At 34.5% G+C, this 72,089-nt stretch overlaps 5 protein-coding genes across 10 annotated transcripts; 1 reads left to right on the forward strand and 4 right to left on the reverse strand.

Annotated features, from left to right (window-relative positions):
* Window positions 1-2,659: 2,659 nt before the first annotated feature.
* LOC102583262 (uncharacterized) lies at window positions 2,660-27,237 on the reverse strand. The gene is made up of 7 exons (XM_006362556.1): window positions 26,983-27,237; window positions 26,506-26,928; window positions 22,867-22,941; window positions 22,604-22,723; window positions 4,877-4,942; window positions 3,719-4,174; window positions 2,660-3,087 (listed from the first exon to the last, which is right to left on the reverse strand). Exons 1-7 carry the CDS (start codon window positions 27,235-27,237, stop codon window positions 2,947-2,949), a joined length of 1,536 nt encoding a protein of 511 aa, XP_006362618.1. The 3' UTR covers window positions 2,660-2,946.
* Window positions 27,238-47,957: 20,720 nt separating this feature from the next.
* Window positions 47,958-62,681, forward strand: LOC102602013 (phosphatase IMPL1, chloroplastic). 2 transcript variants are annotated; one of them, XR_368518.2, is made up of 11 exons: window positions 47,958-48,373; window positions 52,087-52,154; window positions 52,771-52,904; window positions 55,602-55,690; window positions 56,389-56,446; window positions 56,534-56,586; window positions 57,002-57,100; window positions 57,185-57,298; window positions 58,052-58,153; window positions 58,405-58,571; window positions 62,444-62,681. XR_368518.2 is itself a non-coding variant. In XM_006362530.2 (10 exons), exons 1-10 carry the CDS (start codon window positions 48,098-48,100, stop codon window positions 58,501-58,503), a joined length of 1,092 nt encoding a protein of 363 aa, XP_006362592.1. In that variant the 5' UTR covers window positions 47,958-48,097; the 3' UTR covers window positions 58,504-58,820. The 2 variants fall into 2 exon arrangements, 1 of the variants encoding a protein (XP_006362592.1); XM_006362530.2 differs by lacking the exon at window positions 62,444-62,681 and having other exon boundaries at window positions 58,405-58,820.
* Window positions 59,135-61,437, reverse strand: LOC102601681 (protein PHLOEM PROTEIN 2-LIKE A1-like). Its single transcript, XM_006362529.2, has 3 exons — window positions 61,057-61,437; window positions 60,307-60,425; window positions 59,135-59,737 (listed from the first exon to the last, which is right to left on the reverse strand). The coding sequence occupies exons 1-3, from the start codon at window positions 61,351-61,353 to the stop codon at window positions 59,365-59,367; spliced, it is 789 nt and encodes a 262-aa protein (XP_006362591.1). The 5' UTR covers window positions 61,354-61,437; the 3' UTR covers window positions 59,135-59,364.
* A 667-nt stretch (window positions 62,682-63,348) lies between the features above and the next one.
* On the reverse strand, window positions 63,349-67,277 carry LOC102602453 (protein PHLOEM PROTEIN 2-LIKE A1-like). 5 transcript variants are annotated; one of them, XM_015303055.1, is made up of 4 exons: window positions 66,501-66,890; window positions 64,467-66,402; window positions 64,205-64,323; window positions 63,349-63,946 (listed from the first exon to the last, which is right to left on the reverse strand). In XM_015303055.1, exons 2-4 carry the CDS (start codon window positions 64,818-64,820, stop codon window positions 63,559-63,561), a joined length of 861 nt encoding a protein of 286 aa, XP_015158541.1. In that variant the 5' UTR covers window positions 64,821-66,402; window positions 66,501-66,890; the 3' UTR covers window positions 63,349-63,558. The 5 variants fall into 5 exon arrangements, with proteins under 5 accessions (XP_015158541.1, XP_015158542.1, XP_015158540.1 ...); XM_015303056.1 differs by having other exon boundaries at window positions 64,467-65,920; window positions 66,284-66,890; XM_015303054.1 differs by having other exon boundaries at window positions 64,467-66,890.
* A 9-nt stretch (window positions 67,278-67,286) lies between these two features.
* On the reverse strand, window positions 67,287-69,653 carry LOC102603128 (uncharacterized). The gene has a single exon (XM_006362533.2). It carries the CDS (start codon window positions 69,427-69,429, stop codon window positions 67,459-67,461), a length of 1,971 nt encoding a protein of 656 aa, XP_006362595.1. The 5' UTR covers window positions 69,430-69,653; the 3' UTR covers window positions 67,287-67,458.
* Between the last annotated feature and the right edge of the window lie 2,436 nt (window positions 69,654-72,089).

Here is a 72,089-nt window from a genome sequence, read left to right on the forward strand (position 1 = left end):
ATGCTATTTCAGATTGTATTAATGAATTCTTATTGGATAGTTTTGTATTCATCATGGTATATTTGTTGTATTTGTGTTGTGTGATTTTATAAGTTACTGTACTTATAGGTTTTTGTATTCACTATGCTCTGTATATCATTTTCTAGTTATGAACATTGTAAGAGTGTTGTTTGTATCCAATTAAGTAAAGATACATATTAACTTATACATTTGTATTCCTTTAAAACAAATAGTGTTGATATTTCAGATTGTATTCACTCCTTATTATTTGATTGTTTTGTATTCATTATGGCATATTTGTTGTAATTGTGTTATGAGCTTTACAAGTTACTGTATTTACATGTGTTTGTATTCATTATGCTATGTGTATCATTTTCTAGTTATGGACATTGCAAGAGTGTTATTTGTATCCAGTCAAGTTAATATACATATTAACTTTATAAATTTGTATTCATTTTAAATCAGTATAGCATATTTGGAATATTCATGATATCATAATAATTATTGTATCTGTCTGGTGTGGATTACAAGTTACATTATGGTTTAAATTTGTATTTATATGATGTGGTTTCTAAGATACAATGTAGTTCAATAAATAGAAAACAAATAACAAATAAATAAATGAAAATACAGTACAATTGTCGTAAAAAATTGTACCCGCTCCAATGTGTTTTTCGTAGGAATACGATTTGATTTGAAAAATTAAAAACAAACAGCCAATGAAAAAAACATGTCTTCAAACAATCCATTATTATTTTCGTATTCAACAAGAAAAAAATTCAACGAATCCACCAAAACTAATTATTCATACGTTGTTCATAATACATACAATTTACAATGAAAATAGATACAATTTACAATTATGTATAAAAATTTATATCAAAATTATAATCAATTAGAAACAAATTAAGGATGAAGCGATTAACTAATACATGGTCCAATTTGTATTCCACCAATTTTATCGAACTTCCAGCAGAAAAATCCATCTCCAAAGCTGCTTGTCAACAATTTTTTTGTCTTATTTCGTTCAAATCTATCTTACCAAACAGGAAAAAAAATAGATTTTAATCAAAATAAATTGATCAGAGATTGAGTATTTTCAATTGAATCTTGAATATCGATAATGAGAAAATTGATCAACAATGGAGTCGCCGATGAAGTATTCAGTTTTGATTTTTGTAACTAATGAGACTTTTAAGGGATTGTTCCTTTTTAAAATTATTTTTCCCCTAAATTTCTCCTTTCTGCTATTTAACAATTGTATTCTTTCAATTAAAACAAATAATAAAAACTTAAATAAGATACATAATAAACTATTTTTTGACATTTTTACTAAATATTGAAAGTGTTGACAATGGATCCTATTAAATGTTAAAATATTGACATTTTGAATTATTACCCTATTTTTAAAGTATAATTTTAAAAAATTATTAAAAGAATATTTTTTTAAAAAAATGGGTTGACCCACCACGATCTGCAGCCCACGTACTAATGGTTGGGCTAGTTGTTTTTTGGCCCACAAAAAATTGGTCAGTCGTCCTAGCCCGTCAAATTTTAAAGCTTGTATGGATTAGTCCTGGTGGAGTGGCTAGCCCATATTGACAACTCTAATTAAGATTATATAAGGCTAAACTTTCTTTCAGAAAAAGAAAATAGTAATCATAAATGTGAATAAAACAAGAAATTTAATATTAGATTCTAACATTTTTAATTTATGAGTCTAATAAGTAATAAGAAAAAAAAGAAGATGAAGCAGGAAAATGTTGCATTTGGAGTTTCAAAATTAAAACATGTCAAAGTTGAGTTTCTTTTATTTTTTTAAAGAAATATTCAAAATTACCCTTTGATTATAATAGATACATTTAACCTTTTAAATTTATTTGTCCAAACATTATTACCATTTTATTGGAAGTGCTAATCAAAGGAAGTGGGAAAATATTGCATTTGGGATTTCAAAATTCAAAACCGGTCAAAGTTGTGTTGTTTTTTTATGAAATAATCAAAATTACCCTTTGACTATAATAAATGCATTTAACTTTTTACCTTATTTGTCTGTTACCATTTTTTGGAAATCCTAATCCTTTTATATTTCGATGGATACGTTTTCAGTTCCTCACCAATTCGTTTCGTTGTTCTCAATAAAAAAATCCTTTATGAAAAATGCAGCCACCGCCAACAAGATGAATGGATCACCAAGACATCATAATGAAATTTTGGCCTATTTTATTTCACAAATCTTGGCCAAAATAAACAATATACTGTTGAAAGAGATAGTTATTACATCTATACAAGTTAGATAAAATCATACATCTAAAAAAAAAAAATGTAAACAATTCACAATTTATTAACTCCATACGTAATTTTCCAAGTAGTCCACCCCACCCCACCCCCACCTCTACTTCAACCATCTAATACGTCGTTTGGTTGGGAACAAGTCATCCCAGGATAAGTTATCCTGGGATTAGCTATCCTGGGATAACTTATCCCACCATGTATATGAGATAACTTATCTCATCACTAAGATATTAATGGTGGGATAAGTTATCCCAAACATGGCAACCAAACAAGATAAAAAAAAATTATCCCATCACTATTATTTTTTATAACCTGCCATGAAATTACTCTATCATCACCCTATGCTAGAAGTGTAACAATTGGCTTCCTTCAGAATAGCAAAACATACATATATCTTCAATTAATAAAGCAACCAAGGCCTCACACAGTCACAGACAATGCCTCAGTAGCAGTCACATATACATTAATTCAACAGAGGGGATAAAGGGAAGAACCTTGTTCAACTCTACTCTTAGATGATCTAAAAAAGCAACAACATTATACTGTTCATATATCTAATAGAACACTTCACTATTAATTCGAACGGTCTTCAGAACCATAACTAATAAGAAATAGCCCAGAAACTATTGCATATATGCTTTAACCATATGATCACATATTTTTGGACTCATCATCTGATTCCTCAGAAGAGACATCGGTATCTGTGTCAGTAGTTCCAATCGCGGCTGCTGCTTCTGAGTTTCTATTTGGGATCACCTCCGCCTCAGTGCTCTTCTTGCTTGATTGTTTTGCCTGTAACAAAATAATACCCCTATCAATCATCAAATTAGTTGCATTCAACAAAGATTTCCGACATCCTAAGCTGGAAAAATACGTGGTCATGAAAGAGGGATTAGGTAGAACAAAATTGATTACTTGTCGTGGAAACACTAGAATTTGAGAAAGATTCTGCTCCTGAAGCATGAGTTTTTGTAGTTTGTCTCGATGAGATTGATATTCCAATCTTTCTAACAAGACCAAGCATGTTGGTGGTACAGGAGGTGAAAAAGCTAACCACACATTAATTACTTGAACACTACTATTGAAAATATAATTCATGGTGGATTAACCAAATTCATAAAGATGGTAGCAATTCATTAGAGTAAGATATGAAAAGGACTTCTTTAAGCGATTGTTTGGTTCAAGGGATTAATTGGGCTATCCCATTATAGATTTTGAGGTTAAACCTATCTGTATTTGATTGGAAGTATAATCTAAGATCAGTGTTATTTCTATACCAAAATCCTGGTATCACTCATCTCATATAAAAAGTGGGATTGATATAATCCCTAGTTTTGAACTAAATGACACCTAAGAAAATTATAGGAGTGATGAAGGAAGAAAAAAAAATCGAGCAAGTGCATATTTAAATTAATGAATGAACCTGTTCCATAGCACTATCAAGAAGACGCAAAATGACTTCTTGCTCCTCTCTGGTAAGACGAGCCCTTAGCCTAGCTAGTATCTTCAGATCACGAAGCCTCAAATGATGCCTAGGGATTCGTGGTTGTCTGCTAGACGAAGCTGGAGATGGAGGCCGTACGACCAGGCTTCTGGAATTCTGCACATCACCTATTGGCAATCGATGAGCATCTGTTAAGTCAGTGTCAGATGTTGCTGCAGAAAAAACATGTTTCTCGGGAATTGAAGAGTCAGTAATAGAACCCTGCTGCTGCTGATACTCAGAAAATAGTACAAATACTTTGCTCTGGGGGGTTCCTTTAACCCAGCCATCTCTGAAATGACCCTTTGTATGGCCTGCTATGGCCTGGCTTGAAGGGAAGTTTTTTTTACAATGGATGCATTGGTACATCCACACACCCTGCTGCCCATTTTGTCCCTGTGTTGTTGTTACTTTCATGTTAATCATTTTAGGGAGAAGAGGAAGAGGAGTATATATAAAGGAGCTCTAACCAAGTAATTTTTTTTAAAACAGATTTGTCCTAAGAAAAAGTCATTGCATCTAAAAGATAGAACAAAAAGAAGTACACAATTGCAACTCTGTTATTTTGGTTATATCTTTTTCTATTTGACTAAAAATAATGGAACTCTTAAGTTTCTTTTTTTTCAATTGATTTTGGCGTAATATGAAAATAAATAGTTGAAATATTTGCTTTTTAAAGGCAATGACGACTTGTTCCAACTATTTATGGTCATCGTCCTTCAGGGGTTCAACGCATTAGGTAACTTCATCACTAGGTTAAGAAAGCAGGTAAAGTTACAAACTTAAAAAGTATATGTACCAATCAAGTGCTTATAGAATCTTAAGAGTTGATGATATTTTCCCTAATTTCTCTAGGTAGAGAGATATGACCAGTCAGCTTAGAGTTTATGAACCAGGGAGACCTTAATACAGCATAGAATTAGGATGTGACGTATATTGTTCATTTCATACCAATGATTCTTCTTCCTTGTTATATGTAGGATTTTCATTACCTAAATTACCTTATAAGGGAAGGGATATATTCACTGCAACTCTACAAGTATTGTATTATTTCCTATTTGTTCCACAATTCACTCTATTCCCTGATGACAATCATACCTGATTCTGATGAGGCATCACTGATATCTCATTAAATGAAGAGAAGAAGACAACTGTAGTAAATATCTGCAGATTACAGACAAGGGTTAGTGAAGGATAAGATGAAATGTTTATTTGCAATTTCTTAAAGCAATGATAGAATTATTTTAAATTATTTAGATCAAATGCTACATGGCAATTCACAGAATCATCAAACATAAATGAAGAGGACAAAACAGAAGGACGGAAATAACAAAAAGAGAGGGAAAGAACTGTGGTGAAACTACAGTGCTAGTTAAAGAGACAATGTTCAAAGATTACTTCCAGGAATATGCATGAAAGAGGAGAAAATGCATTAAGTCATGGTTGAGTCGACTAGAAACTTTGTAGGTTCCATTTAATTTCCTTTATTTTGGTACTATCCCTTGAAGTAAATGATATTCCACGTACATGTGTCACCTTTGGTCCCCAATGGTAACCTACTTCAAGAATGGCTGGTAAAATGATAAGACAGTTACAAGAAATATTCCAGCTATATCACTAATTGTCTCAAATTAGTAATAACATCCAAGATGGGTAGGAAAAAAAATGGCAGAACTAGGTTCTCAAGGCAGACAGATAAATACTTGTTTAAACAAGAGTCTATGACACTAATGACAAAGATAACTATACTTTTTTTCAGGAAGAGACAAGTACCAATTGAAAATACTCTTCTGAACACTATGTTATGAGAAGTATGAGCCAACTGAGTATCCTACAGAAGGAGAAGTGAGACATTGCACAACTATATAATACTAGATGTTGATCCAGGACGAAAGCTAAGCATAAATATTTAATCACTAATAATATCCAGTGATTAATTACACTAAGATGAGCTTTCATGCCAGCATTTAATATTGGATAAACTACATAACTACACATACATCACTACCATATATACTATATTTACCTCTAGTTTAAAATAATTACATAATTACCACTTTTAATATTTATATCATATATATTAAAAAATTTAATTAGATACACAAATCCCTTAAATAAGGAATTGAATAATTATCTACTCCTTAATTAATGGTCCATATCCATTAACAAGCAAATCATCTTCTTCTTTTTTCACATATGCCGTTTCCTCCGTAAACCCATCCTTCCTTCTTCCTTAATTCATCTTTCCCTCTTTCTTCCTTCATCCTCTCAATATAAATCAGTATTATACATATAGGTTTGTTTCGATTATTTTATTATTCTCATGTATTTTGATTTTGTATTTGAGTTCATAATGTTCTGAAGTTCAATTTTATAGAATTTTACAAATTAGGTTTTATATTTTTTGATTTTGTTGTTTCTCGGACACTTTAATGGTTGAACATTCCCAAAATCGGATGATTCTCGTCAAAGGTACTACACTTTAACAATACTATATATACTAAATCAAACAACTTTTATTTGCTCATTTTCACTCATCAATTTCTCATTGTAGGAACTGACTCTTCATCCGCCAACATTCAAGTCGAGAATAGATCTAAGTATAGGAATGTCTCAATCAAGATGAAGAATTACGCCAAGCTTTAATTAAGAGAAAAAAGTACACCATTAGATGCACATCAAGTGCAACAATGTTGGATACACATCAGGTGTTCATGTATCTAGTTAAGAGTTCATGTATCTGAGTTAAGATTATATGCATCTATGAGAAAAAATTTCAGATCCTTAAAGAAAGGGAGAATTTTGAATTTTTTAACTTTTTTTTGGATTAATGATAAGACAAATACTCCACAGTCGTGATTTGTTCCTAAATTCGTGTGTTTCAATTACATTTCATATTTAGATACACATAATTATATGTGCGTTTACTATGTATCCTAGATACATGATTTTGAATAAAATGTATGAAATTGATAGTTGATACATCGAATTAATAATAGATACATGAAATTAAATTAGATCATATAAATAGATACATGAAATTTTATACTAGACACATATAACAAATACACAAAATTAATATTAGATACTTCTATTATACATATGGATGTACTTGTATGATACTCATGTATCTAAGTGTTTAGTTTGTTGGATACATCATATATTGATAATAGATACATCAAATTAATGAATTTTATTATTTTAAGAGTAATAAAATGAAATTAATCAAATTGCATGACCGAGATATACATGTTTTTGTCTTTTATTAATAATATTAACGAATTTATTATTTCAAATAATAATAAAATGAAATTAATTAAACATAGATACACTCCTTGATTTCCGCCTTATATTAAGGAAATCAGTTACAACCTATTAATTTAAACAAATAAAATACGTATCTCAATTTAAAATTCGGCAGATACATGTATCTCACAGATTTAAACTCATGTATCCTAAGTATGAAATATGGTAGAGGAAGTAATATCTAAAACTATCGGGAATCTAAGTAATTAGGACTTAAACTAGTGGGATTTATGTAGTTTGCCCTTTAATATTTCCTTCCAATAACGTAGATTCTCATTTTCAGAAGATTTAGCAGTATAATGTTATGGTCCCTAGTTCTGGATCGAGTCGTTGGACAATTAACTGAAAAGTCAGGTCCAATAGACAGGTCTAATCCCCTGTTCTTGTTCCTCGACTTGCCTATGATTGCTGAAATTTGTAATTCACTCAGGAAATTGCAGACCTAGGAACTTGTTTGAGAAAGTTCCGAATCTCTGAAACTTGATAAAATCCAACTTATTTTATTAATAATGTCAACTCTCTTAAATAGAGGTTTACGATAGCAAGAGTCCTAATAAATTAGAAATAACAAAGTCCTATAAAACTAAAATAATAAGAATCCTAATCCTAATCCACTCAGGAAGTTATGTTCGACTAAAACAACTAAAACAATAATTCAGAAATATTAATCATTCTTGCGTTTGTAATATTGTTTCCCGACAAACGCATCAATAACATTACTCCCTTCCTGAAGAAAAGGCTTGTCCTCAAGCTTGAAGTCTGTCTTATGTAAGTTGGAGGCAAAATAACTTGAAGTCAGATGGCAGGCTCTCCACGATCAGTTGGTACTTCTCTAGATTCCCATCCTCTACTTCCAGCCAAAATAACTTTTTACACTGATGGCCTTGAACATAAGGATCATCACAGTTGTAGCACAATCCCTTTGCACGTCGGGCAACTATCTCGGCGCTAGTCAACTTTTTCACAAAAGGATTAGAAGCACCTACCTTAACACTCGGAGTTACTGGTGTAGTGGCAGCCCTTGCACTAATGTTTGAGGTTGAACCATAGCCCCTTTGTGTGCTAGAAGAAATTTGGATCTTCTTCTCAAATGCTCTCGCCAAACTCATTGCTTGTACTAGGTTAGATGGGTTATTCCACATCCAAACGAATCAAATCAACTAACCCTGCTGTGAACATATCTACTTGTTGGTCTATACGTACAGATGATGCACGAGCCAACAATTTTTGGAAGTTTCTCTGATAATCTTCAACAGAACTAGTTTGTTTCAAGTTGATCAATTCTCCTAACAGATTGCTTTTCATTGGTGGGCCAAAACGAAGAGTACAATATTCCTTAAAGACGCCCCATGTTAAATTGGATTCCTCTTGTTCCAGTTGATAAACCCACAGTTGCGCCTCCCCTACCATGTGTAAAGCAGCTAAACTTACTTTTTCTACTTACTTTTTCTTGGTTGTTTGTATGCTGATTACTGTAGAATTTCTCACAACGGTGAAGCCAAATAAGAGGATCTTCACTTCCATCATAAATAGGAAAGTCTAATTTAGTGTATCTGGGAACAATACCTCTTCCTCCGTTATTGTCATCAGTACCAAATTTATTGTTGTTGTTTCTTCCTCCAAAACGCACCTCTAGTTGTTCACCTGCCTTGCTGGTTCGTTGGACAGAAGCAGCGCTATTGTCTCCAACTTCAACTCCCTTCGCACGTGCCGTGGTGCGGATTAAGGTTTCAATTTGCTGCGATAGTTGCTGGAATTTGGCGTCCATCCTTGCTTCTGAAGCTGCTACTTTTGCTTCAGTTTGAGTTTGGGGCTTCCTGTAACAAATTTCGCAACTTTTCTTCTACCGTATTTTCGTCCATGGTGACAGGCTCTGATACCAATTTGTTATGGTCCCTAGTTCTGGATTGAGTCGTTGGACGATTAACTCGTAACTTTTCTTCTACCGTATTTTCGTCCATGGTGACAGGCTCTGATACCAATTTGTTATGGTCCCTAGTTCTGGATCGAGTCATTGGACGATTAACTGAAAAGTCAGGTCCAATAGACAAGTCTAATCCCCTGTTCTTGTTCCTTGACTTGCCTATGATTGCTGAAATTTGCAATTCATTCAGGGAATTGTAGACCTGGGAACTTGTTTGAGAAAGTTCCGAATCTCCGAAACTTGATAAAATCCAACTTATTTTATTAAGAATGTCAACTCTCTTAAATAGAGGTTTACAATAGCAAGAGTCCTAATAAATTAGAAATAATAAGAATCCTAATCCACTCGGGAAGTTAAGTTTGACTAAAACAATAATTCAGAAATATTAATCATTCTTGCGTTTGTAATATTGTTTCCCGACAAACGCATCAATAACATATAACTCATGGCAATCAGAAAACAGATTCCCTTTCAACGCAATGAGAAGTAATTGGTGACAGAAATTTAAATGATCATTTCCTCTCTTTGATCCAACAAGTGAATTTTGCAAAAAAGGACAGGTAATCCAACTGAGATCAACAGATTGGAAACAGTTAAAAAAAATTCATGAACTTCCTTTTTCTGTATTTCTAAAAACTCAAACAAAATTTTGGCAAAAGGAGAAATATACAGTCTTAAACTTAGATGTATTTTCTTGTTAGCTAATTGGTGCCACTTGGCCCCTATGTAACTGATGTTGATTCCTTGTTAGAATCCATTTATTAAATTCACCATTACTTATCAAAAAAACCAAAGCCATACACAATTAGAGAGGAGTAAAACTGAAACACTCCTTTCTAATGGTGTTTATTGAAAATATTTTTCAGGAGAACCGAAAATAGTAACTTTTTTTAAAAAAAGAACTAATGCCTTGTAAAATGTACAACTCAGCCTGAATTTCTATGTAGATTCTCCATTAGCTCTTCTAGTTGTAGCATAAAAAGTTCAGATACTGTCTAATCATGAAGCAGACAAGTAGGTTCAATTGTATCTTTCATGTCGCTTCTTCAGAATAATTTAATTCCAAGTCCAATGGCCAAGATCATGGAAAAGATGAAATCCTGAAATGTTTATCATTTTCCATGCCAGACAGATGAAAACATATTTCCACATGAATCTACCCATATCCGCTCATGACAGAGACAACTTTCATTTTTGCTAGGAAGAGGGAAGCATCAATAAAAAATACTCTACCTAACATTATTGTATGAGACTAGTGTGAGTCAACTGAGTATTCGACAAAGAGAGAAGTGACATATTGCACAAATACTTAATACTAGTAGTGGATCCAGGATGACGCTAGGCATACATCTTTATCACTAAAGGGTTGTTTGGTTTAGAGATAAAGGATTTAGAATGTAAGATTTTCCTTTTTCTATAAGGTAAGATAAACATAATGCCTGGATTGTAATGCAAAGATTAGTAATGTATGGCTTGTAATGCGTGGATTATTTGGATATTTGATTTGATGTATTAAAAGTTAGTATTCATTCTCAAAAAAGTGCAATATAAAAATATATGTTTACTTGTTAACCAAAATAAAAGTTTCTTTACTATCACGAGGGTCAATTTATCTTTAGTTTCTTTATCCATGTATTACTTACCCTTGTTCTTATTTCACATTCTACACTGTATAAAAATAAGTAAACAGAAAAAGGTTTCCGTACAATACATGACCATTATTTCTCAACGGTTGTTCTCTCTCGCGATTGAGCCTCACGCTCCGTCCCATGGGAACACCAGTAGACCCGGCACAGAGCGACTGGTAGATAAAAACATTGATACTACTATGGTGACCTTAGCTGTGGAGAAAATTCCACAGAAATCTAACATTCTAAAGCAATTCAATCGCCCGCTAAGTGCTATCCCAAGTCTAGTAATCATCGATTTGGGAATCCATAAGTGAAAGCTCGTTATGATACTCACAATGGCATGCCGGCAATCATTTTCAAATCAAGCGATTACAATGGGGTTACTGCTGAAGAGTGAAACTAACTCTGGTGGGTAAATTCATGAGCACTAGGCCACAGATTGAAAAGATACGCTCCAAATTTATCAGAGGTAAAGTTAAGATTCGAGTTTACGATTTTTGCATTATGTTTTTAGATTTTTCCAATGAGGAAGATTTAGAAAATGTTTGGTATAAGTGATCTATTGAAATAGAGGGTCAAGTGATGTGGCTAGAGAAATGCACTCCGGATTTCAGACCAGATGAGGACTTGAGAACTCTCCTGTGGTCCCTATCTGGGTGCTTTTGCTGGAACTCCATTCCACTGTCACGGATGGAATTGCGTAAAACAAATTGTAGGACCAATGAGGACTCTCCTATAGTAACTAGAAATTGCAAAATCTTGGGGCACTCAATAACTCAATGTAGAGAATTGGAACAGAAGAGGGCAGAGGAGAAGGTTCCTACTGGAAAGAATGCTATAGTTATTGATCAAGCTGAGGTAAATTGTACTAAAGAAAAAAGGATGGCTGATGACAACAAATGTGCGGATAAAAATGATCAGATACGGACAGATGGTTCCAACAAAGACTGCTTCAGGGCTTAAGCGTGCTTAGCACACCTTTGATAACGCTGGTTGTAATTCTGAGTCCATAAGCTATTAATGAATACTCTGTTCAGCCTTTTCCATATCCTTTTGCTAGGTGTCCAGTTGTTGCACCTTGTGTATTTAGAACCTGTTTGCCCAATATCAACCATGCCACAAGAGTCCATATTCAGAGAAGTCAAAACTATCATTTTGTCCTTTAAAACACCTAGCATGCCTTTCTTTTTCCATAGAGTCCACAATATACAGGGGGCTAGTCTTCCACCAGTCTTCACTTTTCCTCTGTTGCCAATTCTTGTCCAGCTATTAAAGAGTTCCATGGTTGTCTTTGGCATCACCCAGCTAACCCCTAGTATACACCAAAACATATTCCACAATTTTGAAGTTGCTTTACCGTGAATGAACAAATGATTATTTACTTCTGCTTTCTGCTCACACATAAGCATCTTGAGCAAAACTGCATCCCTTTTTTTGTAATGCCTCATGGGTAAGGCAAGCTTTTCTTATGATCAACCACAGATCATTCAGAGGCTGCACACAATCAGAAGAAATTTTCTTTGGCAAGGTAATGGGCAAGGGGTTAAGAAATTTCACTTGGTTAAGTGGGATGCTGTTATTTCCAACAAAAAAGAGGGAGGTCTGGGAATTAAGAATTTGAAAGCCCACAATAAAAGCCTTCTGCTAAAATGGCTCTGGAGACTAGCAAAAGATGATCAGAGCTTATGGAAGGACACTATCTTTGCAAGATATGGAAAGGAAGTATCATGGACTACTAAGGAGGTTAATACTCCTTATGGTGTGGGTCTATGGAGAACTATTAGAAATCAGTGGCCAAGAATTTGGAGCACCTCTGTGATTAATGTGGGAAATGGGAGGAAAACCTTGCTCTGGAATGATATATGGATGGGACAAACACCTTTGAGACAACAGTTCCCAGACATTTATATTCTCAATCAGCAGAAAATGGCTACAATTGTAGAAGTCAGAAATGAACAAGGATGGAACCTGATTTTTAGAAGGTTCCTCAATGACTGGGAAGTGGAGAGAATGACTCAGTTCTATAATACCTTGGAACAAGCCAAGAACCTCACCTGTGAGGAAGACAAATTGACATGGAAGCTGGAGAAAGATGGCAAGTTCAAGGTGAAATCAGCCTACAAATTACTAGACATTTCAACTGAAACCAAGGAGTTGTGACCTTGGAAGATGATCTGGAAAGGGAAGATACCGCATAAGGTGGCTCACTTCGCATGGCTTGTTGCAAGACAATTTGTTCTAACCCAGGATAACTTAATGAAAAGAGGAAAGGACTTATGCTCCAGATGTTTTTTTTGTTGAATCTGAGACATACAATAAACCATCTTTTTTTGCATTGTAAAGTGACTGAGAAACTACAGAAGTATTTCATTAACCTGAGAGGTATCACATGAACCATGCCTAGAAATACTGCAGAAGTCCTAACATGTTGGAATAGAGATGGAAATCAGTCAGGACACAAGGAGAGATGGAAGATTGTCCCTGCCTGCATCTGGTGGACAATATGGAGTGAGAGAAATCAGAGATGTTTTGAGAACAAGAGCATCCCTTTCCAAAGCATTAAAATGAATTGTTTAGTGACCTTTCACTTTTGGTGTATCTATTCTATTCCCAAGGATCCGGGGGACATCACCCTATTCTTAGATAGTTTATGAGGGAGATAGGTGTTTTGATTCTTTTTGGTAAACCTTCTATACTTTTGATGTAATTACTACAGGAGTTCACTATTGGTGTACTTCTATGTTTATAATACCAGTTAACTTTCTCAAAAAAAAATAGCTACTTTTAATGGGCTTCTTGTCTTCCACACTAGCTTCCAAGGCCACTTGTTAGTCACTGACTAATTAACATTCATCCTCCAGTAGCAAGTAGCAAGATTTAACTGTGACATTCCTATGCTATGTAGCTTCCAAATTGGTTTATCCTTTCTTTGAGATATGGCTGGTGGGGTGTTTAGTACCTCAAGTAGCCTGGCCACATCCCAGTCATTCAAAAGTCCTCTTGAACACTAAGTTCCACCCTTGTTGGCTCCATACTTGAGCAACAGTAGCAAATCTTTGTAAGCTCAAGGTGTAGAGGTTTGGGAATAAGTTCCTTAGGCTATCATCCCCTTTCCAGATTTCATTCCAGAAATATGTTTTCAGACCATTGCCTACATTAGTATAGATATTGTTACTGAACTGTGGCCACAGCCTTTTAATGGTCTTCCACACACTGCATCCAAACGACCCCATCACCTCCTTAGTAGTCCACTGGCTAAACAAGCCATATTTCCCTACTATGAATCTTCTCCATCGGGCTCTATCTCTATTACAAAATCTCCATAACCATTTTTGTAGCAAGCAATTATTCTAGATGCTAAGATTTCTCATGCCAAGGTCACCTTGTTTTCTGCTCAAGTGAGTATCTCTCATTTCACTAGGTGGTAGCCTCTGTTTTCTTTGTTCCCTTGCCAAATGAAGGATCTTCTCATTTTGTTGATTCTCTTTTTTTTTTGAAATAGGTAACTTTGTATTCACACAAAAGACCTCATCAAAATCGATGAGGTGGGATTTACAAACCCCCAGGGGGTGCCATCATACTCAAATCCAAAAAGACAAAACTAACTTTACAATTGGCTTTTAAACTCCACAAGGCTATCTACTTCCCCCACTAAATTTTGCTTACACCAAAAATACAAAAGACTAAGGCATTTCATCTTGATCTCCTCTAGGCTGCTAACCTTTCCTTCAAAACATCTCCCATTCCTTTCCTTCCATAGTGTCCACCATATGCAAGCAGGGATATTTTTCCACCAATCTTCTTTTGATCCTCTCTTTCCGATTCCTTGCCAGTGTGTTAGGACCTCAAAAGTGGTTCTGGGCATTGTCCAGTTAACCCTGAGTATACAAACGAACATGTTCCACAGATCTGTAGCTATCTTGCAATGCAAAAACAAATGACCATTTACTTCAGCCTTCTGTCCGCACATGTAGCACTTTGAACAGATCTGTATACCTCTTCTTTGTAGCACTTCATGGGTGAGACAAGCTCTTCTAATTACCAACCAAGTGAAACATGCAACTTTTAAAGGAACCTTAATTTTCCAGATTAATTTCCAAGGCCAAACTGTTGTCAGGAGATGATTGGTATTCCTCTCCCAATAGCATGATTTAACTGTAAAAACCCCTCTGCTATGCAGTCTCCAAACTGGTTTGTCCGGCTCTGTGACAGTGCCTGGAAACAAGTTTAAAGCATGCAGTAGGTCTGCTACTCTTCCAACCTCCCAATCATTTAGAGCCCTTCTGAACATAAGGTCCCAACCTTGAGGGGTCCACATTTGCGCTATAGTGTCATTCTGCTGTAGACTGATAATGTACAGATCGGGAAAAAGTATCCTCAGATTTACGTCACCTAACCAGGTCTCGTTCCAGAAACTGGTCTTCAAACCATTCCCCACTCTGAAGGTCACCTTTGCACTGAGATCAGGCCACATCCTTCTGATGGTTTTCCATACAGAGCACCCAAAAGTGCCATTCACCTCTTCAGTTATCCAGTTGCTTTGTAGGTCATATTTCTCTGCAATAAACCTCCTCCATAATGCCATATCTTCACAACAGAATCTCCACAACCATTTTTGCAGCAGGCTGGTGTTCTGAGTACTCAATTTCTTAATGCCCAGACCTCCTTGTGCTTTGCTCATTGTCACCTCTTCCCATTTAACCAGGTTGTATCCTTGCTTCTCTTTATTTCCTTGCCAGAGGAAGACCCTTCTCAGCTTGTTGAGTTTCTTTCCAATACTTTTTGGTAGTGGGAAAAGACTTAGCATATAAGTCGGAAGTGCATCCAGAACTGATTTTATGAGAGTCAATCTACCTCCCAGGGATATATATTGACTCTTCCACCTTGTCAGCTTCCTTTCACTTCTCTCCAGAACTTCACTCCATACTTCCAATTTTTTGTTCTTGGCGCCCAAGGGCATCCCCAGGTATTTGGTGGGAAGAGAAGCTACTTGGCAGCCCAGGTTGTCGGCAAGGCCTTGCATGTCATTAACTTGATTAACCGGGAACAAGCAACTCTTCTGCCAGTTCACATGTAGTCCTGATATGCCTTCAAAAATGGTTAGTATTGCCCTCAAATGTCTAATTTGCGACACTTCTGCACCACAAAACACTAAAGAGTCGTCCGCATAGAGAAGGTGTGTGACCTCCATATTATTGGCTCTGTTTGTGTGTGCACCAAAACCTCTTATCCACCCCATTTCATTAGCCTTTCTGACCATGTAGTTGAGTCCCTCCATTGCTAGGAGAAATAAGAAAGGAGACATGGGATCTCCTTGTCTCAATCCCCTTTGTGATTGAAAAAAACCTTCAGGACTCCCATTTATAATGATTGAGAACTTCACTGTTGACACGCAAAACTTGATCCAATTCACCCATTTCCTCCCAAACCCCATTTCACTCAGAACTTTCCAGAGGTAGTTCCAGTTGACATGATCATATGCCTTCTCTATATCCAATTTGCATAGGATACCTGGTATCTTTTGTTTTTTCCCTGGAGTCCACCAACTCATTTGCCAATAAAGAGGCATCCATTATCTGTCTGTCCTTCAAAAAAGCCATTTGGTGCTCATCAATCAGTCTCCCCATCACTGTTTTCATTCTCTCGGTGATCAGCTTAGCGATGATTTTGTACATTCCACCAATCAAACTTATTGGCCTAAAATCCTTGAGTTCCGCAGCTCCGAGCTTCTTGGGGATTAATACCACAAAAGTGGCATTCAAGGATCTTTCAAACACTTCATTCTGATGGAAATTGTGGATTGTTTGCATCGCATCGCTCTTTATGATCCCCCAACACTCCTTGAAAAAAAGCATAGTAAAACCATCTGGACCAGGGGCTTTGTCTCCATCGCACAATTTGAGAATGTGTACCACTTCCTCTTCTGAAAATGGTCTCTGCATCCATTCCTGCTCCTCTTGGCTTATTCTTGGGCAATTTGTCATCACAAATGATGGCCTCCAACTTTCTGATTCAGTGTATAGCTGCTTGTAGAACTCTGTTATATGATCTTTGATTTCTTTTGGATCTTTATTCTCCTCCCCATTGATAATCAGCCTGTCGATGGTGTTGCATCTCCTATGAGCTGTTGCTACTCTTTGAAAGAACTTGGTATTATTATCACCTTGTTTCAACCACAACACTCTGGACTTCTGTCTCCACCTGGATTCTTCATTCTTCGCTAATTCTTCTAACTCGACTAGAACTGTTGCTCTAATCATCATCTCATCCTCTGTCAGCACCCTATCATTCTGGATCAGATCCATCTCAGCTAGCTCACTTAACAAGCTGTTCTTCTTATTGTTAAGTTCCCCGAAAGTTACACTGCTCCAATCTTTAAGTTTCTGTTTTAGCATCTTTAGCTTCATACTGAATTTGAAATCTGGGCATCCGTCCACAATAAAACCATTCCACCAGTTCTGGACTAGATCTTTGAAACCTTCTACATTAAACCACCAGTTCTCAAATTTGAAGTATGTCTTCCTCTGTTCCCAATCACCACATTGTAGCATAACTGGATTGTGATCAGATATAACTCTAGGCATAATTTGTTGCCTTATGTTTCTGAATTGTACTTCCCACTCAATTGAATAGAGAAACCTGTCCAGTCTCGCAGCACTGTCGTGGCCAGCCCCTCTGTACCAGGTAAAGGTCCCACCATTTAGATGAGGGTCATGTAACTCCATATCCTCTATCCAACTCGAGAAATCAGCCATTACATTGGTTATTCTTCTGCATCCTCTCCTTTCTGCCATTGTTCTGACAGTGTTGAAGTCCCCACAGGTGACCCAGGGGCCTCCACATAGCTCCCTAACTGCTGCAATTTCTTCCCAGCACTCCAGTTTCTCAGCTCTGGTGTGTGGAGCATATACGCCAGTAAGAAACCAACAAAAACCATCGTGGACAGCTTCAAATTTGTAAGTGATTGAGTATTTGCCTTCCTCCACACAACTACCCGTCCATACTCTTGAGTCCCACATAATTAGTATCCCCCCACTACTACCATCAGCTTCAGAATACCCACATTTCATCCATCTTCTAGCAAAAAAAATAAAATTCTCATTGCTATCTAAGTCTTTGCACAGCTTTCTGAAAGTATTCATAGGGCATTGATGTAAGCTGTTTTGAGGTCTTTCGTGTTCCTTGAATTTGTTTAAATTTGTCTGATGTAGTTGTTTAAAAGTTAAGCCAATTAGTTAATCATCACTGTTTTTGCTTATGCTGTGCAACAGGATTTGGGCCAACAGGCAGTCAGCTGCAAGATCAAAGGAAAGGAAAATGAGATATATAGCAGAGCTTGAGAGAAAAGTTCAGACTCTGCAAACGGAAGCAACTACTTTATCTACTCAGTTGACCCTATTGCAGGTGTATATCAGTTGCTCTCATTACCCAGTTATTGTTTGTGTTCTTTCCACTTTTTATTTCTGTTATTGGAAACATGTTGAGTGTGGTTGAAGTGATGGAAGTAGATAAGTGCTTGGTCTAGAATCTGCAGCATCTGCTTGCACATGGAAAAATGTACAGATATATGTATCTTCAACCTTTTTCTCATGTATAACATAACACTATTGGTTTTGATATGCTTTTTTTTTCCACATGAAACAGAGAGATACAAATGGCCTGAATTCTGAAAACAGTGAACTTAAACTGCGTTTACAAACAATGGAACAACAGGTGCACTTGCAAGATGGTAAGAATCTGAGCATGACTTCTTTTAGTAAACTTTTTGCCCATAACCACCTTCTCTTTTTATCTGTCTGAATAATGGTTGCCGTTTCTCAATGGGAGTGTCTTTAGTTCAAGTGTTCGACCATTCAAGATGATTCAAAGTGGATTCATTGTCAACCGCAAGTTAATATCTGGCTGTATTTAGGCTTCGTTGGTTTCAAGAATTTCCTCAATTTCAGAAGAAAGTAAAATCAATTTTGATATACTTCATCATTTTCATATTGGGTGTGGTATTTGCGTTTTAGTGGTTAAAAATCAAGTAATTCTGCCATATTCTCATCTTATTGTGCAAAAACCGAGACAACATGAATTCCAGTTTGACCTTACAATGTCAAACATAGTTTGAATTTGGATCTGGTTGACGTAGATATAGGAATATTATATATAGTCCAAATAATTTTGAAGTTAGTACTTCTTTTTTGAATTGTAATAGTTTGTTGTGGAGGTTAGATAGTTGCAGATTTCAGATGTTAGAACTTCCAAAGCTTTTGTTTCTCATAACATTATCCTGTGGTTATAGAAGTGAACATTGAGAAATTCATATTGTTAGTGTCTATTCCTCCACTCCCAATCCCCTTCAATCACTTGCTCTGCTGTGACCCTAAGTGCAAACTCAAATAGAAAGAAGTCATTGCCCATTTCGTAGATGTTCAAGCTGTGTGTTTGTTTCCACAGTCGATTAGCCCATCCCCTGATTTCTGACAGGGTCACTGTCTCTCCGGCTCTAGGTTCAAATGCACCCACCAAACTTCTCTTTAGCACTTCACTGTACTCCTCTGGATCATCGTTGATAAAGATTGTATCCCCTTTTAGAGCTGCCTTCTCTTTTTCAGCAAGTTTTGAATCTTTATTAGCCCATTTAATGCTCCTTAGCACTGTAGCATATGGAATGTCTCTGCTCACCAGCCTGTGATTGCCCCCATTCATTAACTTTCTACGACTATTAATGAATCTTCCAACCTTTTCCGCAAAGCTCAACCACCCTGAGTTAAAATTTAATTCAGGGATGATGATAACTTCCCTCCTCCTGCCTTTTACATTTATTAAACTGATGTAGCGCCCATATTTATTGTAGTTCCTCGAACAAAAAACTTCTGAGAACCCATCTTTTTTCTTCCATCTCTTCACCATATTCCCCCTTGTCATTGATGCCTCCCGTAAAATCTGCACGATCCATTCCATTGACTTCTCATTAAAAGTCGTTCTCGTCATAGATTTTCTATTTCTTTCCGTCCAGTCGTACCATGCTCCCGCCGTACCAGGTGTTCTTGTGATGTCGTAGGACTTGAATCCAGCTGCAAAGTAAATACTATCTTCCATTTGAAACTCGCCTGCAAGGACAGTGGGAAAGAAAAGAAAAAAAGAAAAGAGAAATGAAATCCGGTGATCAGAAGGATCACCGGAGGACGTAGGAGAGGGGGGTCCTGCTGATTTAGACCATTCCTCGGTTATTGTGTCTGAGAGCTAGGAGAGGGGGGTCCTGCTGATTTAGACCATTCCTCGGTTATTGTGTCTGAAAGCTACTAGATCCTGGTATGTATTTTTAACACTTAGTTCACAACTTCACATCGCCTTCATTTTGTTGATTCTCTTCATAGTGCTCTTGGGTATTGGAAATAGACACATCATATAGGTAGGTAGCCCATCTAAAACTGACTTGATGAGAGTCAGTCTACCCCCTAGTAATTGGTACTGACTTTTCCATCTTGATAGCCTGTTCTCACATCTCTCCATCACCTCATTCCATACCTCCAACTCCTTGTTCTTGGCCTCCACAGCCAATCCCGGTACTTTGTAGGCAGAGAAGCTAACTGACATCCTAGATTCTCAGCTGGACTTTGTTATTTGTCTACCTGATTAATTGGGAAGAGGAAACTTTTCGACCAGTTAACATGAAGCCCTGAAATGCCCTCAAATATTGTAAGGATTGCTCTCAAGTGTTTGATTTGTGCCACTTGATGAGAGTCAACCTACCCCCTAGTAATTGGTACTGACTTTTCCATCTTGATAGCCTGTTCTCACATCTCTCCATCACCTCATTCCATACCTCCAACTCCTTGTTCTTGGCCCCCACAGGCAATCTGACATCCTAAATTCTCAGCTGGACTTTGTTATTTGTCTACCTGATTAATTGGGAAGAGGAAACTTTTCGACCAGTTAACATGAAGCCCTGAAATGCCCTCAAATATTGTAAGGATTGCTCTTAAGTGTTTGATTTGTGCCACTTCTGATAGTCGGTAGGAAAAAAAAAGGTGACATAGGGTCTCCTTGTCTAAGACCTCTATGGGATTGAAAAAATCCTTCAGGCTTACCATTTATAATGAGTGAGAATGTTATATTCGAGATGAAAAACTGTATCCAGTAATTCCATTTCTCTTCAAAGCCCATGTCTTTCAAAAAATTTAGCAAGAAATTCCAATTAACATGATCATAAGCTTTTTCAATATCTAGCTTGCATATGATGCATGGTTTCTTCTATTTTACCCTAGAGTCGACCATTTCATAAGCCAGCACAGCAGCATCCATGATTTTTCTTCCTTTCAAGAATGTCATTTGATGTCCATCAACTAGCTTCCCTCTAACTATTTTATAACTATTTTCAATCTTTCAGTGATCAGCTTAGAAATGATCATGTACAGCCCTCCAATTAAGTTGATTGGTCTGAAACCCTTTCGAGCATCTTCTCAAGAGGCGACACTAAACAATTGATATTTCACTTTATCGTAATCTTTTTTTTTTATTCCTTTGTTCATATATATATATATATATATATATATATATATGTAGTTTTTCTCCCTTTGCGCCTTTTTTCACTAAGTCCACGTTTTATTTGCACTTGACGCACCACCATACCTTGGAGCTTTTTTGTGCTTTTTGCTTTTGATAACACTGATTACAACTTCAACACTGTGAGGCACTTGCCTAGGGCTGGCTCTGATCATAGACCCATGCTGCTGAAATGTGATAATGAGCAAACTACTGGAAAGATGTATTTCAAATTCCTGGATTTCTACACAACACAACCTGAATTCCATGAGATTGTGAGTAACGAATGGGATCAAGAAATTGAGGGTAATCCTATGTGGAGATTACAACAGAAGCTCAAAGAACTGGGACAGAGATTATCTTAATGGTCTAGAGAGAAAATCGGAGATGTTCATTTTCAAGCTTATGTATGGGAGGCCAAAATGCAATTATTGAAGAATCAGATGTGCTTGTAGATATGGCAACCAGAACAGATTCTACACAGGAAGAATGGAGCAGCATATTATGTGGTACCTCAAAGCTGCTAGTGAATAGAACTTTTCCTAACTGCAAGATGGAATTCCAATGGAATCAACTATGTGAAGAGGTGGAGAGGCTTAGACCAAAGGTTATCATCAGGTAGGTGACTTGGAATATGCCTCAATCAGGGAAGATCAAAATTAATACAAATGGGAGCTACTTGGAGCAAACTGGAAAGACTGGCATTCGTAGTGTGGCAAGAAATGATGCTGGAAATTTTCTGTTTGCCTTTGCTACCCCAATACAGTGCAACAATTATCATGTGGCAGATGCCATGTCAGCCAAATATGCTGCGCAATGGTTGAAAGACAATGGCTTGAGGCAGGACACTATTGAGCTTGACTCTATGATTATGGTAGATACGTTGAGGAGCAAGAACACTAGCAATCTCACTCTCAATCCGATTACTGAGGATATCTTTGCCCTGGTGGATCACACAAAGGCAACTTTACTCATTGCTATCGGGAACCCAATTAGGTGGTAGACTATCTAGCAAAGTGAGATTTTTCTTTGGAAGACCATCTTTTTGTACACAATGTAGATCATCTACCCGAAAGGGTCAAAGGTCCTAATAGATTGCTTGCAATCAGTATTTGTATATCAGGAACCCCCACCCCACTCCCTATCTTTTGTGTCTTTCCAAAAAACGAAATCTTTTTCTAAAAAAATCTCGTATGAAATAATACATAGTTTCCCTCTAACTTAAGTAGGTACAATTCATAAGGAAAATTAAAGTAAGAACCTCACATCCTTATAATAATGTATAATTCTAAAAGAAGAGTAAATCTCGACATATAGCAAACCAAACAACAACCCCCAATGGATACCCAGTAATTAATTACTGTAACATGAATTTTCATAAACTATGCTAAGATCAGGAAGCTAAGAAAGTCCAATTATCAGTATTTTTACCTGGAAATTGACAATGGGAAAGAGGGCTATAAAGGCAAGCGAAGCCAATTTCTTCAGAAACTTCAGCTCACATGCTAATTTGTTTTCCTTTTGGGCAAATGGGTTGTCTTCTTTATACACCTAAACAATCAAAGCTGCTTATATACCCAAAAACTACAAAGAAAGTGAGAAAACTAAGAACTGGGTAATTCTGAAATTGTGCATTGCAGAAACAAAATGCAATTTTTTGCTGTTTTATTAGGGATTTAAGAGGTGTACGTTACCTTTGTAGGTCTTGCCAAAGCATCATAGAGAAGACCGCCATTTTCTTTTGGCTTAGTGAAGGGCTTCTTCTTCTGCTGACAGTTGGATTATTGCAGTGTGAATATAGATTTAAGTAAAGTGCATATTTGGTACATAATGTTTTGGGAAGTTCAACTTGATCCCTAAAATGTTTTATTCATTTCAATTCCATCCTTAATGTTTTGAATAGGATCACCTAATTAGGTTGGTCTAAACTTTGAGTTTTAGGTGGATTATTTTATTAATTAAAAAATAAAATTATTAAAGGGAAAGAGGGTGTGCATTAATGATTGTGTGTAAAGGCGGATTCCGAATATAAAGATGGTTAGTGTTATTATTTTATTTATAAAATATATCTAGCAATAGGGAGAAAGATTGAATAGTAATAATAGAATGGTTGGTTAGTGTTTTGTTTATTCAATTAGGTTTTCTATTCATGAATAGATAAGTTCGGTTTTTATTTAGTTATTACTTTAATTTAATTATATTCTTTAAAAAAATTGTAAAAAAATATATATATATTGAAAGACCGTTCTTGATTAGAAATTTTCTCAAAAAGTAGCTTAATACTCTTTCTATCTCAAAAATTAACCGGCATTTGATAATGTATCTCATTATATTGATAAGGAAAAAATTGCAACTTATTATCATATAGTTATTAAATATCTAAATTTTAATTTTAAAATATAAGTTAATTTAACCAACTTTCAAAGATTAGTTAAATCAACTTTCAAAAAATGAAAAGTATCATATAAGTGTCTATTATGAAGGAAATAAATTTTTATTATGTTTAATTATTTCTTTATGTCTACCATAAACATAAATTTAATATCAAGATTTAAGATTCTAAAATCTTCACACACACCCGAATAAAAATATAGTGTATTTTTTTTTTCATGAGAACAAATTAAATTCATACTTATAATTTTATAGTTACCTGAACTTAAATTTACCCTAATTAAATCATCACCGCCTAATAAATCACATATGGGAATTTTTCTATTTGACTTGGAGATTAGTGATAATACATTTTAAGTATTTGCGTAAGAAAAAACTATATATTTTATCATGTAAAAATGTTGAGTTCTTTTTTGTTTATTTTCTACATGTATGTTTGAAAGGATACGTCTTGTTCTAATCGTACTTTTGGATGATCTAAAAAATCAACGATATTCTCTATAGATTTGTACAACACTTCACTAATAATTTGATAACAATTTTCAAAATTATAATGATGATAATATATCAGATGAAAATCAAAAGTTTCAACACCTTTAGTAAAATATAACGAAGAAACTATATCATATGATGATTTAGCCATATGATCACATATTGTTTGGACTAGTCATTCGAGTCCTCAATGGTGTCAACATCAACATCTTTGAAGTTCCAAAAGTGGGTGCTTTTGAATCCTTGTTTGGTTTGGGATCACTTCAACCTCACACATTATTTTTAAAGTTTTAAATAATTTTAAATAAAATTATTTTTCACTATTCAACCAAACACCACAAAAGTATTTCTATGATACTAAACACCTAAATAGTTTTAATTCTAATTTGTATAGAGACGTTTATATTTTAGAGGGGAAGCATAGAGTTATAAGTATTAAATGGTTAACTTTACAAATGACCTGCTTTCAAGTGTTATTTATGAACATTTAATTTGCACGAACGGAGTGGGCATAAGAGTTGGAGTAGCTGTGATTTGATTTTATACCCTTTATAACAAATTTTCTTATGTAAACTAAAAGGTTCAAAAAAAATTAAAATCAATAATTTGAAATACCTATGGTCAAGTTAAATCTTCCAGTCTAATGTGAAACAAAGATAAATTTATTATTTTCAAATAACTAAACATCAATTTTTAAAAGTTATTTTTGCTAGATTGAACCTTTTACTCTCAAGTGTGATGGATAACTATCCAAGTGGATTTGTAAAGGAAAGATCTATAATTGAGAATGTTCTTTTAATTCAAGAAATTGTCTAAATATTAAATTTGATAATATTGGAGGAAATATAATCATTCAATCAACCATCTTGTTTATGCAAATAACATTGTCATCTTCTATACAGACAAAACCAAATTCATTGAGTTTTTCATGAAATTAATATAGAGATATGAGAAGACCTTTGCTCAAACCCAAGATATGATTAGTGGTACGATTGATACGAGTAATGATATAATGTTAAACGAAATCTAATTCAAATTTTAGTCAACTTGCCAAAATGTGCAAGTGATCATACATTACTCTTTTGACCAAAACAAGAAATGAGATGCAAAGCACTATTATATTTGACACAAAAAGAAAGGTCAACAAATGCAAAAATTGAATTCACAAATAGAACTCAAAACATAAACTTAAACAAAAAACATGTATTGCAAACATAAGATGAAGACGACAACAAAACAAAACAACAAAGCCCCAACCCCTTAATCCACAAAGATCAAAGTTCCTAAATGATTATATATAATTGGAATTAGAGGAAGCTTAATTATTTTTCCTTCTCCCAAATGATATTGTTAAGAGAATAATCAATATTATTCTTGGTAATTCTGAATTAAATAATTGTGCAATCTGAAATGACACTTATGACAACTGCAGATCATTAATATCAACTATCCAAAAACGAGCTTCATCAACCAGGTCTGGCACAACAAGATTCCTTTCGAAATATCTTGAGCTTCTTTGGTGGTCCTTTAGGCATAAAAAAACCATGCCATGATTTAGAAAGTACTCTACAAGCTTGTTGGAGAATCAAAGCATTAAATGGAATACATAAGTGCTTCCTCAAAATCATTCTATAGTGATTTGTTGGTAGCTAGGGAAGAGCTTTTGTTCTTGCAAGTTTAATTTGGTGACCCTATTATTATCAGGTGATATCTAGTACTCATAATTTTTCTAGATTTAGTACTTCTCTAGCCTGCATCGAAATAGTATTTTATCCATGGATGTCTAATCACTTGTTGCTTAATTATCTTTCTTTTTTGCTTTATTCTTTTGAGACCCCAAAGTCTCACTCATTGAGATCTCTATTCTCTTTCTGTTATCGTCATTAAATTTTGTTTATTAAATCGAATGTCATTAGAATTAGCAACAGGGAAGTATGTAGCATATAGTGAATGTTTTTTGCACACTTGACCAATAATTTGGCAACAACATTAGCATTTTATATGAGAATATGATCCAACTGTTATCATATTTCTGTGTACAACCATTGCAAGGTATTTAAAACAAAAAGGATAAAATTAAAATTGTCACTTGGTCCCTTTTTTTTCAGAAGCTAGCTATGCAGATATTAGTGGCTGATACGAATAATGATATAATGTCAAACTAAATCTTATTCAAATTTTAGTCAACTTGCTAAAATAAACAAGTGGTCATACATTACTTTTTTTTACCCAAAAAAAAAGCAAGAAAACCCACTTATTTCATTTGACAAAAAGAAAGTACACCAAACACAGATACTGAAATCACAAAAAGGACTAAAAACATAAACTTAAACAAAAAAAAAATTGTTGCAATAAGCATAAGACGAAGACAACAACAAAACAAAACCATAAAGCCCCAACCATGGTCTCTCAAAAACCTAAAGCCTAAGGTCTTAGTCAAGCTGCTCGACCTCTTGATCATCATTCTCCTTTTCACGCATCCAATCTGCAGTGACTGTAATGCTACTTGACTGCTCGGCCTCTTGATCTTTACTCTCCTTCTCACACATCCAATCTGCACTGATAGTAACACTACTTGACTGTTCAACCTCTTTATCTTTATTCTCTTTCTCACGCATCCATTCTGCACTTACAGTAATACTACCGGAACTCTCGATGGGTAAAGAAATTGATTCAATAGGTGTAGAAGCCAATAAAAGATTTACATTCAAACGATTTCCATATGGAATTTGTTGATTAAGACGACGGACAAACAAATCCACCTGAATAAGCAAAGGATCAGGTGCAGGTGAAGGTACAACAACATGAGGCACTGTAGCCTGATGCGATTGGTCATGAATCGACTGTGGATAGCCAGGAAATCTCTGAGGCCCCTACACAATCGGATTCTTTGTACGGGGACGATAAAAGCGTCCCTGGCCTCGTACGACAGTTGGGGTAGACTTACGGCTACCCAATTGATCGTAGAGGGTTGGCAGGTTAGTAGATGGACAAAAAAGTTTGTAATGGGGCATACCTCTTATCCAAGTTCCCTGAGACATGTGCTTGCGTTGGTGTCCAACAAGCCCTTGACTTGAGGTGAACACCTCAAGACAGATCCTACATTTGTAATACCAAATTCCTGCAGCCCTCGTTACGAGGCCTTGATGAGCCATTTTGCTTGATGGTTGTTGTTGCTGCATTTTTTTAAAGGTTTTTTTTTTTTTTTGTGATTTTGAGAAATGAATTGGTGAAGAATAGGAGGAATGTCCATTGAAATATATAGGCTCGAAACTTTCAATAAAATTGTGTTTGCACCAGTAAGGAAAAAAATTAAATGTATTAATTTTGGTCAACAGGTAATTCAGAATCTATCTTAAAAAAATAACTCAGTAAGGTAAGAAGCTACATTGTGTTGATTATGGTCAATGGGTAGTTCGGGATATTTCTTTAAAAAGTAACCCGGTAAGGTAAGAAGTTAAATGAGTTGATTATGGTGAAGGGATAATTCAAAATATTTATTTAAAAACCAACTACATGTTTTAGATTTCTTAAACCCCAAATACAACGTTTTTTGTGCTTCCTCTTCTTTTCTCTCTTTTGCTTATTTGACTCAAACTAATTTTAGTATCTCTTTTCAGATTTTTTATTATTTTCTCATTTATGATTATAGTTATTCCTTTTTTGAACAACTCTGACTTATTTTAGATTATTATTATTATTATTACTTTAATAATGAATAATAGCATTGAATTTCATTTTCTTATATGTATCCCTAAAGATCAACACAAATTTAAATAGATTATCTATGGAACAACAAATGCTAGATAAGCACATTTTAATTTGGATATGACCAAATGCATGCAAAACAATTAATTTTAAAAAAAATCATTTTCATCACAATCTCAAATTTGTACATCATTTGTGACTTGTGAGTAATTAATTATTCTTGTGGTTAAATAAATAAAAGTTGTATCATCAAAAAATGTATCACTTATTTTTATTGAGAGGTTAGGGTGTTTGCTATTTTGTGTAATTTGATTTTCAATGAAAAAATAAAATCAAATAGGTTGATTGGAAAAATGCATAAGTGCGCCTTGAATTATAACCTGAATTTGAAGGACACATATTTCTTTCAGAGGGTCCTTGACAATGCTAGATAAGCTTATTTTGATTTGGACATGACCAAATGCATGCAAAACAATTAACCTTACTAAGTTGTATGAGTATTTTCCAACACAATCTCAATTTTGTGTCTCATTTGTGACTAGTGAAATAATTCATGTAAGTTGAATAAAAATAAGTTGTTACTACTTTTCTATGAACATATCGTTTATTTTTATTAAGGGGTCAGGGATGTTTACTATTCAGTTTAATTTGATTTTCACTTAGAAAAATTTTCACCAAGAAAAATAAAATTAAATTGGTTTAAACATTCAAACAAAATAATCAACCTAATCAGATATTTTTTTGTTTGATATTCTTTCAATTGAGCTGCTTAAGTTTTTCCTTGTCACACAAAATGCAAATTCATTTTTCATGAATTATTTATCACAAGTGAGTATATTTAACTACGTTATATTCAATTTTCATTTCTTTCTTTGTGAAATATTTATTTCCCTCCCCACTTTTAACTTTTTTTTTCTTTTTTTTGTTTCTTTTAAAAAAAAATTAATTTGCATGTATTTCTGAATAATATATTACTTTCGATATAGTTAGTATATCTTTTTGAATAAAAAAAACAAGGAAAACATTCATGAATGAGGATAAAAATGAAAAAGAAAACCATTGACATTAAATTTGAAATCAAACAAAAAAACGTGAAGAAAATAAGAAGAATAAATAAAAGCAATAGAAAATAGAAAAAACAATAAAACAAGGTAAAAATGAAAGAAAAATAAAAAATAAAGTTGAATAAAAAAAGAATATATATACACATAGTGGTGCGTATATATCACCACAACTAATTAAATTGAGTAACCCCACACAAAAGGTGCAAAGAATACAGAAAATATGAAAAAGACTAATCAAATCAGTTGTTTTGTTTGATCTTCTTCAACTAATTTTCTTAAGGTTTTTCTTTTAATATGAAATAAAATTCAATTTGTTTAAATACAAATTTGTTAATTCGGTCAAACAAGAGTTTCAAGTAAAATTAATTACCATGTGTCAATAAATAAAAATATGAAACCAAGTTATTATTATTATCTTTAATGTTTAAATATTTTTTAAATAAAATTATTTTCATTATCCAATCAAACACTGGAAAAACATAGTTCTACGAAATATTTATGTGATACCAAACATCCAAATAATTTTAGTTTTCACTTGAATGGGATGCTTAAAATTTAGAGGAAATCATAGAATTTAAGTTTTAAATGTTAATATTTTAAATGATATATTTTCAAGTGTTATTTGAAATTTTAATTTCACAACGGGCATAAGAGTTGTGATAGTAGTAATTTGATTTTATAGCCTTTATAACAATTTTTCTTGAGTAAACTAAAAAGTTTTAAAATTTCAATCAATAATTTGAAATACCTATGGTCAAATTAATCTTCCATTTTAATGTTAAACAAAGGTAAACTTATTATTTTCAAATAACTAAACATCGATTTTCAAAAAATATTTCTGCTAGATTAAACCCTTTACTTTCAAGTTTGATCCTTAAGAATCAAAGTGGATTTATAAAGGAAAGCTATATAACTAAAAATATTATTTTGATTCAAGAAGTCGCCCAAGATATTAAATTGAACACTTTGCTCTCATGTTTGATCCCTAAGAATCAATGTGGATTTGGTAAGGGAAGATATATAACTAAGAATGGTCTTTTGATTCAAAATACTAAATATGATAATATTGGAGACAATATAATCATTAAATCAATCATCTTGCTTGTGCAAATGTCATTGTCATCTTCTACGGAGGCAAAACAAAATCTACTTGAGTTTTTCGTGAAATTAGTATAGATATGAAAATAGCTTTGGCCTAAGCTTTCAAGATTATCGAAAAACATCTTGTTGAAAGAAATTTTTAAGATTATTGAAAACTATCTTGTTAGAGTCTTCTGGACATCAACACTTGAAAAATCCAAAGAAATCATTAAGGGATGCAGATATGATTGCAGCTACTTATCTATTATACCATACAACAATTCACAGCAAACATAAAAAAAATTCAACACCTCACAACAAATTACTTCTCTACTATTTTTGTAAATAAAAAAAGTACTACCAAGCGTGCAGTTCCCACGCTTGGAGAAAAATAATTATCCAAAAATGAGCTTCATCAACTTTCGATTTCTAATCAACTGGTGCACCATAACGCATTTCAGGAAGAGTCAGCGTAACCATTAAAAAATGTTTCTGAAATATTCTGAAGTAATGTCTTTATGTGCTCGACAAAATTAATGAACTTCGTATATATTGAAGGTATCACTTAGGGGTCGTTTGGTTTGAATTTAAGTTATACTGTGACTAGTTATCCTGACATTATTTCTTATTGATTGTTTGGTTTGTCGTACTAAAAATAATAATCATTGCATACTTCCTAAAAATAAGTGGTTTGATTACAAAAATACCCTCTTTTTTAGCTTTTTGTATATATTTTTTTTGAGTTGAGTTTTAGTTATTCATTCTTAAAAACAAACCTCCACCTTATTTAACTTAATTATTTTTATGTATGAATTCCCATGAATATTCTTTGTGTTCAATTATGTGCCATTTATGGAGGTATCAATACTCCACGCTAAAGAAAATGGAACTCAAGATTTTCCATCCAAAATCACTATATTTGTATGACAATACCATATGTCCAAGTCCAACAAATAATAAACTTCAACACAATTTGTTTGGGGGTTAGGAAGGGAACAAAGGCGGATCTAGGATTTCGAGTCACTGGGTGCCAAGCAGAGGCGGACTCACATGATTTGAATATTTGATAGGGGTGCACCCGTTAACTTCGAAAAAAATCGTATATATATATATACATATATCTTGAGAAATGTATAATCAACAGTGCACCAATAAGAAGCGTAGGAGTGCCCTTGTGTAGTTGGTACAAGCCAGAGGAATCACTCGCGAGAATACGGTTCAAATCTAGCTAGAGCCTTATTTCATTAATTTTATTTTAAGTTTAGCTTAGAGGTCATATTTGAGCCATTAGTGACCAAGCAAATACTACATTATTCGTTAATTGTAGTAAAAGTTTCGCTAACTACCTAAATTAAGATAGTATTGATGCACCGAAATCTTCAAATAATTCGCCTCTAATGCCCAGTAGACTCAGATTAAATCAACTTTAGATTCAGAATTATTCGTCTTATGGATGGATGGGTGAGCGGGATTGGACGACGGACTGAAGGCTGAAGCTTTGATTAATGGCAGATTTTTGTTGTTGAAAAGTTTAAAGGAACAACCAAGTTTCAATGGTGAAGAGAAAAAAAAACTTTTCTTTATGCATGTTTAATCAAATAAAAGAAAATTCAAAAATAAAATTAAATTAGTTAAAAAATAATTATTGATTAATACTTATTATTATTATTAATAATAATAATAATAATAATAATAAGTTAATAAGTAAAAAAAAATATAAAAAAACAAAAGAGAATGTGCCTTGTAGTTAAAAAAGAAACGCTCCCTGCAGCTAAAAACAAAAACCAAATAAAAAAAAAAAAAAAAACTGCCTCCAGTTGGAAAAAAAATTAAAACAAAAAGCTGCTAGTGGGGTTCGATCCCGCGAACTTAGACCCGAAAATATGATCGCTTACCACTGGCACCAGAGAACACTTTTGTTTACTGGGTGGCACATTTATTATTTATACATATGGTGTGTATAAATACCTATATATAAATAGAGTTTCCGTCGAAGCCTGTGGGTGGCGTGGCACCCCACGGGTCTTAATAGATCCGCCCCTGGAAGGGAAGAGCCGCCCATTTCCCATCTTAATAGTAGTGTATATATTGGGTGATTGACCCTTTCTTCACAACGAGCTAGCAGAAGCATGAATAGGTAAAGTCGTTCTTTTTTAATTAGACGTAATGAGATATGTAGTCGTTGAAGAAGTAGAGGAAACAGAAATATCAGCAGGAACTAGTATTTGAAGGGCAATTTTGTCATTTAATAAATTTATCCCATGACAAATAATGAATGGGATTATTATACCACCCCTTGGAAGGGATAACTTATCCCGGTACTATTTATTAATCCCGGGATAAGTTATCCCAAACTTTCCAACCAAACACTAAATTAAGTGTCACTAAATATTTATCACAGGACTATTTGTGTTTATCCTTCACACCAAACGACCACTTAGAGAATAGAGAGTCCGAAATGGGGTTGTATCCAAGGAGCAATATGGCCAGATTGTGAGTCTATTGAAGAATATGAGTGACAATAGCATTATAGCAATGTTGCAAACTCCTCAGCAAACTTAGCAGGTATGAGTCAGTCCAGTGCTTATTCAGTTAAAAACATACAGGAATGGATAATAGACACTGGAGCAACCAATCATATGGTAGCTGATGTCAATTTATTAGATAAGCTTGCTATAGTTTCTAGAGGAGTTTATTTGCCTAATGGAGTTGTTGCTCAAGTTACTCATCCTGGCTCTAGTAGTGTCACTGCAAGGACATCCTTGACTAATGTGTTGTATTTACCACAGTTCAAGTTCAATTTGATTTATGTGTCAAAACTCACAAAAAAATTAGGATGCTCAGTGAGTTTTTTTCCTGATTTTTGCTTGTTTCAAGATCTCTCCAATGGAAGGGTGAGGGAGATTTGTAGAGAGGAGAATGGACTGTATGTTCTAACTGGAAGCACAAAGTTGCAGCAGCCTCAGTCTCAAAACAATGGGTGTGTTCTTGCTATAAAAGACAGTAATACTTCTCAGGTGTCTGCAGATGTGGAGTTGTGGCACCAAAGGATTGGGCATGCATTTATAAGGTCATTAAACAAGATTATATCAGTAAAGATTGAATGTATAGCAAATACATTGAATAATTGTACTATTTTCCCTCATGCAAAATAAGTTAGAAACTCATTTTCTACTAGTAGTATACAAACTTCAGCATGCTTTGATCTTGTACACATGGATGTTTGGGGTCCTTACAAAGTGCCTACGTTTGATGGTAACAGGTTTTTCTTACTATAGTGGATGACTTTTCAAGATTAACTTGGGTATACTTACTAAAGTTGAAGTATGATGTTTGTATGGTCATTAAACAATTTGTTATGTATGCTAAAACTCAGTTTGGTAGGTGTGTTAAGGTCATAAGGTCTGATAATGATACTGAGTTTGTCAACTCATTTTGCAAGGATTTATTCAATAACTTTGGCATAGTTCATCAGACTAGTTGTGCATATACCCCTCAGTAAAATAGGGTAGTTGAGAGAAAACACACACACCTCTTAGAAGTAACAAAGGGCTTTAAGGTTTCAAGCTGAGATACCTATTGGTTTGTGGGGTCTGTATGTGTTAGCTGTTGTATATATTATAAACTGCCTAGCTCAGTTTTACAAAACAAGTCTCCCTATGAGGTGTTCTACAACAAGAAGCCTTATATCTCACATTTAAGAGCCATTGGGTGTCTATGCTATGCTAAGATAGTACATGAACTTGATAAACTAAAACCAAGGTCTAGAATGACAGTGCATATGGGATATTCCATGACTCAGAAATGGTATATATTGTATGATCTAGAAACAAAGAAGTTGGTTGTTAGCAGAGATGTTATATTTAAGGAGGATATCTTTTCTTTCAAAGCCAAAGTTGGTGTATCATGTAACAAGCTGTTTGTTCCAGATGGTACTGAATGTGATGTAAGTGATATGGCTTAAATAGATGTGACACATGGAGGTATAACATCTCTAGAACATGTGAAGAGCACACAACCAGAAGAAACTGGACCAATGGAAATCTCTGTAGCACCTAGTAGGGTTACTAGGAGGTCTGAAAGAGACAGAAACCCTCATGTCTGGCTAAAAGATTTTGTTTCCTTAAGTATGAATGAGACAGTAGCCGTCCAAGTATGTTGCTTATGATCATTTGGCACCCAAATATCAAGCCTATGTTGCTGTATTTTCTGCCTCCACAGAACCTAGAAGTTATGCTGAAGCAATCACAGATCCTAGGTGGGTGGAAGCTATGAAGGAAGAAGTTAGTGCACCACAACAAAATAACACTTGGGAGGTAGTGTATTTACCTGATGAAAAAAAGCCTATTGGATGCAGGTGGATTTACAAAATAAAGTACAAAGCTAATGGTGAAGTGGAAAGGTTTAAATCTAGGTTGGTAGCCAAGGGGTATAGTCAAAAAGAAAGATTGATTATCAAGCAACTTTCTCTTCGGTGGTGAAAATGAAAACTGTTAGATCAGTACTTGCTATTGCAGTAACAAAACAGTGACATATCCATCAAATGGGTGTGTTTAATGCCTTTTTGCAGGGTGATCTGTTTGATGAAATTTACATGGAGTTACCTCAAGGATTTCAGAGTCAGGGGAGACTAAGACAGTATGCATACTTAAGAAATCCTTGTATGGATTGAAACAAACTCCTAGGCAATGGAATGCTAAGTTAACTGAGGCACTAATTAAGTTTAAGTTTCAACAAAGTCAACATGATCATTCATTGTTTACTAAGAAAAACACAGAAGGCATCACAATTGTTCTTGTATATGTGGATGACATGCTCATCACTGGTGATAGTCTAAAGCTAATCAATGAGACCAAAGGGTACTTACAACAAGCATTCAAAATGAAGGACTTAGAAGAGTTAAAATATTTCCTTGGTATTGAGTTTGCTAGATCAAATGAAGGTATTCTAATGCATCAAAGGAAGTATGCATTAGAGTTGATTTTTGAAATTGGTCTAGGGGCTGCAAAGCCTGCTATGACTCCTATGGATGAAAATATAAAGTTAACATCAAAAGAATATGATGATCATGTGTTCAAAACTCAAGCAGAACCTATGGCTGATCAAGGATCTTATCAGAGACTCATAGGTAAACTCTTATATACATCACTATGACCAGACCTGATATCTCCTTTTGTGTACAGTGTCTCAGTCAATATTTACAAGCTCCTAAATAGTCTCATATGGAAGCAACAATTAGAATAGTTAAATATCTGAAAAAAGAACCAGGGCAGAGAGTCTTACTGTCTAGCAATGGGAACATGGAGATATCAACTTATTGTGATGCAAATTGAGCTGCATGTCCTAACTCCAGGAAGTCAGTAACAGGATATGTAGTTAAGATTGGAGACTCTCCTATTATTTGGAAGTCTAAGAAACAAACAACTGTCTCCAAGAGCTCAGCAGAAGTTGAGTACAGAAGCTTGGCTTCAACAATGGCAGAGTTGGTATGGATAATTGGATTAATGAAGGAGATTGGTGTAGAAGTTACTCTTCCAGTTAATGTGTATAGTGATAGTAAGGTTGCTATACAAATAGCACCAAACCCAGTCTATCATGAAAGGACTAAACACATTAAGATAGACTGCCATTTCATTAGAGAAAAAATTATGCAAGGAATGATTTCTACTAATTATATTCCTACAAATGAACAGCCTGCAGATTTGCTAACTAAAAGTTTGTGCAGAATGCAACATGAATTATTGAGTTCCAAGTTCGGTATTCAAAACATATTTAGAGAACCTAACTTGAGCGGGAGTATTGAAGGTATCACTTAGAGACTCAAGAAGTTAGTAGTTAAAAGTTAGTTACAAGGTTAACTAAGGTTAACTAAATTAATGAGAGTTCGTTAACTAAAGTTAGATAGTTAGTTAGGATTAGTCTCTTTTGTAAAGATCTATATAAAGTGTATTCATAAGCCTTTGAAGGTATTCTGTTTAATGAGAATGATAAGATTCTTCTCTCTCTCAAGTCTTCTTCTTCTTGTCTGTTCATCTTGATAGATAAATTCTGTCGTGTAGTTTTCTTCATACAATTTCAGTATATTATACGTATTTAAAAAAGAATCGATTATTTGTAGGTTTAACTAGCCCCGGCCTCTTGCATTATGTTTCTGTGATACCAAAAACCAAAATAGTTTTGGTTTTCATTTGTATGGAGACGTTAAAAATTTTAGAGGAAAATGTAGAATTATAAGTTTTAAATGGTTAATATTTCAAAATATCATATTCTCAAGTGTTGTTTGAACTTTTAATTTGCACGAGCAAGCATAAAGTTGAGATAGAGTGACTTGATTTTATATCTAACAAATTTTCATACATAAACTAGAAAGTTCAAATAAAATAAAACCAATAATTTGAAATACTTATGGTCAAATTAATATCCCAATATAATGTGAAATAAAAGTAGCCTTATTATTTTTACATAACTAAACATTGGTTTTCAAAAAATATTTCTGCTAGATTAAACCCTTTAACCAGAATAAATGTCTTCATTCTACCATACATCCTCAGGTAAGGAAAAAAACATCAAGGCCTTTTAGGCATCAAAGTCCAGATAAAATTCAACATTAATTCACAAAGAAAAAAAAATAATTAAAAAAATATCAACAAAAGTTTTAATGTTAATGAATTATATATACTAATTAATTATATTTTTTTTAAAAGTCAAATTAAAAATGGATACTTGTCCATATTAATAAGGTTTTCATACTTCTTTTTCATCTCTTACACGCGTACCACCTCAGCATCAAAGGGTATATTTATTACTCATTAAAGTAGTTTAGGAAGGTATAGGACACTCATATAGTTAAAGTGTGTCGTAGATATTTCACCTACAATTAAAGGGGTACTTATGTCTTGTGTCTAAGTTGAACAAATAAAAATTGTTATTCATCTAAAAATGTGTCATTTATTTCTATTATTAATTAAAGGGTTTAGGGGCGTCACGCCAAATACCTAGATAAATATGCCAAATACCAACAATGATGATGATGGTACTTACAAAACTTAGCAAAAAATGTAAAGGGAAGATACAATAAGGTATTAAAATAGAATATGATAAGATTGAACGGACTAATAGGATATATTAATTGTTTTAATAGCGCATTGAACTTAGTATTGAGTTGATGTAGATAGGGCAAACTTAAGTTATAAGATTTTCATAGTCGAATAAGAACTTTTGATTAATGTTACAAATACAAAATTATTCCTTGAAGTGAATGTGCCAATATTTAACAAAAATTATTGTTGATAGTATTAACCCAGCTACAATGGCTACTGTTACATTGATATCAAGGAAGAAGGAAGAAGGAATCAGAAGGTAAAATGGAGAATTTGTGAAACTGTATTATTTCTTCATACAATCCAACTATCGCTATTTATACATGTCATCCACTAACTATACACGTGACTAACTAATTATACTGCCAGCTAATCTAATTTAACAGATTCTATTATTAATCTGTGTATACATACTAAGCTAGCTAACAACTTAATACAATTGTCACTAATTTCTACAATTATAAATATGAATGTTCTCTTAGTTGTGAAAAATATCACGACTTACCTCTATAAGAGGTAGAATAATTAAGAAGAATTCTAAATATTCTATGTTTTACTTCCGAAGTAGTAAAAGTAAATTTAAAACTGACTTTTAAAGTAGTAAACACTCTAAATTTTACTCTCGAAGTAATGAATATGGAATTTACTCTTTAAATAACAAATATTCTTAAATTTACCTTCGACGTAGTAAGACTTTGAAATTTCCTCCCGATGTAGTAGAACTTTAGATTTTACTCCCAAAGTTGTAAAACTTTAATTTTGATTCACGAAGTAGAAATTTTGATTTTTACTCCTAAAGTGATAAAACTTTAGACTTTACTTTTGAAGTGGTAGAATTTTAAAATTTACTCCTGGAGTAGTAAAATTAAAAAATTTACTTTCAAAGTGATAAATTTTAATTTTTACTCCCAAAAATGGTAAAACTTTAAACTTTACTCTCGAAGTAGTACAATTTTAAAATTTACTTCTAAACTTGTCAAACTTTGATTTTTACTCCAAAAATGGTAAAACTTTAAACTTTATTTCTAAAGTAGTAGAACTTCATAAAATTTACTCCTGAAAAAGAAAAGTGTGAATTACATGGGGATTTTTCTAGGGATTAGTATGAAAATTCGCAGGAAAATTATTTTCCTGAATTGAGATGTAGGATGTGAGGATGAACTAGTCCAACTCTATGAATAGCCTTACATATCTGGAAGAACTAAGTTCTTTGGCCAAATTGAAGAAACTTGAAGAACGCTTGAGCCCTAGATTTTCTCCTCTCAGAACCTTGCTTTAATGTCTTGAAGTGTTAATCAATGTAAAAGAATTGATTAACACTTTCTAAGCCCTTAATTTGGTGTGAAATGACGTAGTTTAGGCTTATAATAAGAGTTAAAATGGCGTAGTTTAAGTACCAAATACATAGGAGAAAGACTAAAACGACCCAACTTTTAAAACTGAAAAGGCACCTAAAAAGGGCAGTTTCACAGGCCGTTTAATGCTTCACGGCCCGTCTAGTGGGTCGTTAAGTTGCACCTGCCTGACAGTGCTTCACTAAAATGAGCATAACTTTTTACTCCAAACATCAAATGAGGCAAACTTGATGACGTTGGAAAGGGGACTCAAAGACCTTTAATTTGATAGGTAATGCGCCACCTAATTCATTTTGTTCTAAGAGATATGATTGTTTGAAGTTGAGACAAAACTCAAGATCTGATGGGTGACTTGTACAGACCACTAAACACATCATACAAGTCAACACGAGCTGTTTAGTGGCTTGTCTAGGTGACCTTCACCTTGGCTGCCTTGGGCAGTCCTTCACGATGCCCAAAATGAGTCGTGAACCCTTAAACAAGCCATCTAGGGTGCCGTGAAGGGTCCATGGTCCAGTTTGGGTTTGTGGACTTGCCCGTTTCCCTTCTTTAGCACTTTTCGAAGTCCGGTGTGTTACAAAAAGATTCAAATTTTAAGAGTAGAGTTGCGAGGTGTTATAAGATGATTCAAGTCTTAGCTTAAAATTTTTTCGGTGTGTTACAAAAGTAATGAATGGCGTATGTCAAGCACATTTAAAAATTAGATTTTATTCCCCGAAACGAATGAAGATATACCACAACTTACCCTTTAGAGAGATAGAATAACAAAGAGTATACATGTCGTATTTGTGATATAAAAAGTCAACTCAATACGTACAAGTCATACTTAGAAACATCTTGAATAATTTTAATAAGTATCAACGCAATACGTGCAAGTCATACGTAGAAACATCTTGAATAATTTTAATAAGTATCACTTTGAGGCAAAATGAAGAAGAGTACAATATTTTATACCATAACCTCATTGGTACATTATGATTAATTGTTACTGATTTCCTCGACGGAAATAACAATTAAAGTATCTTTTCCCGAAAGATACAAAATTGTGAAATTATCTTTGTGATACAAAATATTCAGATCTGTTAACGGCAAATCTCCCTGAAGGACTCTACTTAACTTTCTATTTTTACTAACATCTTTCATGTTGTTGTGCAATTTAATATCTTGAATTGGAACTCTTGAAGAGTTTTCAAAAGCAATAGATATGACCAAGTGAAAGAAGTTGAAATGAAAAACTTGTAGAATTCGACTGGTCCTTGTAACGACTCTACCGGTCGTTATTGGTAAGCTAATTGTAAGAGAAATTGGGTGAGAAAACTTTTGGATTGAGAAATTCAAAATTTCAGGCTAGGATTGGATGAAATCTGAGCGAGGTGAAGTCTAGGATAATCCAAGAAAGAATTGGTAAAATGTCTAAGTTTGAGTTGAGTTACCTTTTATCTAAGACGTTAAGGAGTTTGTATGACTTTTCATAATTGAATTCGGGCAAGTAAATCTCCCGATATCTAAGTTGGTGTGAAGGGGTTGGTTTGGAACATCAAAATTTAAAGGTATGTTGCGAAATAGGCCAAAATAAGAGGATCTCCAAGTTTTTGTCCATGCTTTGGATATAATCTACCGAAAAATGTGTACAATTACATAGAGAAAAAGAATCCTATATGTTTTGGACTATGGTATTACACCCCAAAAAATGTGTAGAGTTACTTGGAGAAAAAGAATGTGTTATTTTGGACTATGATTTTACACCCCAAAAACGTGGTTATATATAAGATCTGGACTATGGTTCTACACTATAACACCTCAAAAATTGGTAAGTGAGTTGGAAGCTGAAAAGTTGTAGAAAAGTTACTGGTGCCAGTTTGAATGAGACCACCTATGGTCCGTGATGGTGGTCGTAGAAGCTGAGTTGGAAAATTGAAAATGTCAACTCCCACATGAGTACCTACGGACCAATAGGACGGTCTATATGAAGTTGTACGGTTGTAGATCAGGGCCCGTAGAAGAGATATAGACTTAGAAAAAAATTGATGAACCTTGGATCTACAATTGGGACTAAAGACCGTACAAAGTCTTATGGTCCGTTACCCAGGGCTCGTAGAAAAGAGAGTGGACTTAAGGGATTTTTTGACAATGAGTTGCATGGAAGAGACCTATGTGTCGTAGGTCGTTCAACATGTCGTAAACCCTGGCTCATGGAATTTGGTTTAGAAGTTGGTCTCTAGTAGTCTTTCTATGGTACACCAATACAGTATGTAGAAGCCTGTATAGACCATACATGGTGCTCATAGAAGTGATCCTGTTGTTTTTAAGTGGGGTTGGTTCAATTTCTTTCCACCCATTTTAAGTCTAAACCCCCACGTTTTTACACCTAATTAAGGTTATCATCGGTGTAGTTTGACCTTAAAGCTCTCATAAACACTTCTATGACTTGGAGCAAGGATCCAAGCGGAGAAAGCTAGGTTTTTTGAGTTCTAATTTCTTAATTATGAGATTATGATACTTTATGCATTTAGATACTTGCATTGTTGTTCATGCTTATATTTTTACATGAATCCTAGTTGATGAGATTTTGTTGAAAGTAGTTGTGCTATTATTTCCTTACATTGATTTTGGAATTTAAAGAGAGTCCAAGAGTAATTTAAAGCAGCATTGAGAGGAGTTTTAAAGGAACTTTAATGATCCCAAATGTATAATTTTTACATTTAGAAAGGAAGTATTATTTCCAGAAAAGCATAAAAAGTTTTCAAAAGCATTTCAGATAGATAAAGTAAAGTTAAGTTATCCCTTAAAGAGGGTCTTTTGAGTATCAATGAGTATTTTATATGAGCATACATATTTATATATTGGGAGTAGTATTGAATACTGATTTGGAGTAAAAATTAAGATAACTTAAACTCCATAACCTACGCCGCCAGTGCAGATATGTTTGTACCACAATACGGGCTACTCCTCACCTACCTCAAGAAGGATTTAAGTGGATCCATAAGTTAAAGTTGCGTTCTATACTCCGGCAAAGTATAGGGAGACTCTGTCAACGTGAGTAATACGTTGTAATATCACGAGGCTCATAGTGATAATTTTCGGTTAGAGAAATTCCCTATAAAGTAAAGTATTTATATTTTAGTATTTGTTATCATTGCATCTTATAGTGTAAAGTGAAATGATTTTTCTTCACGTGAATGCTTTACTTCAATTGAGTTACTTCAGTCCTTTAGCTTAGTTATTTGTTTCATTCAACTTTATTACATACGGTAAATTTCATGTACTATGTCATCCGATCGATGTTGCGTCATCTCATGATGCAGATACATGTATTTAGTATCATCAATAGGCATTTCGTTGAGATCACATCACTACTCGTAAGCTTTTGGTGAGTCTATCTTGCTTTTCAGAGGACTCCCATTTTTTATTCCTTTAGTAGTTTGATTAAAGTTATCGTGGGTCTTGTCTCGACACCTATCTTTCAACAGTAGAGGCTTTATAGAAAGGGAATTTTGAGAGTCTTTCAGTATTCAGTTTCAAACATTTTGCTAAACTTTTATCATTTATATCAAATATTTTCAAACAGCTTTAAGATTCCGTCACTTGTTTTAAATGATTTTCTTCAATTTTAAGCTTATGTATGCTTGAGTTAGTCTTCCGCTAAGTAGTAAGCTAGACCAAAAATTTCTTGGGGGTCAACAATGATTTTCGAGTACCGGCCACGTCCAGGATATAGGCTTAGGGAGTGACATACAACCCAAAACGTGGTTATACATACGATCTTTTTTTAACCATAATAGACATACTTATCTAAGTAGGAATACTTTCCCACACTAGTATTATCCACTCAATTGATTAAGTAGGCTATAACATAAGAATGTGGACCTGGATAGAGGTGTTATTCAACAACCACCTAAATACGCCCTCTTTCTCAAGAATACATGATAAACATGCACAATCAATTAAGGGCTCATCAACTAGTAGAGTTAATCACGTTGTTGAACAAGTAGAGAAAAATAATGGCAAACTTACTAAACATAATGTAAGTCATATTTCAAAAGGTTCCATCACACACCCTAGATAGAAATTTAGCTACTCATAATAGTATGAAGAAATTCAATGATAGAACCCATGACAACAGAAATTAAGAAGAAATACGAAAAAATGTGAGGTGAATCTATCTCTTATCTCCAAGAGTGTTCTTGTCTCCAAATATCCGACGTCCCTTTTCAGCAGTCATTTACTAGGGTATTTATAGGACCAGATGTGTAGGAATCAAATAACCTAATCCAAACTCGCTAGGATAATTTTCTTAGCTCATCTGAATTCTCACTTCACGAGGATCACAAGTGAGCTCTAAATTATCTCTTGCTTCTAGGCTCGCTTGGTTGTCTAATGAAGCAAGGATATTGAGTGAATTCGGCCGAGAGCGAGGATATTGAGTGAATTCGGCCTTGCTCCAATCATCATTCCTTTACTTCAAATCCAACCAATATCACCTTTTTTTTGTGTTCATCTGACATACTTCCCACACACATAAAACTCATAATAATCTCAAAATATATGAGATAATGATGTGACAATACAATTATGATCAAGATATATGAGGTGATAATGTACTAGAAATATCCACTTTTAGCTAAATATCAAGCACACATAATAGTGAGGTGAAAATGGTAAGATTGTTGCAAACTCAATTCATTGCTCTATATTGATGTGTATGTCATATTTTCACCATTCACCATAACTTGTATTATCATAATTACCTTTCATGACTAATTTGATTGTCATGAAAGGTAAAAACCTACTCGGGAACATGGAGTTTTAATTAGGATGAGGATGATAATTGATGAGTTTAGTATGTAAACAATAACAAAAAGAAAGAACAAATGTGTTTTTCATATATGAGCAATTATCAAAAGTTTTAAATTAATAGTAAGTTGTGTACTTGTTACGTATCCTTAGACTTCCTCTGGTTCTTGATAGATATCAAAAGATCTCTTTATATAGTTATTGATCCTTTTTTTCCAAATAAAGATAGATCTATTCCTATTTTACTTTACCTTCTTTTGCTCCCTTTTCTATTTACCTTTTCTCTTGTCCACAATTTTCATATTTCTTATGCTTTGTGAGGCATTTATTGTGTTCTCTTTTTGTACATTGCGATTATAGTGGTGACTATATAGTCATTGGATATCGATTTTTTTATTTTTTTTCTATGGACAAGTAAGATATCATCCTAACCAGTTACTTACTTTATTTATCACTTTCTAGTGATAACAATGAGCCCGATTTGGACTTTATGATTCACAGTAATTAGTGAATCTGCTTTGGTCATTATCTCTCTATCTAGTTTTTTTTCACAAAGAATAATATTTTCTTATCCTTTTATTTTCTATCATTCTATTGACGTGAAATTTAATTCCTTATTAGGCAATAGTAAAAACATAAAATAAAATAAAATCAAAACATCAACATAAATAAAAGACAAATGTTTCAACAAACATAAAATGACAACAAAACAAAACATCAAACATAACACGACAACAAAACAAAACAAACCAACAAATATAACACAATAATAAAACAAAACAACAAACTAAAGTTGCTTAAGATCTAAAGCCTGAGCTCTAAGTCAAGCTCCTCCTGATCATCAACATTGGTGTTCTCGACCAATTGATTAGGACGGTTGGCAAACAAGTTTTGATCTTGAATAAGTAGAGGAGCGATACGTGCATATGCAACAACATGAGGCACCTGAAGCACCATGGCTTGTTGTGGTTGATACAAAACCGCCCGTGGGCGTCCAGGCAGTCTTCGAGGCCCGTACACCATTGGATTACGGAGACGGTAAAACCTTCCTTGGCCCCGTAACACTGTTGGTGTTGACTTTCGTGTACCCAATTGTCGATAGAGGTTGGGGAGTCCAGCAGATGGACAAAAAAACTTCTCATGAGGAGCACCTCTTATCCAAGTCCCCTGAGATTTGTGCTTACGTTGGTGCCCAGCGAGCCCTTGGCTCGAAGTGAACACATCGCGACAAGTAGTACACCTGTAACACCAAATTCCTTTAGGATTTGGTATGATGCCTTGGTGAGCTATTCCACTTGTTGGTGGTTGTTGTTGCATTTTTCTTAAAAGGAATTTTTTTGTTTAAGAATTTGAGAAATGATTTAGTGAGGAAATAGAAAAAAATTCCATTGGAATTTATAGGAGCAACATTTATGATAAACTTATTGCAATGCCTGAACAACCAGTTAAATGTATTAATTATAAATGTATTAATTATAGATAATGGGTAATTCTAGATATTTCATATAAAATAACTCAGTTTTGACTTGTTTTTAGATTTTTTAAATCCCAAATGTAACAGTTTTCCCGCTTCCTCTTCTTTTTCTCTCTTTTGCTTATTAGACTCAACCAAAATATCAAAATTTCAAATAAAATTTCTTACTTTTTCGCATTGATTATTGTTTTCTATTTTTGAAAGAAAGATGAGTTTTTTAGAATATGTACATAAGATAATAAATATAACATTATATATCATTTCCCTTCTTTAATAAAGGAAAAAAGCATTTAATTTTACTAACTTTATATTTATTTCTGAAAATCAGCACGAATTCAAACAAAATTCTAGAAAAATCAATGCTAGATAAGAATATGAGCAAATGCACGCAGAAAAAAACTAAAAAGTTTAAATTGAATTTTGTGTCACATTTTTTTATTTGTGAGTAGTTATTCTTAAAAATGAATAAAAAATTGTTATTCGTCTAAAAAATATCATTTATTTCTATTAAGGAATTAGGGGTGTTTACTATTCTTTCAAATTGATTTTCACTAGGGAGAAAACTAAATGAAATCTATTTAAACACACAAACCAAAAAATCAATCAAATCAAACTTTTCCTTATTTGAATTTCTTACTTTTTAATTTTCACTCGAAATATGAATTCATTAATTCAGTCAAACAAAAACTACAGGTAAAATTAATTATAATATAGAAAATTATTTTTCCACGCTTCTACCAAAGCAAAGAAATATTTCTACGATATCAAAGACCCGAATAGTTTTAGTTTTTGTTTGTAAGGGAACATTTAAAAATAATTTATCCTGCATGACATCTGACATGTCAATTTCGTATCCTACGTTGAGTCTTATGTGTATAATGCCACGTAGGACACATGTGTCTACTTGTTCAATCTTATACTAGTTTAAGTGTCTGCTGGTGCACACCCAAAATTGGAGGATATAGATGCCATCTGAAGCAAGTTAAAAAGTATATTTATGTATTATGCCTAATTAATAACAAGTCGTGCACTCATTACACCTCATTAGACATTCTCTAGTTCTTGATAGGTTAAATGATCTTTTCTCCTTTTAAAGAGATCTTTGTTTCAATTTTCTTTTACTTTTTGAGGTATCCAATATCAATTTTATACTTTTTTCTATGGACAAGTACGAGATATTCCTAATCTATTGCTTATTTTATTCATTAATTTTTGGTGATAGCACTGAGTTCGATCCGACCTTTATGATTCACAGTAATTGGTGAATCTACTTTTATCATTATCTCTATGACTAATTTTTGCACGAAGTATAATATATTTTTTACCTTTTTATTTTCTATGCTTCCATTGAAGTTGGATTTATTTTTTTATTTGACTATTGTAAAGATATAAAATGGACTTGGAACATAAACTTCAGCAAAAGACAACTGTTGCAATAAACATAAGCCGACAACAAAACAAAACAATACATTAAAGTTAACTAAGAGCTAAAGCCTAAGTTTTAAGTCAAGCTCCTCCTTATCGACAATACTAATACTCCCAATTGATGAATTGATTGAATTAACAAGGTCAGGGGCCAATGCAATATTTAGATTTGAGTGGATCCCATATGAAATCATTTGATTAAGATAACGGCAAACAAGTCCACCTCCTGAATAAGAAAATTCTATGGAACCGACTTTTCTTTCTTAAAGGAAAACTAACCAAAACATTTTCTCATACTTTATTTATTTTGAATATAAAGGTGGTATGTCCAGCTAACTTCATATATTTCAGTTCCATCCATCTGAGTAATTTTTCAGCAAGATTACTAAGCTCATTTCTGGAAGGCTCAACCCTATGCTACCTCTTATGTTCTCTGAGAAACAAAGTGATTTCTTGAAGGATAAATTTATTACAGAAAATGCCTAGCTAGCTTAGGAGATTGTCCAGAATATCAAAAGTAAGAATTAAGGACATAATTTGGTTTTGAAACTTGATATGGTAAATGTATATGATAGAATGTCTTCACCTTTCCTTATTGTTTTATTTAGAGAATTTAAATTTCCTACTACAGTTACCATCATGATAAAGGGCATTATTTTCAAGGCATAATATATAAATATGTTCTTTAACTTGGCATCTACTCATATTTATGCCCTTCAACTTTGGGTGTACAGAAATAGACACTTAAACTTGTATAAAGTTGAATAAATAGATACATACATCTTACGTGACATCCTACCTGACAATTTGAGTCCTACGTGTATTATGTCATGTAGGATTCATGTGTTTACTTGTTAAACTTGTATAAAGTTGAATAAATAGATACATACATCTTACGTGACATCCTACCTGACAATTTGAGTCCTACGTGTATTATGTCATGTAGGATTCATGTGTTTACTTGTTAAACTTGTATAAAGTTGAACAAACAGACACACGAGTCCTATGTAACATAGTACACATAAGACACCACGTAGGCCATAAATTACCACGTATGATGCTGTGAAGCCCCGCTTAAGATTAGAAGCCACACATCGGCAAAACACAAGAGAAATGTTGGGTATACAAGTAAGTGGACCTTACCAACTAGTGACACGTTTTAAAGTCATGGGGCCTAGGCCCAAAGCGGACAATATCACTAGTCGGTTGAGCCGTTACAAATGGTATCAAAGCCACTCATGTGTCAGCCTTGTCGATGTGAGCCAGAGTTCAACTGAGTTCAGGAAAATCACGATAAGGCAGGTCAAACCTTAGTGTTGAGTCTAGGCAAATCTCATTCGGTGGAGCAAACCTCAGCGTGGACACTGAGTTTATAGAGGGGGTGTATGTGACGCCCCAACTTGAGATTAGAAGTTCCACATCAACAAAAGACAGGAGAGATGTTGGGTATATAAGTAAGCAAGCCTGACCAACTAGTGATGCGTTTTAAAGTCGTGCGGGCCTACGCCCAAAGCGGACATTATCACTTGCGGGTTGGGCCGTTATAGATGCTACGTAGGACGTGTGTATCTATTTGTTCAACTTTATACAAGTTTAAGTATCTACTTGTTCATCCTGAAAGTTGAAGAGCATAAATGTGAAATAAAATCAAGTTAAAGAACATATTTAGTCCGTCATGCGTTCCTCCCACTTGGGGCCCGCTATGCCAAAAGCGAGAGAAACCTCTGCCTTATTATGCATATAATATAAACAAATTCCATATTTTTTTTATATTCCAAATTCGAAGTCCCAAATCTGACACATTTGTTTTGTTCCAACAATTCAAATTCTAATTTACCTATATAAATATTAGTATGATTTATGCCCACGGCCATTGGATTGTTTTTCTCACAACTATAATATAAAAAACAAAGGTGTTATGTGTCAATTTTCATGATAAAGGGACCAAAGTAAAATATCATGGAAGTTCATATTCTTGAAATTAGACCAAAAATCCAAGAAAACTCTTGAGCACAAATCAGCACTACACAGTGTGTGTGAAAATGGGGAGATGTCTTCTTTCATCCACAATTTCTTCTTTGAGAATTTGTCAGTTACCCAGAATTCGTCTTCCTGCATTTCCCAAGAGTTGTAGCACAAACTCACAATATGGGTTTTGTACAAGTTTGTCCACTAGTGGGGGATTTTGTACCAAGGCTGCTTTATCGGAGGTGGGTATCAAGAAAGAGTACTCAAAGATTGCTGCTGATTCAACCGGAAGTATCCCCTCCAGTGAGCTACTCCAAGTGGTTGAAGCTGCAGCCAAGACTGGTGCTCAGGTTTGGCCCCCTTTCTTAATCTGGTTTTATTTCTATGTTCTTGGCAATTTTCTGCTTAAAGATTGAATTTTGAGTTCTTGTTTACAATGGATTATTTTTTGAATTAGGGTACCCTTTGTTCTGTTGAGCTATTAGAGACAGGGAACTGGTTACCTAGAGGATAAGTTGGATTCTTAAGAATATGATGTTAAGCTTCATTGAGGAGTTTGGATGTTGGAGAAAGATAAATACTCCATCCGTTCACTTTTACTTGTCCACTTTGAATTTTGCATGCCTCTTAAGAAACAACGTTTAATAGGATATTAATTAGTCTTGTGTCACAACAACTAGCTTTTATTAAAGGGAGACAGATAATGGATGCTGTCCTCATAGCTAATGAAGTTGTAGATTCCAGGTTGGTCTCAAAAAAACCAGGAATTCTATGCAAATTAGACATTGAGAAAGCATAGGACCATGTCAATTGGGACTTTCTTATGGGTATGCTAGAGAAGATGGGATTTGGTCTCAAATGGAGACAGTGGGTTAAATTTTGCATATCTTCAGCGAACTTCTCAGTATTGGTAAATGGCTCTCCCGCAGGATTTTTTAGGTCACAGAGAGGTCTTAGGCAGGGTGATCCCGATCACCCTGCCTTTTCATACTAGTCATGGAGGGACTCAACAATATGATCAAGAATGCATGCAATGAAGGATGGCTGAGAGGTTTTGAAGTTGCTAGAGCTGGAAGGGAAAGTCTAGAGATCACTCATTTACTATATGCAGATGACACCCTAATTTTTTGTGATGCTGAGAAAGACCACCTTAAAATATTGAGACTGATTCTAGTATTTTGAAGCTATGTCTGGGCTACATGTCAACTGGAGGAAAAGCTTCTTGTATCTAGTAAATGAAGTACCAAACATGGAAATTTTGAAGTCAATATTGGGAGGTGAAGTGGGTGTCCTCCCAACCACATACTTGGGTATGCCTTTTGGGGGAAAAATCCAACTCTATGGAAATCTGGGATAGAGTGATTGAGAAGTGTGAGAAGAGGCTAGCAAGGTGGAAGTCTCAGTACCTTTCACTAGGGGGAAGACTAACTTTGATTAATTTTGTGCTTGATGCACTTCCAACATATATGATGTCATTATTTCCTATCCCACCGGGAATCATCAATAGGTTGGATAGCATCAGGAGAAAATTTTTATGGCAAGGGAACAAGGAAAGGAGAGGATATCACTTAGTGAAATGGAAAACTGTGATCACCGAAAAGAGAGTTGGGGGTCTGGGGATCAAGAACATGAAGAACCAGAGTAAAGCTTTGAGGATGAAGTGGCTTTGGAAGTACTCAAATGATAATCAGAATCTGTGGGGCTCAGTCATAAAGGCTAAATATGAAGAGAGTAATAGTTGGATGACAAAGGAGGTTACCACCCCTTATGGTGTTAGCTTATGGAAATCCATTAGAGAACTTTGGAATGAATTCAAACCTAACACCAAGATCAAAGTGGTAGATGGCATAAAAACTAGGTTTTGGAAGGATGATTGGCATGCAGAAGGAAATATGGAGACTCTCTTCCCTGACATCCACAATTTAGTTCTTCAGCAACAAAGTACTATAGCTGACTTATGGACTCCTCAAGGGTGGAATTTTGTATTTAGAAGACACCTCAATGACTGAGAAATTCCAAGAGTAACAGAATTTTTTAGAAGCATTGATCAATTTAGTGGTCTGGAAATAGGGCGAGACAGATTGCAGTGGTTGGGAAACAGTAAAGGGATTTTTAAAGTAGGTGCAGTGTACAAGAAGTTGAATCATCCAAATCTGCAGCTACTCAAGTGGCCCTGGAAACATATATGGAAAGCCAAGATCCCCTACAAGGTGTCTTGCTTTGTGTGGTTATTGGCTAAAGAAGCAGTATTGACACAGGAGAATTTAATGAAGAGGGGAATTACACAGAAACAGTCAATCATTTGTTTATCCAATGCGAAGTCACTGGCCAGTTGTGGAATTTGTTCCTGAGACGTAAAAGCATCTCCTGGTCCATGCCTGGGAGAATTTCAGAGGCTCTATTTAGCTGGGAAGAAGCAGGGACACAAGCAAAAAACAGAAGTAACTGGAGAATTGTCCCTGCCACTATTTGGTGGACAATATGGAAAGAGAGGAACTTTAGAGTTTTTGAGAATAGGGAGAGTAGTATGCAACAAGTTAAACTGAATTGCATTTCGACTCTGTGTTTTTGGTGTAATCAAATTTACTCTAATGATACCGTCTCTATCATTGATGTCTTAGACTCATTATAGGGATAGGTCGGTATTATTAGAGTTTCCTTATGTAAATACGGGTTTCAGTACATCCTATGTACTGTTCTGCAAAAATAGAAACAATTACCATTTTCAAAAAAAAATAAAAAATAATTTGGGGAATAAATGATTAATGTTGAGGGTAAAACATAATAAAAAAAAAGTTCTTCCGTTGATATGCTAAAAGTGTCAAGTAAAAGTGAAAATGTAATTTTAGTACCGTGGACAAGTAAAAATGAATCGAGGGAATACAACCCATTACTCTGTGGGTGATATTTTCACCATTCCCCACACATTGTATTATCATTACCTTTCACTAATTTGATAGTGAGGAAAGGGAAATACCTGCTTGAGGGGTGGGGGGCTAGGATGGGGTTGATAATTGGTAAGTTTAGTAATCAATGAGCAAAAAAATGTGTAGAAATATATACATAACATAGGTGTTTTTCATATATTAGCAGTTATCAAAGGATCTTATGTACTACATAGTAAGCTTCGTATTCATTATGTATCTTTAGATTTCCTCTAGGTCTTGATAGCTTTCTCGTGAATTTATGATTATTATTTTTTTCTTCAAAAATTTCTGTTCCAATTTTCTCTTATCTTCTTTTTACCCCCTTTTCTATTTACATTTTTTTTTTTTTGATTTGCACCGGGTGTCCGAGTCTCTTTGAGCCCCGACTAATCCCGGGGGTGCACAGGCCCTCGGCAAGGAGTTTCCCGCAAGTGCACCACGGTTAATTCAGGTTTTACCCAGTCCGATGGCCCTCAGAAATTGTTTGCACCCAGTGGGTTTCGAACTTGAGACCTTGAAAGGGAGCAAACCCCAAGGCTCAAGTCAATTGCCAGCATTTTTTTCTTAGACATAACTATTATGATCTTTACTTTTGAGTATACACAAATAGACAATTAAAATTTGTATAAAATTGAACATAGACATATCTGTCATTTATGACTTCCTACATGACAATTTTGCATCCTACGTGTATTATGTCATGTAGGACACATGTATTACTTGTTCAATTTTATACAAATTTAAGTATCTACTTGTGCACACCCAAAATCGAAGGACATAGATGTCAGTTAAAGCCAAGTTAAAAGGCATATGATTAAAAAATAGTGTAAAAATATTAAGTAAAGTTGATATAACTCTAAGGCATAATACATCTATTTACATTTTATTTTGGCCTCAATCATCATATTCCTTGTGTTTTCTGAGGTATCCTCTATCTTCTCTTCTCGTACATTGAGATTTTAGTGCTGACTATGGTCATGGAATATCGATGTCTTACTTTTCTTTCTATGGACAAATTAGGGATCATCAATTTCCTTTTTCATTACTTCTATATCCCATCTGCATCTAGAATTTAAATAATCTCTCTGGCTCCCAATCTATTACTTTGTTTCTCATTTTTCTCATTTTCATTTTAGGTTGTAATGGATGCTGTGAATAAGCCCCGAAATGTTACCTATAAAGGGCTCACTGACCTAGTGACCGAGTAAGACTTTGTATTACTTCCCTTTGGTGGTGGTTATTTTTTTGTATCAGAATTGACATAGTGCTTCTGTTTCTTTTCTTCTACGCTGATGATCAGTGACATATTGTTCCTAATAGATTTTTCATTCTTGTTGCAGTATTGTTTCTCAATTTCTGGTGATGACACTGAGCACTGTATTGTTCACTGTAATTAGTGAATCTACTTCTATCACTATCACTATGTCTAGTTTTGTAGCAAAGAATATTTCTTTCCTTTTTATTTTCTATGCTTTCATTGAAACGATTCAATTCTTTATCAGACTGTAGTAAATATTCTTTGACTTTCTTCCACATTATGTGATCATTGGTTACTGCTCCGTGATACTTCTTTTTCTTGCTGGAGGAACATATCCCCATTCTCTTAAGACCATTGCTTGAATTTAACACAAGTTAAAGAATGCCTTGTTAGCGAGTATGTACGGTCTTACTTTATCTGTTGACCTTATGCTTAACAATTTGGTGATTTATGTGAGCTACCTTTTAGTTGCTCCTTAGGTTATGATATTCATTTTATTTCTTTATGTGGAGACTTTCATCATGCTGTCACAGTAACATGTGTTGGCTTAAACTTATTGCAGCACAGATAAAAATAGTGAAGTTGCTATCCTTGAAGTCGTGAGGAAGAATTTTCCAGATCATCTAATTCTCGGGGAGGAAGGAGGAATTATTGGGGACTCGTCATCTGATTATCTTTGGTGCATTGATCCTTTAGGTTTGTTCTACAGATCTCTAACTTCATGGCAATGAAAGTAGCCACACATATTAGCTAGACACTCTATTGAGGTTAGAGAACTTATGTAGGTCCTCAAAAGTAGAAATGAATTGTCAAAGTTCCAAGTGGTTTTAACTTGTAATGGTCAGGTTATTTTAATTTGAAGGGGTCACATTTAACTAGTTCCGGTTTAACAAATATACAACTTTAACCTAAATACTAGCAGATTTTACGCACGCTAAGGCATGTAATTGCACAAGCAATATATGGATGAATATTGAGCATCGTCCTAACTTCATAGTCGAAAATGGGTGGAAGTATCGAACAATGAAGTAAAGTAACTAAGTATTGAAAAAAGGAAAGAATATAACTAACACTAACTAGCTAAGAGAAAATCTTGTGGTAGCAACTAACAAGCCTAGTGTTTCTGACTTCACTTAATTATTTCATTTGGACCTTTATCATCCTCTTGATCTTACTGATAATGTGAGCTAAGTCGGAGTTCATACTTATTCAGGGTACATTCCTATGTCAAGTGAAGCTAACCTTCTTAACTAATAACCTATTTTTGATGGTTGTTAAGACAAGGAGGATGCAATGAGTTTAGCTCTATTTTCCATGCCTCTGGTTTGAAGTAGAAGCCTATTCTACAATCAAATCATACCATTATCATCTATTTGATTAGTATGGATCTCAATCTTTTCAATCCTGATTCTAAATGAAGAATCTCTCCTGAGTTACCTTAAAATCTAGAGAAGGATCTAGTTGGTGGTCAATCAATGAAAAGCATTAAATACAATATTGAACAAACAACGTACTTGTTAGTAATAAAGACCAGGAAAAATAGTAATTAGTTCAAGCTTCATGATAATCCTAAATTGGAAATTAACAAAATGAAAGAAAGAAACTCTATTTGGTGTCCTAGTCTCTTCAAAAGCTCCTTGTCTTGTGTCTTATTTGGCCTTGAAAAACTGATTTTTGTTCCTTATTATGGTCTTGGAAGTTCCCTTTCTTTTCCCTTTTTTTTTTCTTCCTAAAAATCTTGAATTCATTCATAACCTTACGAAGTAAAACTGGTTCATGCTAAGAGTTGAGAGCATCATAGACACCCAAGGAGGTGGTGTAGTAGTTGAAGAGTTGGAATAGTAATTCTTTTGAAACGGGTAACTTGTATTCCTCAGAATTAAGGGCTATGCTGGCCACCTCCAAAAAGTATGAACAGAGAAGAGAGAAAAAAAGAAGAAAATAGAAACAGAAATACTTACAAAGAACCTACGAAATCCACTAATTGGATTTCCTCTTCTATATTTTGTTCTTTACACCAAAAACCTAAGGAAGTATGGAATAATAATCTTAGAACCAGTTTCTCAGTAAGGGATGACATTGAGTAAATTATTCCCTTATACTGAAGACTTGTTGGGGAGATTTGCTTGAAACCTGTATTGTTAGGAGGTAGTTAGTGGATTACGCGAGACGCAAGCTGACCCGAACACCACAGTTCCCAAAATAAAAAAGAGAAGAATTGAGAACTTCGTGGAGAATCTCCTAAACAACATATTTTCAAAGTGAAATTTAGAAGTAGAAGGAAGAAATTTTGCTTGTGCTTTATCTTACCTATAAAACTGAATTCCGGTGTCTCTTTTTTGTCTTGCAAGTCCCCTCTTTATATGCAAACCGGAAATCCTAAGCCAAGAAGGAAACACTGAAAATCTTGGACTCCCTGCATATATTTCCTGCAGCAGCGAGTGAAGCTTGATATAGCTGTGCGATTGCACAAGCGCATGAACAGCCAAGTAGCTGCATTGCACAGCCATGCAGTCGCATAAGCACGCGGAGTGGCTAGTGCAACCAAGCTAAACTTGCACAACTTTAGTAAAATGGTCATTACTTTGTTCAGGGAAGTCAAAATAATGAGCAATTTGAAGCATTTGCGACTAGACATCAAGGTTGCAATTTTACGAATATCATGGCTTAACTTGAGATCTAGAATAATCCAGATTACTTTTTGAAGTTTTGTCAAAATCTGACACGTTCATTTCACATTTTGGGTCTATACAGTTCTTTCCCTAGTATGCAAAAATATTTCATATCAAGTGAGATATCCACAGTATGCTTCAAAAACTTTCCAAATCTTTTGCTAAAAATACTTATTACTCTCTCTGTCCCAATTGATATGAGACACTTCCCTTTTTAGTCAGTCCCCAAAAGAATAACACATTTCATTATTTGGCAAATATTTAGTGACACGATCAACATTTTACCCATGTTGGGTCCCATTTATTTGTCAAAAAGTCCTTAAAGGTGTACTTTTCTATTTAAAAGTAATTTATTTTAAGGGTAGTTTTGAAACATTGCAAAGTCTCCCATATATTTTGAACATGTGCCCAATCAAACTACATCGCATAAATTGGGACGGAGAGAGTAATTCTTTTAATTCTTGTTTGTTATTGTTCAACAGAACCAACAACATACCCAGGGTAATCCCATAGGTGGGGTCTGAGAATGGTAGGATGTATGTAGACCTTACCCCTAAGAGTACTTAATTTTATCTTGATAAATTCATCTTATTACTTATAAATATATATCTTGCATGTCTGAGTTCAATAAAATGTTCTTTCACTAGAAATAAGCACCACATATTATCTTAAAGACAACTCAACCAAGGAATGAATGTTAATTGGTAACTTTGTATTGCAGATGGAACAACAAACTTTGCGCATGGCTATCCCAGCTTTGCAGTCTCTGTGGGTGTTCTTTTTAGAGGGAAGCCAGCTGCAGCTGCTGTGGTATATGCTGGGATAGTTTCCGATGTGCCTTTTAGATTTCTTACCATGGCTCAGTGGAAGAGCACTGTCTCTTATACAGCGAGCTTGGTCTCTGATAATTTTATGATAGCTGATTCCAACTTAATGTGCAAGAAGAGAACCAAAAGCTTGAACCATCACTAGCAACTTAAATCATGTAGTGCTAGAGATTGATTATTGATATGTTATATACTGTATTGGACAAATTATATTATTAAAACTATGAACATAAATGAGAATTCTTATACTCTTAAGGGACCTGAACTGAGAGATAAAAAAGAGGAAGGAATTTTCAGCAAACCTTACAAATGTTATATAGTTGAAAAGTGACTAGCTTTAACATTGCTATAAGATTTTATTTCTGAGGCTATCCATAATTTATGTAGGATGTGTTAGTTGAACTATAATAGATGCCGCCGAATTCAACCCTGGCAACTCTGCATTTCTTAATTCACTGAAGATTTGAATTAGCTGACCAACCAAAATTATGTGACGTTTATCTAATAGTAACTTTTATGTAGTATACAGACTCTCAGAGGAAGACTGAGAGAATGAAATTGGAAACCATAAAGCGGGAAGACTATCAATGACACCAAATCTCTTGTTCTGATATCTGGTCAGATATGACATCTGAATTCCATGTCCTGAACATAATATTGTTAAGGTCTTTTTCTGTACAGGTTGAGTTTGTTGGTGGCCCTATGTGTTGGAATACTCGAATATTTTCTGCAGCTGCAGGTAAAGAAGTTTATCTATAACAAGTCATTTATTCAATTGCAAACTCCAAAGATCTACTAATGACGTTATGCAATTTTCTTCTCCTAGGCAAAGGAGCCTTTGCTAATGGTGAAAAGATTCATGTCAGTCGAACTGACAAGGTGAGAATTTATACATGCAAATGAGTAAAACTAGCTTAATTCCCATTTTCCACAGACCCATGACTAGGAGTGAGAGTTTGATGATAACTTTCAGTACATCTGATAAACATAGTTCTAGCTTGTCCTATTGCATTAGAGAGTCAGGTAAGTGTGGGCCTCTACCTGTTCTGTGTGACCTGTTATGCGTCTATACCCATTTACATGCATGTGTATTTATTACTATTTGAAAGTTGTGCTAGTTTTGCACCTTGTTTTTGGGCAAAGACATTATACATGGCTTGGCTTTCAAGTTTTAAATTGACAATAGTGTTACACATAAAGCTCACTAAATGAAAGGTACACTTACTGTCAATCTTCTTTCACCAATTCTTTTGACTTATTCGTTACTGTTCTTTATTGTTTGGTGTTTGTTTAGGTGGAACAATCTCTTCTAGTGACTGGATTTGGATATGAGCATGATGATCCATGGGCAACCAATATGGAATTGTTCAAAGAATTTACTGATGTCAGCAGGGTAGCAACTTTATCCCTTATCTTTATCTGAAATTTTGCACATTCCCCACCAAAAAAAAAATTCTTCCTGCCATGTTCTGCATAGGGTGTGAGAAGGCTTGGTGCTGCTGCAGTGGATATGTGTCATGTTGCTTTGGGGATTGCTGAAGCATATTGGGAATATCGTCTAAAGCCATGGGACATGGCTGCAGGAGTTCTGGTATTCTTGCTTTCATTATTATCGATATTTCCAGACACTCTTCTTCTCATGTTTGAAGAAAATTCTAGAGAGCTGAGTAGGCAGAATTTGATGCATAATAGGTCCAATCAACAAATTGTAGTTTCAATATAATATTTTGTTTTCCTCTCCTTACTATTAAATAGGAAAAACGGTTAAAATGTATTCTTTGCCACAAGTTTTCTTTTCTTTTTCTTTATAGATTTGTGAAAAGTGATTTAGTCGGTGAAAGAAAGCAACATATTATGTACTTATCCAAAAAGGAAAAACAATCAGCACTTACCATTGTGTATGTGTGTGTGTTATTTTATGTGGATAAGTAGAACTAACCATTGTGCAATAAACAAGTAATGCAGCGGGGCCAAGTGTGCAGGAGGAGTTAAGGTCCTATAACAGGAACGCCTTTGTTAGAATGAAACCTAAGTAGCAGTATATAAACTTATCTCATTTCTAAGTTCCGTATGATCCTATTTGATGCAAATTTTTCAAGATCAGTGAGTTGGTTTTTGAATCGAAGAAGTGAATGGTTCTCATCTTTTTAACTTGAAGTATCAGATGTTGGTAACGTTGTAGTAATGAAATACCTCCAGGATATCCACTCATGAAAGTGAGTTTGGCTCAAATGTTGTCCTTCTCAAGTTTCTCTTAAGGGGGTTACTTCTAGTTTACGAACTAATGACAAGTTATTCAAGTGATCAAATCTATATTTAACACTGTGGTGTATGTTTCATGCAGATAGTTGAAGAGGCTGGAGGGACAGTTTCGTGTATGGATGGAGGAAGTTTTTCAGTATTTGATAGATCTGTCTTGGTATCCAATGGTTTGCTCCATGCAAAGGTCAGCATTTACCTATGTTGAACTGAAATTAACTTGCCAGCTGTTTTTAATCTGCATATGGTTGCAGACTTGCAGTTGATTTAACACATAGTACGTCAAATCTACTGGATCAATTTTGTTTTTAATATTTATGATAAGTATCTAGAAGACGGAGTATTCTTATTCCTTTAAATTCTGGTTAAAATTTAGAGCATGCAACTTTCTAATGGAAATGTGTTGCTACTCATTGTCGTTTCCATTAACATGCGCAGCTCCTTGAGAAAATTGGTCCAGCAACGGAAAATTTGAAGAGCAAAGGGATTGATTTCTCAGTGTGGTTCAAGCCAGAAAATTACCATACAGAAGTTTGATATGTCCCTGCGTTTTGTTCTTTAGATGTGCTGCTTGAAAGAATCTTCTACAATCAGATTTTGATTAGGTCGGTATTTGCATTTGTATTTTCTATTTTACATATCATTGTATGGAACTGATCAAATATTCGTCGGTATCAGGTAAATATTAATATAACATGTCTTTTAGGTAAAAGGATATTGGCAGCGGAAATAAATTGTATTAAATTCTTACTGGAAACAACATTGAGTAGAAAGACATTTCCATTAGTAGAACTGACTTTATGACATCTGGTCAATCAAATTATACGATTTTATCTATTAACATTATGTTATGATTCCCATTTTTTTCCATGTTATTGTACAAGTGTACAACCGGCAAACAAATCCATTAAATGTTCGTCTGTAACTGAGTAAGTGCAATACTGGGCCTTAAAATGTATTCCCAGATTGTACAAATTTTAGTTCTTCTGGCAAATGCTCTGAACCTGAATTTGATGTTTTAATCGAGAGTTTTACTTTTTTATTCTGGAGGTTTACAGACCCATAGGTTTCTATCTCTGCTAGTGGGGAAGAAGTTATATTTTTGATCTATTTGCTTTATTAGTTTAACACATGGTATGCAAGATTTTCCTAGATAGGTCAACTCTTGTCTATACACATTTATCACTTGATACTATTGAGTTCTGGGCTTAACGCCAAATGTCTGAGGGTTCGAACATATCTGCATAGCACATGCATCTTAATTTACATATACAAAAGAAAGAACACAATCTCATGCTTTTTGCTGCTAGTTCAGTGCTCATCATTGTAAACATTAGGGTGAAAAAGCTAAAATGAAACTGCAGTTGCATGCTAAATTCGTATCATATGCCATAGAACTCAGGCTTTTGGACGGAGGACAGCACCTTTAATGACAAGCCCCTTCTTCCAGTTCCCACCTTCATATTCATATAGAGAGAACTCTATTTCTCCATTCTTTTGATCTGCTGATGTCATGAACTCCCCTGCTGGGATTTCTATCCATTTTTCTCGTGGTTTTTCCACCATATTCTCGGTATGTCCTTGTCTGCTACCATCTGGGAGTATGAGTCGAAGATTCACTGGATTTTCCCATCCATAAGCAGGATCCTTCAACATGACAATAAACACAACCTCATAAATGAGCCCTGGTGATAGCATAGTTGTATTGAATCTTCCATGGATTTCTAGCCAGCAAACATCTAGTAGTTCTGCTGCTGGAAGGAGGACATCACTGCATAAACAATAAAAAGTGTCATTTCAGGCCTTTTTACTTTGTTAGTCTTCAACTTCAAAAACCTTTTAGTATGCAGTACATGTTGGTTTAGAATAGCTTCTAATAGGAAATGTGAAAGTTTTAGTTAGTTTTAACTCCTGAATGCTGGTTATCATTTCATGGCCTGACAGCTAACACATGTTTACTAATTTTTAATCTCTTTTAGCACATTACTTCCCCTGTTCTGCTTTAGATGTCACTCCTATTTTAGGTTTATTCCAAAAAAAAAAAAAGAATGACTTTTTCTATATTCAATTTTTTTAACTTTAAACTTCTCATTTTATTCTTATAGCCACAGTATCATGTAATGCTTATGACCACAAGTTCTAAGGATATTTTTGGTATGTGCCAAAAGTCTTTCTTTCTAAAACTCCATAACCTATCAAATACCACCATATGAAGTGAAACGGAGGGATTATTATTTTTCTATTCCAGCCCTATGTGTGATAAAGATGCTTTGGATCTACACTGAAGTTCAACTTGAATGAGTATGGTTTTCTTTGTCAAATGAAACGTTTTCATATTACCTTGACTCTTGTACCAAGGGCCAGTGCCAGAAACGGTTGTTTTCTGCCCAAGTGATTAAGAGATCTCTTGCATACAGCATGAAGCAGTTGCCATTTGACTTCTTATCGACCCAGTATTTCTGCATGAAGTGCAAATTAAGTATAGCCATAGCAGTAGATAAGGCTACAGAATAAAACTGTAATTTCAAGTGATTGGGCTTAATTGACTAGTTGAACTTGCACATCAGAATTGGTCCAACAAGTCACAAGAGGACATGCTTCTCTTGGGGTTAAGTTGAAGGCAGAATTCTAAGCTTTAACAAAATATACACAAAGAACTCGACATGAACTCATAAAGTAGATATAAGCTTCCAAATAGCATGTAGGGACTGTAGAACCTGTATATACAAACAACAACATACTCAATGTAATCACACACTGAAACCTGTATATCAACATCAAAAATAACAAACTTCTCAAGGATGAACACTAGCAATATATCTATTACTCTGGACGAATTTAGGTGCCTCATTTGGTTTGGACATGACTTTTAAGGTAAAAGTTGGAGTCTTGTTAATCTTTTATATGAAAGAAGGTTCAGAAATGGAGATAAAGTTGACTTCTTGAAGAACATGAATGTTGTTAAGTGAGAGAGTAGGTTAAAAAATCTTTTTGAAAATTGGATAATAAAGAAGTTTTGATAAAGGAAAAATTTCCTTTTCAGAAGGGTGGCCAGTGTTTCAAATTGAGCCTTAGACAAATTTTTCTTACCTTGCGCTTTTGGTTCAGATATACTCCAGTATATAGCTGGTCATATAGTTTGTTCATGGAGGATCTGTCAACTGAAGAATCTGCCTCTTTTAGGATTTCTTCATAATTATGTGGAAATCTGAGTACTCTAGCGGCTTCCATTGTCTTGTTAGTCTCAGTACTCTTGCTGCTCTGTGGCATAATCTTTCTTGGTTCTTCATTGAGTACGGCAGCATCACTATGGTGGCCTTGAGGAGAAGTATTGCTTAGTTCTTGATTTTGTTTTAAATCCTGATCTTGTGACAATCCTGACCCCATTTCTCTGAAGAAGAACTCTTTGTGGATGTTGGTGTATGTATTCTGGGAGGCCTAGTCAGTAGTCATTCTCATGAATAAAGGGAGTTTTTATTTTGAAACTCTCTTAGTTGAGCATCTTTTGATTTTATCTTTCCCGAGTGGAGTCAGAATCTACTTTAAGAATTTATTCCTGCCGTCCACTTTGCACTGTCTATGAACAGATTCATGCCAGCATGGATAGGCCTTAAAAAGGTTATTCCTTTACAATAAGTTATGACATTGTAGATATCCAATATCTATGCTGGTGGGAGGTAGAAGGTACCCCATGGAATTAGTCGAGTTGAACCCAGCTGGTCCATACATCATGGTCATCAAAAAAAAAGTAATATGACTCTAGATTTTTCCTTTTCGGTGATAAATTCACTGATGTTACTGGATTTGGAGAATGTCTAAACTTTGAAAATTGCATTACTCTAGCTATTTGGCTACACCTCATTGGAAAAACACCCTCCTATCTGAAAAATAGCTTGTACTTAGCACCTTCAAAAAATTCCAAACTCCTGCAATACCTTATTAGACCTCCTGCACTTTCTGTTCCTGATTATACTTGGTCATTTCACCCCTAGTCACTTGCTGCCTTCTTTTCATAATATCAATTTATATAGAGTTTTAACTTCTATATAGTGGTACTGTGGTAGTGTAAAAGAATTTTTGCATTACCGGGTCAAGTACAAGATAACTACATGTCTGCCCATAATAAGTGGAATTATTATCTTGAAAAATAAGGTGGACAACATGCTAGAACATGTTAAATTGCAAGGTTTCAAAATATTGTTACTTTGATATAACAATTGTGTGCCTTCTTTCAGATGGTTGGTTTTTGTTTATTCGTGGCCGTATGTTGAACATATTGCAGCTAGAATTGTGTATTGCTTGCCATTTGATCTTCTTCTGATATGTAGTTAAAATTAAAAAATCTAGCTTTATAGCATTAATTCTAGGACATAGACCTGAGAGATAAGATTCATGTTTATTGATCTAATAATAGTGCTTTTTATTTTACTTATTAATTGCACTGTTGGTTATCACTTTGTATGGTCAATACTTTCAGAATCAGATGCTTGTCCTGAGATCCTGATAGAAGAAGTCTTATCATACGGCAAGCTGCTGCTGCTGAGGAATATGGTGATTTTATTTAGTTATGTCCAGATCAGTCCTTATCAAATATATATATATTCTCCCATTTGCTATTCATATTTCCATATTCCTTCTCATCTTACAGATTTCCTTGAGATCATAGCATCATAACCAATGCATGTGTTTTTCATACTAAGTTAAATATTATTTCATATTAAGCTTCTAGCAGGAATGCATAATTATGTGCTCATCGCACAAAGATCTTTGGACAATTCAACAGAACTATCTTTTTTTTAGCATGAATTGGTTTAAAGAAAGAGTGAGCAGATAATCTTGGATAGAACGAAGGTATAATCCTTGTTTATTCCAGTTACCGCAATATCAAGCCATCATCAACATAATGATGTTTTCAAGACTATTCTTATAAGCTGATGATGTGTCACGCCCCCCAAACTGGATGCAACGTGATTGACACCCAGTCTAACTTACTTGCTGAGTGAACTCTGAATTTATCGTGTATAATTTAGTCCCAAAAGTTTCTGGGCTTTACGCTGTGGCATGCATTTGGTTTACAAGTTAAAAGAGTGTCCAACAAACCTTCAAATCCTCAAAGGAGATAATTATCCTTTAGTTAAGTCATTCCAGTAAAGATTCAAGCATTGAGGAGAGACTTTGAGATTTTTTTTCAGTGAAGAGTACATAGGAGGTCAAGCCCAGGGGCTTTGGTGAATACTAAGACTGCAACATTTGATGTGTGAGTTAGACGCATATTATGGATTACAATTAAATGTTGCCGCAAAACAAAGCTTGGTGGTAGTTAGTGGAAAAGGATAGAGTGGCAGGTCATTAGTCACTGAATTTCGAACTGAACAACTTATATCTCCAAAATAAATTACATAAGCTTCTTATTCTTTAGGAAATTAACACCTAATGACCTTGGAAATAGCTGGTCTTGAACTTTTGCCACATGGGTAAACCTTCAAGGCCAAAAGTCGAAACTTGATGTTCTGTTAATGGGGCAAGCAAGATTATAAGTTCAAGATCATCCACCTCCAAAGTCATTCTTGTAAATCACCCAGACGGAAAATCTCAGGACACTTTGGGACGAATAACAATACCTTTGATGACTAAACCCTGTTTACAATTCAGTTTCTCGGTTTCATATAGAAAAATCTCAATCTCCTCCCTCTTCTTCTTCCTCTTAATCTCACTGATCGTGAAGAACTCACCTACTGGCACTTCTATCCATTTTTCTCTTTCTGTTACATTCATCAGATTTACTGTAACATCGTTGCTTGACTTATTTGGAATGATAAGCCTCAATGTAATTGATTCCAGTCCATCTGCATTTTCTTTTATCTTCACCATGAACACTACCTCGTACAATTTTTCTGGCGCAAGTGCTTCTGTATCAAACCTCCCACAAACTTCCAGCCAACACACAGTTTTTAGTTCTGCTGCTAAAAATTTTTCATCACTGCAAAGTGGTAAATTCAAAACCATTAGCTAGGTTCTCGCAGCTTATCATGTCATAATATTTGTGTGACTCCAGAACTTATAAAACTTGTAGTTTCAAACATGTCCCAACAGTTGTGTGAGTATAAAACTTCATCATCATGGGTAAAATATGAAGTTTAAGTTAAAACTATTTCCAAAATTTTATTCTTTTTTGCAGGCCGAAAAGGAAACAGAATCACATAAATTGAAACAGACAATATATCTTTGATTTGGTCACCTTGTCTCTTTTATATCTACCCAATCCCAGTAACGATTGTCTTCTCCCCAAGTGATTGAGAGATCTTTTGCATATAACATAAAGCAGTTTGCGTTATTCGTTCTGTCAATCCAGTACTTCTGCATATCATATCACTAATATTATCTGTAAGATTGCATAACACTGTAAACTTCAAATAAATGAAGAATTATTAGAAGAATATCATAAAAACGGAGTATATAATTACAACTGCTTAGCTATTTTGAAATAGGATCATACATACTTCTGTATAAGATAAGGATAAAAAGAAGTTCGCAGAGAAGAAGAAGAAGGGAAACTTAAGTTGCTCTACCTTCTTATTTTGTTTGAGGTGGACTCCATTATATAGCTGTTCATATAGTCGCTCTGTGGACAATATATCAATCTCCAACGGAGAGTCTGCTTCTTTCAAGATCTCATTCAGATAATATGGAAGCTGAGGTCTTATATATGGAGGCTGGACTCTTATATTTGTAGTTTCTGCATTATAATTGACATCAGTTTTGCTTCTTTCTGGTCTTAGCTTGCTTGGTTCTTCTGTCTTCACAGACGTTCGCTCTCTATTTTTTGGATTCTTAATTGATTGCTTTGCACCCATCTTAAGAGATTATTAACAATTTTCTCCTAGTCTAATATTATATTAACTAGATATGGAGAAAAACAAGCTTGATGACCACTTGATATTTTGCCATAAAGTTTGATGCTATGCTGTTTTTTTTTCTTTATATAAGTGACTCAAAATCTTAGCTTAAAGCATCTGATTCTCTTCTTCCTTGACAAATTCACCCTGTGTACAAGTTATTCTTCTACAAAAGAATTATTCCTTCAATGGTCGATGAAATTGCTTTGTGAAGTCACTTATCTTTTCTTCTTCTTTGTGTAAATTGACACTCTGATTTGAATCCTTGATTATGCTTGTTACGATGAATTAAATTAACGATATGGAAATTCAATCAGTTACAAGAGGATCATGGATTAATACTTGGCAAGAACCCAAGTGAAATCATTTAAGTAGTAGAGAAAAATGGGGTTCACTATGGGTTTTTGCATTGTTTGGCATTTGTCAACAACACCATACTTATTGAAATGATAGTTTACGATCATTGGTGTAACTTAACATGTTTTTTTTTTCTAGATCGTCAGTCAATACTATTACCCTATAAATGTGACCTGATTGTGTAACTATTTTTACATGGTCAGTGCATAGAACTTTTTTGCACTTTTGGCAGCGAACACCCTAATGGCATTGAAATGCTGTTTGAGGAATATGACATCTCTATTATTGTAAGTTTTATTTTGTTACTCATAATATTTAGTAGAAGAATTTAGACAGAAACTTCAACACCTTTAATAACCAGTCCCATCTTAAGTTTTCTACCTTTCCTTTCATGCACATAGAATTCCAAATTTGTGATACTTTCCATTTCTTGTGGAATGATGAAAGTCCCTAGTTGAATTTTTATCCATTCTCTTTTTGGTTTTTCCATAAGATCTTCAATACTTTGATGTTCTTTGGTACCATCAGGCTTAACAAGTATTGTTTGCAGTGGAGATTCCCATCCTGAAAGAAATTTCTTCAATAACACCACAAGTGAAACCTTGTACTCTACTCCCCTTGAAAGCTTTTCTGCATCAAAACTTCCACCAACAGCTAGTGATAGAACTGTTTCCATTTCGTAAACTTGAACAGGTTGATCACTGCACACATAATCAATTGAAAATAAGTGCATTAGTGTGTCTATGAGTGGTTTTAACATTCTATATCTAAGTGTAGAAATGCCCCTTAAGTGCTTTAGTGGGAATGCAGAGGATTGATTAATACTTCCTAAACATGTCACGAATATATTTTTTTTCTTCATACATTATCCTACACACATCCTTAGCGACCTATCCTTCTTTCCGACATACAAAACAGGTGCGCCTCATGGTGAGAAGGCTTGGCCTAATAAAGCCCTTCTCAGGGAGATCCTTCAACTGCTCATTTGTACTCAAGAAGACATTGGAAATTGATGAAAGTCTACTAAAAGGTAAGAGATATATCTCATAATGCAGATTAATTACCTTGGATGCTCTTTATATTGGGGCAGACTCCACTTGCTGCTTTCTTCTGACCATAGGACATGTAGATTTTTGGCATACAAGAAGAAGCATTTTGCCTTTGTCCTTGTATCAATCCAATACTGTAGCATATATAATACATCAATTAATATAGACGAACACGCGTATATATATACAGTATAAAACATGGATAGTTTTGTAATTGGGGATATACATATACCCTGATTTGTCCATCCAAAAGTACTTCCACACCAGGCTCTGCATATTGTAAGATTTCTTCCAATTTACGCGGAAGACGACTAATATTGTTGCTGCTACTGCTGTTGTTCTTTGGTTTTGCTCTTTTGGGAAGTATTGCACAATTCATGTAGAAATCAATTGCCTTGATAAGCTTACAAATGATGATATTTTTTGCAAAGAAAATTCTCAAAGTCAAGAGTAATCTATCTTAAAACCAGATATATGCTGCTGCTCTGAGTGGTAACCAAGTTAGAATTTTTAAAAGAAAGCATATATTCTTGTGTCTGTTTTTGGCTTAAGAACCTCCCATCTGTGGCGTGGAAATCCTATTGCTAACATCTTCTATAATACAAAAGTCACCAAAAAAATATAAATCTCTATTTGAAGTTGAGTAGAGACTCGTATTGATAACATGTTATCGAGAAACATGAACCTCTACTTGAAGTTGACTAGAGACTCATACTAGTAGCTTGTAAAACAAGAAAAATTAGAGATGCTTAGATGGAAAAAAGAAGTGTGGAGATTGTTACTATTAGATAATTTCATTCAATTATGTTTCTCGTAGGGTAGGAATACAGTAAAAATTTAACTGATTATACATATTATCACCTTAATATATGACTTGACCATGTAAATTAGTATGGTTTGGTGTAATAAACACTAGGTGTGGGTAAGCTTTTAACATAAGGAACTCTATATGACACAAAATTCCCCCAGAATTCACAAGAATTAAGTACATCGTCCATGTAAAATTACATGGTTCATGGTATAAATAATATGTAAAAGTACTCAAATGTTTCAAAAAAAGTACTCAATGAACATCCATTAGCTCAATTTATTCATAACAACAACAAAGTTTCAACACTACAAAAGATACCATATCCTAAGACCAACTGGTATGATGCTCTTCTTCACATGATATGTTACATTCCTAAACTTTAGTAATATATCGATTCGAGCCTAGCCATATTACTAGCTTGATTTTCCTCATCAGAATCTTCAAAAAATGAAAACTGAGCCATGGATCCACAGTTAGCACCCAACAACCAGATTAAGGATAAAATTTCACCACCTCTCACAAGATATTGTGCATGAGCACGCGGTGCAGAGCATTTGGCAGCATCAAATAATATCGCGATCCAAGTTTTATGAATAATCTCCCAACATTTAACTCTGTCTTGACACCAAGGAGATTCAGTTTGCAAACAGTTGACAACCTTAAAAGCTTCATACAAGAACGATTCCTGAGGAATTCTCCCCTCAGCAGCTTTTTTCATGATCTCTTGGCAAGCTTCTTGTTGGCTTGAATTTTTCTTTTCATGAAGCAATTCTTTTATCTTGTTGTTGGTCTCTTCTATCTTCTTCTTGTTAGGAACAGGCATGAAGAAAGGGCGAAAAATAAGAATGTAAATCATGTAGTCTGATAGAGACTTTGAACATTCTCTAAACTTGTTCAACTCTCTTGAATCAGGTCCAATATTTTCCTCAGGTACATCCACAACATTATAGAAAATCTCCGTCACAATGTGCCATACTATGAGGAACTCGTTCTTGTCAAGCTCCTTCGACACAGGGAACTTGCTGGTGCATTTAGTGAATGTAGAAGCATACGAGTTACAATCCCAATCATGCCTATTTAGACGTATTTCTACTTGTCTTAGAATTTCAGCTTCCAATATAGGAGAAAGACTCTTGTTTTTCACATATATCATCTCATCAAGATAATTTGTAAGGTGTAGGGAATCAATTATGCATTCCCATGCTTTTGGAGGTCGATTTAAACCATAGGTTATGAGGTTGAATTGTTGGAGAGATGGTCTCCAACACCATAGAGCACGTGGCCGTGGCCACTTTAAAGCTTTGAGGAATTTGACCACCCAAGTGATTGGCCTCGACGTTGCCCTTGACATTGTGGCAATTGTGAAAGTTGAGGAATAAAGCAAGATAACAAAAGCAATGGCATCCAAAAACATACCTCCAATGAGTAAGCTATAGGTTAGTCCTACATCGAACGGATCAAATTGCTTTTGCTTGTTGTTCCTCACCAACAAAGAGAAAGAGGCCAATGCTGCAGGAAGCAGAACCCAATAGACAGATCGAGCTGAGTTCCCAAAACTTTCATGGAAAATTTGGGCCTTAGTGTATAGAACATCATGTAGAATCTCGAGTTCAGCCTGCGCGATTCTAAAAGCAAACAGATCAGTTCTGTTTTGCAAGAGTTGTTGAATTCTACCATACTCCTCAAAAGTGAACTTGTGCTCCACCAGAACACCTTTATAGGCCCTGAATATTGTATATGCAAGTTGTATAACCTCCACATCATCCAGCTCTCCTGCTCGGAAATTGTGAGGTTCTTCTGACGACTTCCTCTTCACAACATCTTCGTACTTAGGATTACTCAATGTTATGGACTTATCCATACTCCCAATGAACCTAGCACGTGCCCTCTCGTAACATTTGATGATTCCAGCCAGGAACACTAGGACATTTGGGATCCAAAGATAGTTTACTTGGGAGAACGATAAGTAGAACACGTAGGCAGAGGACAGGAACATGAAAACAAACGTGAAAGCATACCTAAACCACAGGTCATTGTCCTCGAGGGAAAATGCTATTGCATGATCAGAACCTCCTAAATGCAACAACATACAAGAAGCCCAAAATGACATAAGTTCTGTCTTGTCATGTCTTGTTTTGCTGTAATTTACAATGAGATTGAGAATGAAAGCAGGGGCCCAATCAGCAGCCATGTATGCTGACCAAACAAACACCATCAGGATTTTACTGCCTGTTCTCTTCCTGAATGGTGCTAAAAGAAGCAATAGAGCTTGGATTAAGAGGCTTAGAATGCAAAAAGATTGCACATTATAGGCAATCCAGGCAGCCTTGATATGATTTATAGACATCATTCCTGCCTAGCAAATGTTTCAAGTATTTGATCAATGAAGAATTGGTGAAATGATATTTATTCTCGATCGTGTTTTGCATGTAGAAATTATATGTATCGAGTAATCGGAGATGAAAAAGGAAGACCTGAAATTTTGTGAACAATGTTTAAGGATGTACCTTCCTCTGATGTCAAGTGTCCCTTACTTGAATATGATCCTTTTCTTGTGTTTCTTCTATCATTATTATGGGATCCTTTACTCCAACTTCCTCTCTTTCTTTTAAACCTTTTTGATGAACTTCAATACAAGAATATGCAAAAGAATAGCACAGATTCAGATACTCTCTCCGATCACTTTTACTTGTCCACTATTTCAAAATTAGATTTTCACTTTTGTTTGTCAATTTTAACATATCAAGAAAAGACAGTTATTTTTTTTTCTAGTGTTTTGTCCTTAACATTAATTACTTATTTTTTGACTTAAACTAAACATCAATTAATAGGGGTAGTATGGCAAGATAGTCATATCGATCATTATTTTTTTAATGAGCATAATGTGATAAGTAAAAGTGAATGAGTATATACAAAGTTATAAGTAAATCAACCATGGATGAAGGCATTGGTTTCTAGTGAGGAACATTATAGATATTTCCCATAATGTTAGTTGATTAGTGTCTGTCAATTTTGTCACTACAACAGTTGCTATCGTAGTTGAAAAGGTGCAATGATATCACACTCACTGTGACAAGGCTAATTTGGGGAATCATTTTTCACTTACTGCTATGAATAATTTGAGGCGAATCAAAACAGTTCTCATGTGAATCGACCCTCATATTATATATATATTCTCCCTCCCATCTCATATTACGTGAAAGTAGGGGTGTCAAAAATGAACCCAAACATAGGTAATCCTTCCATAATTTTAAGGGTTGGGCTCAAGATAATTTGAATTGGGTCCAATCTCAAGCCTAATCCATTTTAAGGGAATCCTTAATTGAGTCCAATTCAATTTCTAATTTCAACCCGTTTTAAAACTCTTTACTAAGATATGTTCCTATATTAAAGGTATGAATTATTATCTATTTAACATCTTTTAGGATTTATCTATCCATTTGTTACTTTTTTGGGAAAAAATCTTGAGCTGATATTCGAATTGTGATTATAAAAGTTAAATATCACTATGTTTAAATTATTGAGATTAATCGGGTCAAATTGGGAGGATCAAGACCCAACCCCTTTTTTAGCCCATTTGAACCCAACCCATTTGAGCCCAAAGTAAACTTGGGTGGGTCAAGATCCAACCCAATTTCTATTTTAACCCATTTTAATATCTCCAATTTCAATTCAATCCGCCTATTTGACACCCCTACGTGAAAGTATTCTTTAAGTAGGGGTGTACATGACCGGGTTGGTTCGGTTTTTCAATTATCAAACCAAACCATTTGTATCGGATTTTTAAATCTATAAACCAAACCAAACCAAACCAATAAAACTCGGGTTTTTTCGGGGTTTTCAGATTTTTGGGTTTTTCCGGTAAAGTATTCATACAAACATATAATTTACTTGTACTTCAAATATTTCTTTAGTCCTACCAAAATACAACTATCTAAGGTGTTTCTTAAGAAAATAACACAAAATATGATATGAGTAATGACACTAAAATATCCAAACAAAAAAATAATAATAATGAAATCACGTAAAACAATTATTGCAAATTAACAAGTCATAATGAAAATGATCATAATTTAAAAGTACTAAAATCATGCTAAAATAAGTTTAATACGTATTAGTTACATGACTAAATATTAAAGGAAATTAAAATTAGATTATGTATTTGAATTGTCTAAACCAATGTAAAATCAAAGAATAAATATTCAATATTATTGTCATTCTTAGTGTTGAATTGATTTTCTTTTTGCATTAGTATTAATTTGATTTTGATTTAAGCTTTATTATAAATATCAACATATGTAGACTATAATTTTTATTGAACAATTCAGAATTCTAAGTTTCAAACTTGAAATAATATATTAAAAAGATAAAAACTATGAAAAAGTATAAGAAATATTTAAAAATTATATCAAAGTAAATATTTTTATGTATAAAATAAAATTTTAAAATTATATATATAATGTCGAGTTGGTTTGGTCTCGGGTTGGTTTTTTTCAATTAAAACCAAACCAACCCAAATATATATAGTCGGGTTTTTTTTTCAATATCAAACCAAGTCAAACCAACCACTAGTTGGGTTTTTTTTCTCGGTTTGACTCGGCTGCGATTTGGTTCGGTTTTGTACACCCTTATCTTTAAGTATAATTTTCTCAACTTTTTAAAAATATTTTTAATCATTATTTATGTTGTCTTGTAATAATTTCATATTGTTTTCTAATGAATAAATTTTATCTTAAAGAATTATAATCAAAATCAAATATTTAACTCTTACATTAAACCCATGAGAGGAAGGGAATATAAAAAAGAGTGAAAGGAAAAATATTCTTAATTTTCTCATCTTACCCCGAATAATCAATAATGTTTCTACTTATTTTCAGTATCTATTCCGTAAGGTATTTGTGGTGCATGTAATGCACTTCAACACACGCAAGAGAGCACTGATAAAATTAAAATATGTGAGTGCCTTTTCCAGAAAAAGTTGAAGGGTAATTTGCGTATTTTCACTTCTTA

This window comes from Solanum tuberosum, unplaced genomic scaffold, assembly GCF_000226075.1.
Source record: "Solanum tuberosum cultivar DM 1-3 516 R44 unplaced genomic scaffold, SolTub_3.0 scf00406, whole genome shotgun sequence".
Lineage (NCBI taxonomy): Eukaryota > Viridiplantae > Streptophyta > Magnoliopsida > Solanales > Solanaceae > Solanum > Solanum tuberosum.

Coding starts and splice junctions, on each gene's coding strand:
- LOC102602013 (XM_006362530.2), top strand. CDS start 48,098: ATGGGGAGATGTCTTCTTTCATCCACAATTTCTTCTTTGAGAATTTGT. Junction 52,155..52,770: donor CTCACTGACCTAGTGACCGA/GTAAGACTTTGT, acceptor AACTTATTGCAG/CACAGATAAAAATAGTGAAG. Junction 55,691..56,388: donor AGCCAGCTGCAGCTGCTGTG/GTATATGCTGGG, acceptor TTTTCTGTACAG/GTTGAGTTTGTTGGTGGCCC.
- LOC102602453 (XM_015303055.1), bottom strand. CDS start 64,820: ATGGGTGCAAAGCAATCAATTAAGAATCCAAAAAATAGAGAGCGAACG. Junction 64,324..64,466: donor TATCCTTATCTTATACAGAA/GTATGTATGATC, acceptor TATGATATGCAG/AAGTACTGGATTGACAGAAC. Junction 63,947..64,204: donor GTAGATATAAAAGAGACAAG/GTGACCAAATCA, acceptor ACCACTTTGCAG/TGATGAAAAATTTTTAGCAG.
- LOC102603128 (XM_006362533.2), bottom strand. CDS start 69,429: ATGATGTCTATAAATCATATCAAGGCTGCCTGGATTGCCTATAATGTG.
- LOC102601681 (XM_006362529.2), bottom strand. CDS start 61,353: ATGGGGTCAGGATTGTCACAAGATCAGGATTTAAAACAAAATCAAGAA. Junction 60,426..61,056: donor ATCTGAACCAAAAGCGCAAG/GTAAGAAAAATT, acceptor CACTTCATGCAG/AAATACTGGGTCGATAAGAA. Junction 59,738..60,306: donor CCCTTGGTACAAGAGTCAAG/GTAATATGAAAA, acceptor TTGTTTATGCAG/TGATGTCCTCCTTCCAGCAG.
- LOC102583262 (XM_006362556.1), bottom strand. CDS start 27,237: ATGCAGCAACAACAACCATCAAGCAAAATGGCTCATCAAGGCCTCGTA. Junction 22,942..26,505: donor AGGAGAATGATGATCAAGAG/GTCGAGCAGCTT, acceptor TCCAACTGTCAG/CAGAAGAAGAAGCCCTTCAC. Junction 4,175..4,876: donor TGATGCCTCATCAGAATCAG/GTATGATTGTCA, acceptor ACAACAACACAG/GGACAAAATGGGCAGCAGGG.